This window comes from Diceros bicornis, chromosome 9 (genome assembly GCF_020826845.1).
Source record: "Diceros bicornis minor isolate mBicDic1 chromosome 9, mDicBic1.mat.cur, whole genome shotgun sequence".
NCBI lineage: Eukaryota > Metazoa > Chordata > Mammalia > Perissodactyla > Rhinocerotidae > Diceros > Diceros bicornis.
The window spans coordinates 46,787,174-46,859,262 of NC_080748.1; positions in this window are offsets into that span (position 1 = coordinate 46,787,174).

Below are 72,089 nucleotides of genomic sequence, written 5' to 3' on the forward strand. Positions count from 1 at the left end.
TTCTTGTGTACATTTAGGTGCTTGCAGCCCTCTGCCCATCAGTGCCACTTTTTTTTCAGCTGTGAAAACTACTTAAGAAACTGTCACTCAGCAGCTGCAAAGACTCAGCACTAAACCAAATTGATAGAATGATCCAACAGGAGAGAGTACAGAAGATTTTCTTTCCTCTGCAGTTCTAGTTATAAAGCCCAGACATAAAAGGAGAGAATCATTGTGATATGGCATATGAATTTTAAGATGCTTTCTTTGGGTTCATTCATATTCTAGAGTGGTGTCCTCAAAAGTTTTTACCACCTTAGAAAGTAAAAAATATATAAATTGTCTTTCTTTTTTAAAAAAATATTAAAAGGAATATGTCACCATTACAAAGATGGGTTATTATAGTCATTGATCATGTAACTACATAGGTAAGATTCTGGACTTATCCAAAGCTAGCCGCAAACCAACCAGCAACTTCATATTTGATATATAGATGAAATAAATTGCTTTACAACTAATGCTGAATTTTTTTGTAGTGCACAATTTATTAGTATGCATGAAGATGAATTAGAACCTGCAAGCTATATTAAATTTAATGCATGAGAAAGGGAAGTAATGAATTACTTGAAAATCATTTTAAAGCATCATTGCTAGTGCAGCTATCGCAGTACTACTAACCGCAGAGACAAGTGTTATTAAACCTTCCAGAGTCCCCAAACTGTGTTTTCCACAATTCTTTAAAGAACACAAAAAAAGGCATTTGACTCCCAGATTCATGTATAAATACAGTATGAAACTATATGTACCAAACCTGCAGAAAAGCTTCTTAGTTAACTTTAGACTCCCATAAAAGAATTCTTATTCTAATAGTTAAAAGTTGCTTTTAATTTTTAGAGGAATGGCACACAGAATTTATTAGCTTCATATTTCTGATAGGTGAAAGAAAATGTAATAAATGAAGAGATGAGCCTGAAAACTGCATTCCGCCAGCTGATTTTAGCATTGGTGCTCAGTTAGCTGACTTCACTCTCTGGAACTCTAATATTGTACTGGCTAAGCCTTTTAGTGTGCACTAAATCCTAGCCGCATAAAAGTGAAGCTAAATAGTATTTACAAGTCTTTTTCATACAAAGTGCAAACCAGCATTCCATTTATAATCCTATAATAACACTTTGTAATCTGCATACCAATGCAGTGTAAATAATACATTTACTTTAGAAATGAGCATAATTAGATTATATAGATCGTAGTTGAATTAGACTGAGTGACCTTTTGCTAGCATTCTCTGATAACTCAAGAAAATTTTACTTCTTGGCTGCCTTTTCTTTTTTAATCTAAATGATCAGTTTTTGGCATGAGTCACAAAAATCTTCAGAATCGTTCACAGTTTGGTTTATATGAAGTTTTTTTTTGTCCCCAGCAGGAGGGAGTTGTAGTGTTGAATGCTGAGAGCTGGAGTGTTTTCTTATACACACTTGAGATGAGGAGAAACACAAAACAGAAAATGAAGGATGACATAAATATTGTTTATAACTGGGTTTAGCATGACTTTTGTAATTTTATTTTTGAATTAATATTTTTGAGGATATACTTTACTTTTTATTCATAATTAAAATCAAATTGATATTAAATATTACATAGTTTAAGCCTAGTTTTTCCACTTAACAATACATCAGAAATTTTGCATCAGATGATTAAATGTTTTCTAATTGTTTATTTGCTAAAATGGTTGTTGGGTACTTACCATGGGTCTCATACCTTAAGATAAGGGTGAAACCTGTATGTTTGTTTCAAAGAATATTCTTCCTGAATGCAAAGGGTAATCAAAGATAAGGGCTGGTGATAACAACCACCACCACAAAAACCAATTATTCACAAAACAAATCCCTTCTCCTTCTGATTAAGGAAATGCAAGTGTACTGAGAGCCATTCGTAACCTTAACTTATTTCTTCTCTCATTTCTGGGTCCTCCCAATAAGCACAAATCCATATAAAGTAGGCATGCATTTGCGCATGTATGTCACTGATGAGGTCTTGTCCCGTCAAGATTGTAGAGGATTAAATTCACAGCATCCATCCATTCATCCATCCGTCCACCCAACCATCCCTCCATTCTTCCACCAGGGATATTCAAAAACTTAGGTAAAACAACACAAAGACAGATTAGGAGACTATCCTCAAGAATATTTTTTTTTTGCCTATCGCTCCTGGAAATTCCACAGGGGAAAACTTGTCTCAAGGTCTTTTCTGCTCAGAAAACCACCTCATGAGAGTAAAAGAGCCTGCTTTGGTTGGATTAAACAGACTATGTTTACAGGATGGTAAGAAATACCACAAGTCTATAATAAATATGCACATTTACTTAATAAAAAAAAAAGCAGCCAGAAGATGGGCTTCTTCGGAGTCCTAAACCACAAAATATGTAATAGATGTGTGTGAATGTGTGTGTATCTAAATGTCAATGGATACATGTATAAAGATACATAATTGCAGACTCACTCTTCTATATTTTATATTATGCCTAATAACGAAACACGACATTCTCATAGCTTTCTGTCCTTTCTCTTGCCCCCCATATGATCCCTGACATCCATTCAACCTCAAAGATACATTGTGAATTTCCACTGATAACGATTTAGGCCCAAAAGGCCCTAAGAGCTCTGACAAGCCACTTGTAACTGACCTCCTGCTTCAATTCTTGTAATGTCCAATTAATTCTCTATACTTCAGCCAGAGTGATGTTTTTCAAAAATAATGTCCTCTTTTTATCTACTCTGTCCAATGTGTTCCCATTACCCTCATATGAAAATGCAATGTCTGATCACAGCTATATAGTCGTATATAATATGGCTGTTTCTCACCTCTGCAAACTCAGCTTAAACTATTTTATCTCCTATACACTACTGTCATCTAGAGACACCGGTCTCCTTTGGGTTCTCTGAACACAAACTCTTCACTTCCTCTAGGCTTTTCCATTATTTATACCCACTAATGGAAAAGTTACTGTTACCGAACCAAGTGGGCTCGCATCCTGGTGAGTTAAATAATACTCTACACCAGTGGAAGTTGTCTCACAAGGTAAAGTGTATTTGCAACAAATAGGAGGCCATGAGGAATCATTTCCAAAGTCATGATGTCCCCGAACAAAGGGAAGGAGGAATTTTTATTTGGTTGAGGAATGCATATTCAAAAGGGAGAGGCAGGTACACTGCGGATTACAGTAATGAGGATTAATCTCCTCTTGAAGAGATCTTCGCATTAAAAATGAGGCAAGGTCACGGGCGGGCGCAGTTCTTGTAGGGAGGCTTGGTTATCTTCAGGGTGGCTACTGGTTGTCTCCTTAACATAACAACAGTTAAATGCTTCCAAACCCACTCTTGAGTTCCTCTGAGCACTAGTCGGTGACATTACGTCTTCAAAGGCTTTTTGAATACTTCAGATCTCAGCAAAAATGTCACTTTGTGGAGGATGTTCCGTATCTCCTTATTTAAAATAGCCTTCGCCAGTTCAGTTTTTATCCCATCATTTGGATTTTTGTTATCCCTTCATAACACTCATCGTAACCTCTAATAATTGTATTTATTGGATTTTATCTAATTTTTTTACTTTAATATTTTATCTAATATTTATCTAATAATTGTTTTACTTGCTTATTGTCTGTTTTATGCAATACTATAAGTAAAGGAGTAAGAGCCTTGATTTCTTGGTTCACCTTTTAATTTTTGTACTTACAAAGTACCTGATGCTTAGTAGTCACACAGTTAAATGCGGAATGAATGTGTTGTATATGCTGGTGGCAAGGGGAGGGGAGTATGATTCAATTGTGGGATGCTTATGGATCCATTTGGCTTCTGCTTAAGATTATACTTAGATATACATAGCTATCTGCAGAATGTGGGATTTTTTTCATATCTTCCAGTATAATAAAGTTGCAGAAAAGATTTGTGTAGCTCAAGATTTTTTTTAATATTTAAAATTTTTTAAAACTGCATGACTTATTTTGTCCCTAGCATCAGCATTCCTTTACCATCCAAATTCTTTGAGTTCTCTTCTGGAACTTTCCCTTGTTTTCAGTAGAACCTATCGATGGTAACTTATCTCTTAGTTCTATATCCTTCATTCTTATCTTTCTACATTGCTGACCTTGATGAATTTACCCATGCTCATGACTCCATCTATTACATCTATATTGAAAACATCTTGTCCAATTTTGATCTTTTATGATCCCAACTATAACCTAACACCTTGAAATGCGGCATGATTTGGAGAATAGACTTTTATCTCAGTCTTGCCAGATTTAAAAAAAAATCAACTTTCTTCCTTAAATTTCTTTCTCCTTACAGATTTCCTGTTTCTTTTATTGATATGTCCAAGGCTAGAAATCTTGGAGTCATCTTTAAATCAACATTCTTTATTTTTGTCTCTTTTTTCTTTGTTTGCTCTTAGTATTTCCTTCAAAATCTCTCTCGGACTTATCCTTTATATTTCTTTTCCCATGGCCCTCACTCTAATCCCTTAACTCGTTCTTAAATAACTATAAATATTTTCTATCCAGCTCACTGCCTCCAGATTCCTCCTGCTATCCACCACTGCCAGATTATATTTTTAAAAGACATTTTTCATTATTTTTATTCTCACACAAGAACTCGGAGTGGTTTACAGGAATCTGTGTTAAAATAGCACATACAGACACACAAACAGACATCCCTCCTAAACAAGACTTCTAAAACTTTTTGATAACTTTGTCTCTTTTTTTTATCAACTTACTTTTTTATTTTCTTAGCAATGGTGGAACATATTTATTTTCTCCTCTATATCATTCAGTGTGTTAGTACTCCAACTTCAAATTCATATAATTTTTCTTCCCCTCTGTATGCCCATATGAGAGCCATCATTTAGAGCTAAACTCCAGTATTTCCATTAATTTTATTTCCATTCCATGTTGACTTATTTCTTCTTTAGATGTCAAACTCCCTTATATCTTGTATCATGAATATTATTGCTTGAATATGTATGTCTTGTTTACGTATTTACTTTGTATATATATATACATATAATTTTTTGCTGTGGAAGATTCGCCCTGAGCTAACACCTGTGCCAATCTTCTTCTATTTTGTATGCCAGTTGCCGCCACAGCATGGGTGCTGACAAGTCGTGTAAGTCCGAGATGGAGTCGAACCTGGGCTGCCAAAAGGAGCACGCTGAACTTAACCACTAGGCCACAGGGCCGGTCCCTACTTTTTATATTCTTTTTTTTTTTTTGGTGAGGAAGATTGTCCCTGAGCTAATATCTGTGCCAATCTTCTTCTATTTTTTGTATGAGGGGTGCCGCCACAGCATGGTTTGACAAATGGTGTATAGGTCCATGCCTGGGATCAAAACCTGTGAACCGCGGGTTGCCGAAGTGGAGCGCCTGCACTTAACCACTACACCACTGGGCCAGTCTCTACTTTTTATATTCTTAATCATGCTTATCAAGGAAATAAAATTTTAAATATTTTCAAAGATTAAAATTGGAAAGTAGTTTATACTTCTAAATGTAAGTAGTAAAATAAAACTTAATCTTAATAAAAATACTAATATACAAATAAGTGTGTGTACATACTACATTTGTAACAGTTCCACGTATCTGCACTAATATAAGCATTACTCTAAGTCAAAAGCGATAGAGAGAGTTTTAAAAGCACCTTGAGACAACATTTATTTATCCTTTTATATGAGGAGATGTTTAAAATTCCCTGAGGAGTTCAAAACTGGATATAATGAATACCTTTTGAAATGTCTTTACATTTTAGAATTCATCATCTTTACATATATTTAAAGCACCAAAAGTTTTATAATTTTTCTTGAGTGTAATAATTTTATATTGGTGGGAAAATGAAGAATATCAATAAATCCTATGATTCTACACTGAATTCATTTTACACCTAAGACTGTTAATATGTCTTTGACTCTGCAACACAATTTTGAAATATTTCATTTTTGTAAAGCTGCTCAAGACAGCAGAGACAAATAGTTTATAAAATGTTCATAGTTGGGAATGCTGCTTCCGCTTCATTTTGACACATCTAGGGCATGCAATTATTCACAAAGGTCACTTTCTAAAGAAGAAAAAGAACAATGACCAAAGGCAGCATTTAGTTTTCAAATAGACTATGACAATTTAATCAATGACAAACTCCCAATGTCAAGAACCTTCTTATTTCTAGGTAGACAGAGAATGACATTTCATCAGAACTAAGTACAATTGCCCGCATTAAAAAATAGCCCCCCAAAAATTATTGTGGACACTCAAAGCAAGATTTAGAGAAAAAAAAGAGAGAGATACAAAGTTATTTTAAGTTTAAATGTGAATATAACTCTCCTTTCCTTACTGGGATTTTCAAAAATGTCTTATTATGAACTAAGTAATGTTTATAATCTTAAAGAGACACAAAATTCAAAGCTCGAGTAAGAGAATATAACTTACCACCTCATCTCCCATTAAACTCACACTTTTGAAATTTGTACTGCAATTAATTGAGAAATTTAACATGGTAACATGGTAACATTTCATCTGATTTTTTTCCCTCAAATCAAAGAGATGTCCTAAACCACGTATAGAAAACGTTTTAAATTATTTTGAGATGTAGCTTAAGAATACTTTTCTAGAAATATTCTGGGATGCCAACTTTTATATTTGTTTTTAAAATAACATTGCTCAGCAGTATGAATCAGCAACCATAACTATTTCAACCTATGTATATCTAGTCTATAATTGGTATTAATATTTAACCAGGAGACTGCCATTTTTAAAGACATTTCAACTCTCTAAAACTCAATATCTATTCCTTAAAATAAATAAAGTAATACGTTAATGCACATGGGACTTTGAGGTGACTCAGTAACACAACATATGGAAGTCCTAGCAATATTTTAGACATGTATTTTGCAATAAATCTTTTTAATGAGTTACTCGTTATTCTCTGCTTACTTACTATTCTGCAAATGTGTTATCTTCATTTCTCTGAGATATTCCTGGCTCTTTCAGTGAAATATACTGAAACAGGAAGGTGTTGTGATAAGATATTCACATAACTTTTGTTCACACATTTGTAAAACAATATTTTAGGAGAGAAGGAGAATAAGACAATGAACCCGATTTCCAATGGAAAGTGCTAATCCAACTATCACGTGATAGCAGATTCACGCTAGTGATAAGGATTATGAGATTTCTGAAACAGGTAGAATAGTATTAGAAATTGGAAAGTTTTAAAATAAAAAGCTATATTTTAATATATTTTTGCAAGCTGAAATGCTTGGCTCAATTTTACTAAATCATAAAAGTTTCATTTCATATTAAGAAAAAGTGTTTGTTACGGGTAATTGTAGTTGTGAGAACAGCATGCTCTCTTTCCCCAGATGACTAAGACTAGATATGCATACATATCAAAGTCTGCATAATTAAGAGGAGAGGTTAAATTAACTGTGAAACTTGTGGTTTATATAACCAAGCTAGTCTTAAGTGCAAATATTTTCAAGAATGTCCAAGAGTGAGAAAAACGGCAGTTAAGAACGAAAACTCTACATTTTCTCTAAGTAGAAAGATTATTATTTGTTAACTGGAGAAGAAAAAAAAAAAGAGAGAGAATGAAAACGTTGAAAAATAGATTAAGCACAGTAATAATCAAACTTCAAATAACAGTTCTTGCGAGAGTCTGTTATGCTGTCAAGTTTGCAATTTTACTTTGTTTTTATCATAGTCTTCAACATTTAAATGGCCCAAATATTTCAATTTCACCCACCTACCTGACCACCTTAAGTCTTTTCCTGTTGACAGTCTTTTCCAACACTCTATTATCCTTTACTTGAAAGCATTCTGAAATTGCTGAGTATGAAATTGGCAGTGACTATTTTGCCATTTACAAAAGGCTCGCAATAAGCTAATTTCCCCCCAACAAGCTTTAAACTCTACAATATCTACAAATGTTTATTTAGTGTATGGTCATGAGCTGCATAACGACCTTTTGGCAAATGACAGACCATATGTACCACGGTGATGCCATAAGATCAGTACCATACAGCCTAGGTGTGTAGTAGGTTATATCCTCTAGGTTTGTGTGAATACATTCTATGATGTTTGCAGAACAATAGAATTGCCGAATGACACATTGCTCAGAAATATCCCCGTCGTTAAGCAACACATGACGATACATATACACAGAAAGGAGGATATCTGTTTAATATGATGAGCATAAAAAACAAATATGAATATTAATGAGGTAAAGCAAATATGGTTTATTTTTGTAACGTGTGGAATATATAGGTAAGTGGTGCATTTTGTAGCAAAAATTTTTTAACATTAGTTATAATCGCTAATATAACTTAACAAATAATTACTAGAGTTCACGTTTGTGTTGTGTATATAGAGTTGTGACTTTGTGTGTGGGTATTATATGGTAAAATTCATGAATTCTGTTTAAAGTCTCTTAGAAATGCTGAGACAGATTTATTTCTAAACTGTTGATTATAAAGTGACTATGACTAAATAATTCTTCAATTTTTCCTTTTCTTAATTTCATAACAAGACTTACAAGATAGTTTATAAAATTTTTAAATTTAAATCACTGGAAACTTAAGTAAATATCTAATCTACTTAATGTAAATGCCTTGTAGATTTTATAAAATATAACCAACATCAGTAACATATATTTTTTTCATTTCCCTAATTGATCATGTACACATAAAATCAGGCTATATTTAGATAATATAAAAAGGATTGAAAATCCATTTGAACATGCATTAGTTGTAGAATCCCCACAATAAATCTGGAATTTCTCAATGATGCATACATAAGAGAAAATCTTCCATTTTATACAGCTATTTCATATCATTAAGATAATAGATTGCTGTAGTTTTTTTCCTTAATAACAATACAACAAACTAAAGAATATCATTGAAGTTCAATATCCTAGGTCAGCTTTATATACAGGCAGAATAGACAAACAGTGCTATTTTAGAAAAGTCCAAAGGTTTTATTTTTGAGGTTAATTCTTTTATCTCTAGACTTTGATCTCTATTAAAACTCAAAGACCCCTGGGAGAGGGGACACTTTATCAACTATAAGTCATTAAGTGTAAATAAAAGGTCTGAAATCTAAAAGACAGTAGAGACACAGGAATAAGGTGCTGGTAGAAAGAACTTAAAAAATGGAGAAGCATGAGGGAAAAAATCATATTTACTTTTTTCCTCGGTTCTTTAGAAGAAGTAAAGCAATGAGTATACTGACCTTTGAAACAGACAAACATTCAGGCCTTCAGAATTTTTGCCATTGTGCTGAACTGTGTACAACTGACCCATTTCAATATGTCCTCATATGTAAATGGTGAACACTGTAATGTCTCTTGATGCTTCTCTCCTGATTTCCTGAGGTTCCTCTTTTCACCTTTGCCAATATTAGATCAGAAGATGAAAGACAGTGATAATGGAGAAGCAAGGCGTGAAACTCCTATATATGTATGTGTAGAATACGTAATATGGCTTAGTAGATCCACTCAAGAACATTAATTTGAGCACTGACTATAGGACAATAAGTTCACTGCTAGACCCTGGGTTTACCAAGTAGATTAATCCTTGGTGACTGAATTCCAATTACAGTGGTGAGGATTCTAATGCTGATATAGACACCAAAGGCTCTAGCCTGTTCATTTTAACCTGAAAGGAGTCCTTCACTCACCCTTTTAATCATGTTACTTTCATTGATAAATAGAAATAGATATTAAAATAATGCCAATATATTTGGAAATGATACACTTGAGTTTAAAGTTTTGCAACATGAGATAATTTAAGATTACAGGTGATGAAATGGAGGAGATTCACCTGTGCCAAGACAGGACAAAGTCAATATTTTAAAAAGAGAAAGTTACAACAGTACATGTAGTTTATACATTTCAGTAAGTTTACAAGAGCCAAAACACAACCCAAATCCCATAATCCCACTTTCACCCTTTCCAGGGAAAACAAAGTCTACCTAGAAGAAACAATTTTTTGCTTAGGGACAAAATGGATTTTGACTTTTTCCAGGGGCTTTGCTTATGAAAATGTGTCATGAAATGCCTAAAGCAGGAGTTGTTTTAGGAAAGCTTTATCAATAGTGTGTGAGTAGTGGTCATTCCTTCCCCTCTTCATCTTCCTCATGTCCATTGATGCCGGAACTTTTACTTGTAACAATAGTAAATATTTCAATCTATAATTAAAAAAATTAGTTTTTTAAATGAATATTTCTGCTTGGAAGAGTCACATTCTAACTGAAAAAATAATCAAAAAGAACATGAGAGGCCAGCCCACTGGCACAGTGGTTAAGTCTGTGCACTCCACTTTGGCGTCCTAGGGTTGGGAGGTTTGGATCCCGGGCATGGACCTATGCACTGCTTGTCAAGGCGTGCTGTGGCAGTGTCCCGTATAAACCAGAGGAAGATGGGCATGGATATCAGCCCAGGGCCAGTCTTCCTCAGCAAAAAGTGGAGGATTGGCAACGGATGTTAGCTCAGGGCTGATCTTCCATGCTGAAAAAAGCCAAAAAGAATATGAAGCTTTGAAAGCTCTGAAAGAATGTGAAAAAGAGGGACCACTAATTTTGCAAGTAAAGCACTCAAAATGTATGATTTCCTTTCTCTTTTGGAAGAGGGGATTAAAAAGCGAAAGAGCTCTGGATAGCTGAAGGAGAAAAAGACAAAATAAAAGAAAACCTTAATTAAAACTGAATACTATGAAAAAAAGATACTGTGGCTGCTGTATTAAAATTGTCCAACACTTCTTACTTTTTGAATTTACCTGACTTAATGTATATCATCATCATCATCTCTATTGATGGTCTTTTATTTGGGGTGACATTGAATTAGATAACTGCCTCAATGTTTAATTTTTTATCTCCTTGTTTTTTTATTGAGTGTAATTTATATATAATAAAATTCACATAAATTAATCATTCACTTCCAGTAGTAATATTTATATACAGTTACATGATCAAAACAAGATTTAGAAAAATCTCCATCACCTCAGAGACTTGCCTTATGCCTCTTTCCAGCCAGTTTTCACAGGCCGTCTGAAGCAATCACTTTCTGGTTTTTATTATAGATTAGTTTTGTTGAGTCTTTGTCCTGATACATACACTATGTACACTTTTCTGTCTGCCTTCTTTTACTCAATATTTTTGATATTCGTACCTGTTGTATCATTCATTGGTTCCTTTTTACTACTCAGTAGTACACCGCTGTATAAATAAAATATAGTTTATTCATCTAATCCGCAGTTCATGGACAATTAAGCTAATTTGTATTACTCTTATTATTATTAGAGCATCTGTGAACATTCTTCTTCAAGTCTTTTTGGGGATATAGGTTTTCATTTCTCTTGGGAAAATAACTAGGAGTATAATTCTAGTGAAAATTCTAGGAGTGGTTATATGTTAAAAACTTCTAAACAGTACTCCAAAATAGTTGCATCATTTACACTCCTACCAGTAACGTATAAGAGTTCTAGTTGCTCCATATCTTTGCCAACACTTGGTATTGTCAGATTTTTTGTTTTGTTTTTGTTGGTGGTGGTGTTTTCTATCTAAGTTTGAAATGGCATCTCATTTGTGGTTTAAGTTTGAATTTCCTAATGGCTAATCATGCTGAACACCTACTAAAGTGCTTGCTGGCAACATTTTACTGTCTTTTTGAACTATCTGTTCAAGTAGTTTGCCTATTTTTAATTGAGTTGTTTGTCTTTATAACTGCATCTGTGTATTTATAAATATAAATCAATTTATATATTGAAAATATATTCTCCTAGTGTCTGGCTAACTATTTAATTTCTGAACACTTTTTTTTTTTTTTTTTTTTTTTTTTTTTTTTTTTTTTTGTGAGGAGATCAGCCCTGAGCTAACATCCGCCAATCCTCCTCTTTTTTTTGCTGAGGAAGACAGCCCTGGGCTAACATCGGTGCCCATCTTCCTCCACTTTATATGGGACGCCGCCACAGCATGGCTTACCAAGCAGTGCGTCGGTGCGCGCCCGGGATCCGAACCAGCGAACCCCGGGCCGCCGCAGCGGAGCGCGCGCACTTAACCGCTTGCGCCACCGGGCCGGCCCCTGAACACTTTTTTTAATGAGCCACAGTTTTCATTTTGATGAAATTCCATTCACCTAGGCTTTCTTTTATGGTTATTTTTTTGTTGTTCTAAGAGATCACTCTATCCAAGATTCTAAAGATATTCTTTCATTTTTCCTTCTAAAAGCTTTACATTGCCAGCTTTTAAGTTTATATATGTGATCCATCTTGAACTAATATTTGTCTGAATAATGAGATAGGGAACAAAATTTGCTTTGTTTCACATATGAATATCCAGCTATTTGGTAACAGGGTAATCTTAGTCTCAGAAAACAGGTTGGCTGGTGTTTTTTCCTTCTCTATTTTCTTAGAGAGTTTAATATTGGTAGTTTATCTTCCCAAAGTATTAGATAGACTTCAGCAGGGCAGCCTTCTGGGTCTGAAGTTTTCTTTGTGGGAATTTTCTTTTTAATCACAAATTCAGTTTCTTTAATATGTAAAAGATTATCCAGAATTTTTTATTTTTTTATTGGATCAGTTTTATTTAGTTTTGTGTTCCAATGCATTTGTTTATTTTATCTAACTTGTTGATTTTATTGTTCTAAAGTAGTTCATAATTTAGCTATTTTCCTTCTAATGTCTATAGGATTTGTAATGATGTCTACTCTTTTATTCCTGATGTTGGTTATTTGTGTTCTTTTTTTCCTGTTTAATCTTGCTAGGTTTAACTAATTTTAATTGTCTTTTCAAATAACCAACTTTTATTTTTAACAAAATTAAAAAACAAAGACTATTATTTTTCTTTTTAAAATTCCATTTATTTACACTCCTTTTTGCTACTTCCTTTATTCCACTTAGTTTAGTAGTAATTTTCTTTTCTTCTTCAAGTTTCTTAAAGAGGTATACTATTAGCTTTTATACCTTTATTCTTTACTAAAATAGGCAATTGAAGCTATAAAATTTCTCTTAAACTGTCTTATCTTCATCTCACAAATTTTGATATCTTTTCATTGTCATTTAGTGCAAATATTTTTTAAACTTTTCTTAATTCTTTGAATCATAGATTGTTTAGAAATACATTATTTCATTTCCAAAATTTGTTTTTTTAGATATATTAGTTATTGATTTTTAATTTAATATCACTTTCATCAAAGAGCATATTCTGTATTATTTCAATCATTTGAAATTTATTGATACTTAATTTATGGCTCAGCTTTTAGTGAACGTTTCATATGCAAGTGAAAAGAAATGTGCATTCAGCAGTTGCTACAATGTTTGCAATTAGCATTTGGGTCAAATTGGTGAATGGCGTTGTTCAAATCTTTATTTTCTTACTTTTTTATTGGACTAATTGTTCTATCAACCACTGAGAGATGACTCTCAAAATGGCAAAATATTAGTGTGAATTTTTCCTGTAGTTCTGTAAGTTTTATTGTTCTGAAGTAGTTCTGTTATTGTGTTTACACATTTAAGAATATTATAACTTCTTGATGAATTGACTCTTTTATATTATGAAATATCCCTCTATTTGGCCATAATGTGTATTTTGACACTTACTTTGTCTGATATTAATGTAGCTACATCAGCTTTCTAATGCTTAATGTATTTTCAGGCTACATTTTTCAGCCTTTTTGTTTCCAGATGTTCTGTTCTCAACATTTAAATATCTTTATAACCAGCATATGATTCAATATTTTTTAATTCTGTATCAATCTCTGCCTTTTAATTAGTATGTTTAGTCCATTTACATTTAAGGTGATTGTTGATATGGTTGGGTTAAAAATCTACCTTCTTGTTGTTTGCTCCTGTTGATCTATGATTCTCTGTTCCTCACTCCTACCCTTCTTTCACATGAATCAAGTAGTTTTTAGTATCTTGCTTTATCTTGCCTATTGACTTCTTAGATCTATTTCTGTGTTCTATTTTAGTTATTTTTCCAAACAGTAGAGCAAACATCTTTAAGTCATTAAGTTATTCCAGGTATAAGCTACATCCTGAACAATGTAAGAATCTTACTTCAGTTTAATTACATTTATTCCCTTCCTACATTTCGTGCTCTTGTTTTCATATATTTCATTTCTACAATGCAATAATCTAATAACAATCAATGGGTTTTTAACAATGTAAACATATCTATTTATAAACAACAATTTTATGAAAAGCTTTATATATTTACCCACATATTTACCCTTTTCATTATCTTCTTTAATTTTCATTTGTATGTACAATTTTTCAAACAAACAATCCGCAGGCTACCACACTGCAAATTCCAGTGTATAATCTTTGTGAGTGGCACCCTGTAGAGATGTGCCTTGCACAACTTGTATGCCTTTATATGGTATGATTGTGGTCTCCAAATGTTATCTCACATGCCTTTTAAAATTTCTTCTTTGACTATTTCCAAACTCACTACCTTTAACATATTTTTGCCTCAATATTTCTCTCACTTTATATTAACTATTGCCAACGTACCTTCTTACTTCAGAGTACTTTTATACTATGTACCTAGAAACATAAAAATTAAATTAATATCTAAAGGCATTATTTTTCCAAATTACATTTTTATATGTAAGTGATTGTGTGTAATTAAGGACAAATGATAAATGACTATCAGGCCAGACGTTTTACATCATAAAAGAATAGTATCCTACATGTAGATATATCAAGGAAGTGAATAAATTAGCACTGTTATAATTTTGCCAGGATGCAATTTATCCAAGATGGAAGGAATTTCAGTTGAGAGAGCAAAACTAAAGATGCTCCAAATTTGCAGTTATAAAAGGAGTATATCCGGAAGATGATAACTTATTTTAGGAAATAAAATGGTGGGTGGAAGACATAAATAGCCTTCTAAAGTAAAGAATATATTTTGAAAAAATTCATATATGCATAGTTTTTATCACCTTTGGGACTACGTATGTTGAAATTTGTCGGTATGTCTTCTTCATGTGTGTGTAGTACCTTACAAGCAATCCATCAGTTGGTTAAAAAAAAAAGAAATGAAATGATACCCTATGGTATATACACATAATGCTGGAGTTGTAGGTCAGTCTGAAGGTCAAATCTAAACCTATGTTGAAGACAAGACACTCAGTAGTTATAGCAACGGCTACAATCACATAAGAAGTGGGAGAACTTTGCTATTCACTTCCTTGCCAACTTTATAGCTATTTTAATCCTTTTTTTTCCCAGAAAATGTAAATACAAAGTCAAATAAATTCATGAATACATTAAAATTTACTTAAAAGTTAAATTAATACTTTTTGTTAGGGACATAAGTAAATTTGTTCTAATGCACTACAAGTGAAATCAAGCTTAAATTGAAAATTTCTTTTTTCAAAAATGCCTTTGCTTACCTTCAACTTTATTTTTTCTCGGGTTTTAAAAATCTTTTTTTTCTAACTCAGAAAACATATAAGTTACTAAATAAATGAAGATAAAAGTATTACATTTAAAAACATTTTTGATCCTAGAAATCATTATTAAAAACAAAATTTTACTTCAAAGAAGTTTACTTAAAAAAATAACTAAGATTTGTTTATATCTATATTTAAAATGAAATTTTAATCATCTTTCCTGTGGATCATTCACTTTTAATCTGCATAAATAGCTTGAAAATATATACAAGTTCCTTGAAAATAGAAATAATGGGCAAGTATTCTATCACATACATAGTCATATATAATCCCAAATGATAATTAATTAGATGATTGTTAAATTTGGCAATGCGTGCTATAGAAAAGAAATAACTAATGGTATTCACTGTTTATATAACAATATAGATTGCTAAATTGGATGTATTAATTGAATTAGTACATTATTATCTATTTGAATTTCAAGTTGATTGAGATTATTGATAGTCATCCTCCTTGTATCTGAATTTTGACAAATTAAGTTACATATCTGGCATAAAAACCTCTCTTCAAACTACCGCTACTATTTAATTAGAGAAAAAAAGCATATATCAGTTTTTCATACCCGAGAGATATTTTAGGTATGTGAGTTATTTAAGCCTCATGTACTAATAACCAATATGTCATTTCTTCTTCCTTTGATTTCCTTTTATAATGTTTGCATTCTATGTTTTGTGGGTAAGGTATGTGATTATTTATAATCTAAAAATTTTTAAGCCTATATTTTAATCAATGGAATTCACAGATGGGTCCTATCATTAGACTGGTATTTTAGTCAGTATCATCTTTCCTGCAAATTTTCATTAACCGGAGGTACTTTATTTTAAATATAATTGAAACTGTCCAGTTTAATTTATTCTTGCCTGTGTGTGGGGTGGGTGGGTGTGTATGTGTGTTTGTGTGTGCACATAGTGTGTAAATCTTAAGGATTTAGCTACTGATATTATTTGCTAACTTGGCCTAAAAGTAGTGTCAAATATTCCTCCTGATATTTTCCTGTAAGAGAAAGTTTAGAATATTTTACCAAAAAGTACATCATCATATACTAAATCACACATAACATTGCTTCTTTAAGGTGGATTTAAAATGCTGGCTGTAGATGACATCCACACTGACGTGTAAAAGACATGGCAAAATAAGATATAACACCAAAAAGACCTACCAATCACATATGAAAATATGTGATTTACCCTTATGAATATATTTGCTTAGGTTATTAAGAGATTTTGAAATTCATGTGGTCCCAAGCTAACAATGGTTCTCTGTATCAATGGGTTAAAAACTTTAAGGGAGTTACTTTAGCTATTGCTGTGAGAAAGCACTTATTAAGGATTTTTAGAATCTTGACCGCCACTTCTCTTTTTTTTTGATTTCTAGAGTGAAGCCTTTTTGAAGGAAAAACAATCTGAATAACTTTATACTCTAGTTGTTTTTCTACATCTGCTTCCTTGATCTGTAAATATTCCCTTATATCAGGAATTAAATGTTAAATGTTATTTTTTTCTTGCTGAAGGTAAAATAAAATGACTAAAGGCAGATTTATTCACTATCATTCATAATAAGAAATTCAAATAAATTTATTTCAGATTAGCAAATATTGTCTAGCACTCTATACAATGCCCAAATTTTCAACCAGGGGTCTGGCCGGGTGGCATAATGGTTAAGTTCTCACACTGCGTTGGTGGCCTGGGTTTCACACCTTCGGATCCCAGACGCAGACCTACGCACCACTCACCAAGCCATGCTGTGGTGGCATCCCATATACAAAATAGATGAAGATGGGCACAGATGTTAGCTCAGGGCCAATGTTCCTCACCAAAAAAAAATAAAAAGTTCAACTAAACCAGGTACGATAATTACTTCATAAATCTACAGTGTACTGTTACTGATGATCACAACTTTTGACATTTCTTTCTCTGATATATATTAACTCATTGTCATGAAATAGTTGAAGAATCTTTCCTAATGATTTTTGGAAAACTTGCAAAACTTACATATATTTGAAAGAAATTTTAGTACCTTTAATATAGTGTCCAGTAGTTTAAAGTCAATAGTTTTAACAACCATAATGACAATATACATAATTCATAGGCTGTAACTTTTTAAAGATATCTTCCTTAAAGCCCCAAATATATTAAAATTTTCAACAGATATATTTATGGCATCATACAGTACTTTGACATACACTCAAAGTACTTTATAATCTATACAGTATCCCTGGGAAAGCCATTAATATTATTGTCCCCTTGATCTCGATGAGGCTCTTGAAATAAATGAATTTTGAACTTGGTACACGCTTCTCTTGGAAATCAGTAAAATGTAGTTCCAATATAGTAATCTTTTCCTGTAGGTCTCTAAATCATTCTACTAAGGCATAGATTTTTAACTAAGTTGAATAAAAAATACAAATATTATAAAATTCTACTTGTTAATAATAATTGAATTTTTTTTATCTTACCCTTTATGAAAAATATGACTTACTCTGAATAGTAGGCTACAGGAGTAAGAATTTGTGTTGTTGGATTACCATTTCTACTTTTTAGCGATACTATAAAACAGGAACTCGGAACAGGATTTCATTCTAAACTGTGTTCAATGACCTTAGTTGGAGATGTGGATATGGCCTCAGTTTCATTTTGATAAAAATATTTGCTCATAGCAACGATTCTCAGCAAGGCCATTAAGTTACCATTTGAGTTAGGACCACACACATATTCCTAAAGATGGTGGACCCTGACTAAGGTCGGGGAGCAGAGCAGGGCAATAAGAAATTACTCCTACTCTACATGTGTTATTCACTTTTCAGAGACTTGAAGTGGAAACTCTCCTTGGAATGAAATAATTTGTAGTCTCTCAATACTGTGTTGCAGTTAAAATCAATCCATTCGAAATCTAATCCACATTCACTTCGTTATTACAATGAGCTACTGCACTTCTTTCTCCTCTGGATATTATACATAAAAATTTTTGATAATGGAGAAATACCTCATTGCACTGATTTTCATAAAGTTGTTATGTCAATAAATAGTTAACTATGTGCATATTACTGTTAAATTTTATAACAATCATACAGAATAAAAAATGTTGTAATATCAAATGTTCAAATTAGTTCAGTAATGATATTGAAAACAAAAAAATCATAAATTTCATTCATAAAGAGAAAAATCACTAAGAAAGAAGCATATAACCTGAATGTTTGCGTATATGTGTGTGTGTGCATGTTTGTGCATGTATATTTATCCGGCACTAACATAGAATTTGCAAAGCATATCCAAGGCCTTAACTGAGAATTGGATATATAATAGAGCTGGTATTTTATATAAGTGTTGAAAGAATCTAATATTCAAAAATATTTATTTATTTCCATCTACACCATCATCAAAACAATTGCTGGTGCATCAGGGCTTACATAAAATAGTCAATATTTTAGGACTTCACAAATCTTTAGAAGAAAATCTGAGAGAATACTTTTATAAATTTGCAGTAGATAAGTATTTCATAAGCAAGACAAAAACCGAACTATAGATGATAAGAGTGACGGCTTCCAACACATTAGAATTAAAATTATATTTGCTAAAATATACCACAAAAAAATTAAAAATATAAGCCTCATATTGGAAGTAAATACTTTCAACATGTATAGCATAATAGTCATATGAAGAATATAAATGACACCTAAAATCAATAACACCCACAACCTAAGAGAACAATGGATAAATAATCATCCACAAACAGTTCCAAGGAATGAAACACAAATAGCATGTGTCTATATAAAAAGGTGATCCATCTCATTTTAGTAATCAGGGCAAGTCAAGTTAAAACTATAAAGGATAATTATATGCTACTGAGTTTGCAAATTAATAGGATTTCTTATACATTGCTAGTAGGGTATAAATTGGTACAACAATTTTGAAAAACAATTTGCCACATCCAATTTATGACCTCAAATTCTATTCTAGGTTATCTATACTTAAATGTGTGCACACACACACACTCACACACACACACATATATATCCCTTAGCAAAACAAATGTCACCAGGAGACATGAACATGAATGTGTTTAGCTGTATTGTTCATTATAGCAACAATTTGGAAATAATCCAAATGTCTATCAGTAGTGGAATGGCTAATAACTTAGGGCATTTTTATTAAATGGAATATCATACAGTTGTGAAAATGAATAAAATAATGCAACACATATCAATATTGACACATCTCAAAGTAACAATATGAAGAAAAAAACAAATCATGAAACAATGCATATAATCTAAAATGATTTATATAAAATACAAAAATGTGCATGTGTGGTAAAACCTTGAAAAAGCGTATAAAGTGCAGGATAGTTTTTGCTTCCTGGGGAATGTAAAGTGATGCAATTGTGGAGGAGCACACCAGAGATTTTGTATTTCTTGGTGAATTTCCATGTCCTAAGCTAGGTAATGAGTAAGTGAGTGTTTATTTCTTTATTGTTCTTTAAACTGCACAAATCTACTATACAGACTTCACTGTGCACAATGTATAAATAGAATGTACTACACTAAAGACAGCGAGTGTAAACTGCTGGAGGAAGATCTTCTGATTTATTTGGCTATAAGAGAAGAGAAGTGGTCACATTCAGATGTGGGGAAACAGGAATAAGAGTTAGAGTTTCAAAATAGAGGAAACAGAATAGAGCTAGTTCTATGAAGAATCAAAAGGCAATTAGCACACTGATGAAAATAGAAGTCTCAGGTAAGAGGAGAAACATTTTCCCAATGCTATAGGAGGGAAGGAAGTGAAGATAGTGGAAATAAACACATTGTTAGGTGAGGCAGGGGCATATAGAACAGGAAAGGTATTATTGCCTTGTTTTCTATTATCCATGGGAAATAGAAATTAACATTCTCAAAAGATAATGAAGGCAGAAGTAGGGAGTTGCAGACATCGGTAAAAATTTGAAATTACTGCAGGCAAGAAATGGAAAAGAAACAGATAATGGAAACAGAAACACGTACAGGCATTATCGAAGATAAAGATAAGGTTTAGTATATGTATATTATCACTACTCTACACAACCGCATGATATTCTTCGTTAATGCTCAGAAACTGGCATACAGAAATGACAAATGTATTGACAGATGAAGGAGTGCTGACTTCACATAGAAGATGGAGCAGAGGGTTTCAGTTCACTGAGAAGGACATGATGAAAGTAAGGGAATCCTGATTTTCAGATTGAAGAGGTAAGGATATAAACACAAGAGCCACAGAAAAGTTGAATGAGAATGCCAGGGTCAGAAGACAATGAGACTCAAACCTAGTTATACCTGCAGCAAGGAAAGGAAAGGCTATAGTTTGAGCCTGGGATATTGAAGGAAACTAATTCAAGGAATAAGATGCAGGTAATGGCAAAGTCCAGGGCAGGGCCTCGAGTTCAAGTGAAGGAGAGTATATTGCTGGGTTGTAGTTGAAGAAGTAAGAAAATATATTATGGAAAATTGCATTGCTTCAGGGATTAGTGACTATAGGTTAGGAGAGGAAGCACAAGGAAAAATGCTTTTGCCCTGTGACACACAAGCCTGAGATGTTTATACATATAAATTCACATTTAACCATCTAAGCTCAGTCCTTTATATCCATTGGCTATTAGGTAAAAAGGACTGGGTATTTCTCTTTCCTTCCACAAATCTCTAATGCTGCATTTTGAACTTTTATTCTGAAATTTTTGCCATTTTATTTTTTAGAATTATTGCTAATATCTATTTTAATGAGTTGTGTTTGTGTATTTTAAATCTTGGTTCCTCATAAAGAGTGCCAAGGGGAAGAAATTCACAATATGATGGGCTGCAAGGCTTGGAAGAAGTTGTTTATACATCCAGCTATGCAACAAACTTGCTATATAACGTGCAACCAACAGCCTGATCTCTCTAGCCCACACATTTATTCATTAATTAGCACAGCAGTACTGTCTCTGCCTCCTTCATAAACAAAACAAGATTATGCATGTCAAAGTAAAAGGGAAATGCCAGTATTATAAAGTTTATGATTCTACAAGTAAGCATCGAACACTGAGAAACTTAGCAAGTAAGATTAAGAATACTAAACACAAAATGAGATTCTTTATAGAGATGAATTTGAGTTAACATATTAACTTTGATCCATGCTGGATATTCAGATTATTCAGAGATTTAGTTTATACAAAACTGTTGTAGTGTTAGTGTATTATATCTTTCATATAAGTAATTGGATAAATTTAATTTTAAATAATTGGATAAATTTGTTTTTCCCATTTATGTATCTTCATTTTATTTGATAAAATGCTAAAATATCTTTCTAGCATTATATATTTTTTCATAAAGTATCTTTCCCTCCTTGACATTGTACATAAAATTTTCCAGGAAATGTAAATTAGCTTCAAATGAAAACAAGTAAAACAGAGTTGATTAAGATTTTCATAAGAGGAGTTATTAAATGACAAAATAAACTACAGATGATAATGTTTTAATACACCATGTATAATTTTATGTTTTTAAAAGGAAATTAATATAGGTGTATTATGAAAAAGAAATTTTTTATGGATTAAAGTTTATAAGCCTCCCATAATTAGGGATTGAAAGATAACTACTTTCTACTTGCAATGTATTTTCTATGGAATGACAAACATTCAGTAAGAGACACTAAATATTCAAAGCAGTTTTATTTAAATTGTAATGTGTATTCCAAACTAATATCATTTATCACATGTAAGAGGTTTATTTATTATTCTACCTTTCAGTGTTCAAAATTCACAAGCCTGTATGAGTTTAAACACCACAGTGCACTGTTCTGTCTCAGTAAAATGAATTGGCTCCTTAGATATTTGGTACTTTAGTCTGAAATTTAAAATATTATGTAGGTAGAGTTATCTAGCACATTTCCTTTTAAAAATTTAGTTTATGAAATTTGGCACTTATAAAATAATTTTGTTAAGTTTTTAAAATGTGTATAAAATCATAAAGTATGTATGATATATAAATATTATATATATTTTATGTATTAATATATGGTATATTATGTTATATATAATGTATTTATATTATTTGAATAATATTTATATAATAAGTATATATACTCTTACATTATCCAAAATATAGTTAACAAAGATTTTATCATGTTTATAAACCAACCTTTTTCCATGTTTAAAATAATCACAGTGATATGCCTGCAAGAATCACATCTTTAAGAGTATATTATAGGAGAAAGCTCAAATGCTTCTTTCAGATATGCTTAAAAGTTTACCTCAGAAAATTAAAAATAGAATTACCATATGATCCAGGAATCCCATTTCTGGGTATTTAGCCAAAAGAATTAAAAATCAAGATCTCTAAGAGATATATGTACCCTCATGTTCATTGCAGTGTATTCACAATAGCCAAGAGGTGGATACAATCTAAATGTCCATTAATGGATGAATGGATAAAGAAAATGTGATATATACATACAATGAAATATTATTCAGCCGTAAAAACCGAGAGATCCTGCCATATATGTCAACATGGATGAACTTTGAGAACACTATACTAAGAGAAAAAAGACAGACATAGAAGGACAGATACTGCATGATTCCACTTACATGAAGTATCTAAAATAGTCAAACTCATAGAAGCAGAAAGTGGAAGGGTGGTTGCTAGAGCTGTGGAGAGGGGACATTAGCATTTGCTGTTTAATGGGAATAAACTTTCAGTTGTACAAGATAAATAAGTTTTGGAGACCTGCTGTACAACATTGCACCTATAGTTAAAAATACTATACTGTAAACTTAAAATTTGTTAAGAGGGTAGATCTCACATCATCAGTTCCTACCACAATAAAAAAAAAAGCATAGTAAAATTAAAAAAAGAAAAATGTTTACCTCCTAAAATGTGTGTACTATTTCCTTGCTCGGAAAGATGGAGTAGAAGACTTGCACATTTAGTCCTAAATCTATGTCCTCAAAGGGTAATGAGTATCTCAGTTTGATTTTCTTATATTTTAAAATCATTTACCTGTCACTTGCTGCAGAGGGCACATGGTCACATGCAAGAAAACAATTATGGCTATGGCAACATTCTTTGGACAATGTGAAAGATCCTTTGCTATTTATCTGCATTGTTCCATAACAGTAGCAGAAAAAATTTAAATAAAGTTAGAGCTGCAATTATTTATTGTTATCTTTCGGATTATTTTTTACCTGGGTAACACAGAAGAATAAACATAATCAGTTCCAGCTGGAAACACTTCTACAGTATGTCAAGGACAATGAGCTCACAAATTGACTTTACCTGCTATTCATGTGGTCTATGAAAAGAATCGGGCAAAGGGGAATTTAATTAGTGTGTCTCATACTAGGAATAAATAGAAGAGAAGATAGACCACTGATTGCATTGAAAATGAGTAGCATGCTTAGCTGTCAACAACGGAGCAGAGATGGATTGTTAGCCTTTCTTTGGTCACAGAAATTTTGATTTTATTAGATTATCTCATGTGGAGTCTAACTTGCACACGATTTTAAGTATAAATGGTAAAATGAAATTTTATTATACTTATAAATATAGAGACTTGTTATCAAAAATGATACAATGACAAGTATTTACCCTGAAAAGTGAAAGGATTATAATATTTACTGAAGGCTTTTATAGATCCCAAGAAGCAAACAGAGGAAAAAATAATATTGAAGAAAATTTCTTTTTACATCTAGGCTCCCCCTGTCAAAAACTAGAATAACAAAGCAATAGATATCTCTGGTTCAATGAAGCACATTATCAAAGATATTTTATCGTATATGTGTAATTATCATTTACTGTCTTATAAAAAAAGGGAAAGAATTTGCAAATTGAGAATCAGAGACTTTATTAAGTACCGCTTTTATGCTAGTAACTGGTAGAAGTAAATTATGTAAAGGATAAGTATTATAATGACTTTCCTCCTGGTAAATGAACTTGTATATTACCTTAGCATTCACATAAAGAGGGTTAACACATGTACACATTAACAATTTTTTAAAAAATTGATGAAATAAATTGTACCATTTAACATTATGTTATATTCCTGATATTTAAGATCTAATCTAACCTGTTTTTACTTATGTTCCTTATCTATTGCCTTTGAATTAGCAGACAGATTAGTTCATGAATCATGCAAAAATAGCTGTTAGTTTTCAGTTTGCTTTGTAATATATGAAGAATTCAAATAAAATGGATGCATGCATTTGTACATTTATTTTACAAAAGTTATTGAGTGCCCAGTGTATGCAATCCTGTTAAGAAATATGTAAGAGAGTATCTTTACCTAAAAGAAATGAAAACTGTAGGGGACGTCATCAAGATGGAGACATAGGATGCTCCTGAATTTCCCTCCTCTGTGGATGCACTGAATACACAGCTACACATACATCTATTCCCTCTGAGAGAAATCTAGAAACTAGTTGAGTGACTCTAACACATTGAACAACTGAGAAAATATCCACATGATATGGATAGGAGAGGCTAAGTGAGACACACTCTCACCATCACCTCCATTTCCAGCACAGTACCTTACGATCTGGAAGGAACTTCCAACTCCCAGCTTCTCCCTGAGGAATAAACAGTCTGGACGAGACATCTGGCACCCCAAATTTTAAGGCTGCCAACTGAGGAATGGGCCCCAAATCTTCTAGCTCCGAAAGCCAACAGGGCTTGTGTTTATGAGTCCCACAGGACTACAGCAAACATAGAAGCTGTTGTTACATGGGTGTGTGAGCACTCTCCATGGCTATCCCTGTCAGGCTCAGCATAGAGGGAACAGACAAAAACACACATCTTCCAGATTTTTTCTGGAAGGAGTTTCACCACATATTTTCTCAGATGCTGCCTGAGGATCTGGCTCCTAATTAGCCCACATCTAGGTGCTGACTGGAATCCTCTCTGGAGCCTGAAAGAGCCAGTGGGCACTTCCCCTACCTTCTCCCTCCCACTCACTCCAATGATAAAACCAAGTCTCCAACTTCTCCCTGGAAGCAACTTGCCCACACATCTATTGCTCCAACTTTTACAGCTGCCACTCGAGAGATGGACCTCAAATCACCTAGCTCTGAGAGCCAATGGTGCTTTGCATTCATGAGTCCCACAGGAACATATTAAACAAAAAAAGTAGTTTTAAAATGAGCACACGAACACTTCCTACAGCTATCCTCCCCAGGTTCAATGCAGAGGGAGCATGAAAAATGTCCATCTCTCAGTTTCTCCCTGGAAAGGATTTGAGTGCATTCTTTCCCAGCTGCTGCTTGAGGCTCCAGCTTCTAATTAGCCTGCATGTGGGATCTGACTGGGATCCTCCAGGGAGCCTGATAGAGCTGGTGGGCATGTCCCCCACTGTGTTCCCACAGCTGCCTCCAACAGTAAAACCAAGTCTCCAGCGTCTCCCTGGAAGGAACTTGTCCACACATCTAGCACCCAAGCTGTTATTGCTGCCACTGAGGGACCTGCTTCAAAATTAACTAGCTCTGGGAACTGACAGGGGCTGACATTTGCAAGTTCCCCCTGTGCCACACAAAACAAAGAGGTGGTTTTATTTGGACACACAAGTATTCCCAATGACATTTTCTCTGGCTCAGCACAGAGCAAGTAAGCAAAAACACCCAGTTCTCGGTTTCTCCCTGATAGGGGCTAGACTGCACATCTAACATCCTGATTTTCCCAGCTGCTGCCTGAAGGTGGGGCTTCCAATTAGTCTGCAGGCAATTAATAGTCCTCCAGGATCCTGAACAGGCTTATAGGCATTTCCCAAGTCTCTGGGACATTGATGGGTCTTGGCACACCCTCAACTACTGGGAGTCACTAAGAACAAAGATGGTAGCTTGGACAATCACAAACGTTTGAGAGGCAACCAGGAGCTCAGAGTGGGCTGATTGACAAGATTCATCTACTACATGTGGCCAATCTGTCAAGACAAGGAGAGGTGGTTGTTTTATCTAATGTGCAGAAACCAACACAGAGAGTCAAGGAAAATGAAGAAATGAGAAAATAAGTTCCAAATAAAAGATCAAGATAAATCTCCAGAAACTGACCTAATGAAACAGAGACAGTGATTTACCTAGGATAAAGAGTTCAAAATAATGGTCATAGAGATGCTCACTGAGGTCAGGAGAGCAAAGCATGAACAAGATGAAAATTTCAACAAAAAGATATAAAATATAAAAAATACCAAAGACAAATGACAGAGGTAAAGAATACAATAACTGAAATTACAGAAAATTTACAATAAATTACAATAGAGGGGTTTAACATCTGACCACATCAAGCAGAAGGAAGAATCAGCAAACTCAAATACAGGGCAGTGGAAATCAACCAATCAGAGGAGAAAAAAGGAAAAACGATGAAAAAAGAGTGAAGATAACCTAAGGGCCTTATGGGATAATAGCAAACAGACCAATATATGCATTATGGGGTCCCAGAGAAGAAGAAAGAAAGGAACAGAAAACTGATTCAAAGAAATAACGGCTGAAAACTTCCCCCCATCACCAATGCTACCTACCGTTTGTGTCTAAGCCACCATTATTTTATGTTTGGATGTGTGTCTCTTTTATTAATAGAAGAGTCAGAGTGATTGTTTTAAAATATGAAATGAATTATATATCATACTTTTTTCAAAACCCTCTAATGGTTCCATTTTTCTCTAACAGCAAAAACTAAAATCTTTACAACAGCCTCCAATGACCTATAGGATCTGATCTTCTATTATTTATCTCCTCTTCTACTAACGTCCCATATTATATGAGTCCCAATGACCTCTTTGCTGTTTGTATTAGCTCTTTCCCATGCCTGGAATTTTCATTCCCCAGATATATGCATGGGTTGCTTCCTTATCTCTTTTAGTTTTTATTCAAATGTCAAATACTCAGTAAGGCTTACTTCAATGTCCTAACACTCCCCACCCCCTTACATTGCTTGATTTTTTTTCTAATAGTAATTATCATTTTGTAACATACAATATAAATTACCTGCTAGTTATGTTTACTTCAGTCCACCTTATTGGAATGTTATCTTCATAAAGACTGATTATTTTCTTGAATTCCCAGCTCTTTTCCTTGCCTAAAACAGTACTGTTGGATCCTACATCCTAAATAAGTATTTGTTCAATTAATGTTAAACTAGGCATTAATGTGAAGCTCTCTAGTAGACCATTGAGAACTGAAGACTAGAACTCAGGAAATCAGTCAAAGTTGGAGATGAATATTTAGAAGGAATTTATGAGCAATATGGATCTCAGACAAGGAAACTAAGAACAAAGCAGAATCTCCAAAATGACTAGAATTAAGGCACCAGAGAAAGTTTAAGTGGAAGCTGAGAAGAAGCATTCAGTGAATGTCTTCTATCATTAGATTCATTTTAAAGAATTTAACAATTATTATATCCCATTTAAAGAAGAATTATTTAAAAATTATGGGAAACCATTTTGGGAGGATGAATTTGGATGTCTTCATTTCCCACCCTCCCTAGATTTTCTTATCACAGGTCAGCAAATGCTGAAAGAATTTAGTGTGTAATGATTGACTAATGCCAATATTAAGAAAGCATTTCTTAACACGGATGCAGAATTAAAATTTGGGGTTGGCTAATGTAACTACTTTTACTAAATTTGTAAATTTTATTTTGCTAATGTAAAAATACTTGTCATCTATCTACTTTGTTAAAAAAATTTAGGAATCCCCTGATGCATATTAAATGAAGTTATTTGAATATTTTATCCTAGAGAGTAGATTAATATAATTTGATTACCAAATGTGTACAGTTTGTACATTTCAGTAGTGTTTCAAAATTACAGTAAATATTCTTACCAGCAATCCTACTTAACAACTTTTCCTAGGTCACTGCCAAAGGTGCATTGCAAATCTAAATTGCTTAGAAGAAATATTAAGGATCTATTTTCTAGGCATTTTTAATCTGAGATAAAAAGTTATTGCTGATGTTAAAAATCTAATGTCTAAAGATTATACGATATTTGAAAGAAAGCAAGTCAGCCAACTATTCACATAAATGCTATATTTCAATGGATAAGGTAAATTTTAAAGGATATGTAGATTAATAAATGAAGGCACAACACTGAGACTTGTATGGTAGAGTGGTAAATCTGTTCTATTTAAGTAGCTTGTAATCAGAATTTTAAGATATGCTCCTACATGGCATAGTGCTTCATTTTCTTCACAGGAAAGTAGTGAAGGTCTATGGGGAGATTTCTGTAAGAAGCGTTTAGCTCTTTGTGAGGCAAAACAACTGTGAATTTTAAATTTTTCATTTTATTTATTTTTTCCCCCAAAGCCCCAGTAGATAGTTGTATGTCATAGCTGCACATCCTTCTAGTTGCTGTATGTGGGACGTGGCCTCAGCATGGCCGGAGCAGTAGTACGTCGGGGTGCGCCCGGGATCCGAACCCGGGCCGCCAGCAGCGGAGCCCGTACACTTAACCGCTAAGCCACCGGGCCTGCCCACAACTGTGAATTTTGAATGGTTATGTCATTACAAAGTTGAATCAAGAAGACAGAAATCAATTAAAAGGTGGCTATGAAAATCATAAAGTGACAATGATTTTTCATTTTAAAAAATCAGGAAAAATAATTCAGAAATAAAACATGATGGGTAATTAAGATTTCTGGTGACATTACAAGAATCTGACAGAGATTAGGCAGAAATATTAACAACAGATGCTAATGTTAAAACTAGCCATGCTGGACTGAAATTGAAGAAAGTTATATTTATCTTAGATATTTGGAAACCTTCCTGACAGTAAGGTGAATCAAACCATAGAAAAGTTTTAATAATGAGGTAGATACGGCAAAGTCACTAAATGTCTTTAAATAAAGTTTAGCCATATTAATGGAAACGGTAGGAGAGCTCTTGCTTGGACTAGACATTTCTTCCAATCATTGCATTTGCTGCTAACTTCATCACCTAAAATTTTCTACAGGCCACCAGGTCTCCAGATAACTGGCATTTTCAATGATAGTCCTTAATCTTTCTGTCTACCTTAGGGCATCAGAAGCCCCTATTAAGAACAGTGGGAATTACAGTTGAGTCAAAGATCCAAAATCTTGGTTTGCAGTAAGTGCAAAATTTAATATGGTAAATTAGGCAAACAAAACAAATCAAAGCAAAATTTAAAATAAATTATTTAATCTCCATGATCAAATTTCTCACAGTTGCCAAACATCTGGTAGAAAGTATTATGCAGCATATAGGTGCAACTCGAAATATATCCTTTTTTAAAAAACTGCTTTCCAGCAGAGAGTGATTCTTATTTGACGTATAATAGGACCAAGTTGTAAATTTCTAATATGTTTATATAAAAAAATTAGCAGCTAAATAGCTATAGGTTATTGCTATACCAACGTGGAAAATTGTAAATTGTATATTATATAATATGTAAGTCATAGATTTGGGGATAAAAGTGATTAGACATTTTAAAAAGAATAAAAATATATAAGAAGAAGTTAATCATGTCAAAGATGGGTCATTCAAGGACATGAAGAAATTCACTGAAGGAGAGAAATGATATGCAAATACTATGGTTCTATTCCTCCCAAAGTAAAGGAAAAATAAGGAATTATTCAACTATTTTCAGTAGTATTGTTCTTTAGACACATGATTCATAATGGAAAGCTCAATTTCCTTCAATTATCTGGAGACAAAAATAAAGCCTTGTTCTTTTTTTTTTTTTTTTGCAGCACATCTGATATTTGAAGACAAGAAGACATAATCTCCTGCCAAAGATTTATTAAAATTAAATGATGTCTATTAGTAACTAAATCAAGGCCTTGGAGGCTAATTTATATGCCTACTATATTCATTGTGTTTACAACTACTTACTTACTAAGTTGTTTTCTCAGACATTATGCTGGACACCAGATACATAAAGATGGAAAATACAAGATAGAATTCATCTGCAAATCAATTTCAAATAGGAAATTTTATCCATTTTTATTTAAGTATGCCTTCAGAAACCATTTTTTTCTTTACCATTTATAGTTTGTTTCACATAAAAAATGTACAGTAATATTGACTGGAACACACACCACATTTTGCATGGATTCTATGCATATCCTTCAGGCACCAACGCTGTGCATGGGATCTACGAAATTCTCATTGGTTTTGCACAGACTATTCAGAAAAAATTTATACATCTCCTGGTAATAACTAGGCGATCAGGCTCAGTGCTGAATGTTTTCCGTGCGCTGTACCCCCGACAGCCCTGTGAGTGCCTCTTTATACAGATACGGTAACTAAAGCTAAGAGATGTTTGCAGCTTGCCTGGGGTGAAAAATGTGGAAATTGTCAGAGACTTGATTTCAACTCTTGAATGGCCTGACTCTTGAGACTGATCTTAACTACTTCACTATATCCTGCCCGTCATGGATTAACACATCTTCCAGGAAAGCTCCCAAAGCAAACACCTCCTAATATGTGAAAATTCCCTAATACGTTTATTTTCTGTATTGGATTGCTGTATAATTGGACACCTGCAAACATATAAACACGGTATATCTTTATTTTTATTTATTTATTTATTTTTTGTGAGGAAGATCAGCCCTCAGCTAATATCTGATGCCAATCCTCCTCTTTTTTTTTTTGCTGAGGAAGACTGGCCCTGGGCTAACATCCGTGCCCATCTTCCTCTACTTTATATGGGACGCCACCACAGCATGGCTCGACAAGCGGTGCATTGGTGCGCGCCCGGGATCTGAACCTGTGAACCCCAGTCTGCCACAGCAGAGCGCGCGCACTTAACCGCTTGCACCACTGGCCGGCCCCCTATATCTTTAGATTGTATATTTTACTAGTCATTATGCAAGAACTTTTGGAAACTAGACACCATTGTGCGTCATTGAGAAAATAGCATTGACAGGAATTTTTCCGTGAGAATATAATATTTTTTATTCTTAATACTACTAAAATGTATGATAAGAAATCAGCCATATATATTCAATGAACACGATGGACAGTGCTCTTTGGGAAGAGCTCTTTCCAAAAGATGACTGCTCTTTCCAAAAGATGTTGCAATCTGAGATGCTGCTTCTTCACCTGGCTGCACAACACCTCTACCGCTCTGATTGCTCCACACTGGGTTGATCTTGCCCCTGATATTATCTCCCAGTATTCTACAGCCATGCTTCATTACTCGAAATTGTTCTTCAGTGTGTCTGCAGCGTGTTCCTTCAGCTTGGCCTATTTGAGATCTCCCCACTTCAGCTCACCATACAACAGCTGGCCAGATATCCTGTTGTCATCCATTTTTCACACCTGTGCAGTCCAGTGGGCTGCACTGTAGCAAGTATAACTTCACTGCTCTAGGGTTGGCTGTATTCCAGGACTTTGTGCTGGTGAATATGTCCCTACTTGTGATGCTAACTAAAGTCAATGTTAAACATAATGACCAATATTCTGCTTATTTTTTAATTATGGCGTATTAGTAAACATCTATATACCTTTACAGTCTACACAATTTGTCATTAATCAAATTATTCAAATATTTATTTTGATAACATGTTCCTTTAGCATGATTTAAATGCAACAACATTATTAACACATTAGAAAATTGGACAACAGATGCAGTTACCTTCACCGAACAGGCTATATGATAGGTTACATATTAATCAACAACCTTTGGTGAATTATTCAGAAAATTTGCAATGTGCAATTGTGCAAAAAAAATAATGAGCACCAACCATCCATAGAAAATATTAAGGTTGCACCAGAAAAAATACATGTAGAACCACAAACGTTCTGATAAGCCTCCCTTAAAATATGGAAAAATATTCAGAATATCAGCATATATTTTGAAAACCTCCCAGTAAGAAACCTGATATTAATAAAAAATATGTATCTAATCACTAATATGTTTAAGATACTAGACTATGTATTATTTTGAGCTCCAAACATCGCAAAAGATCTAAAAATTGTTACTGTTTAAGCTACTTTGATGCATAAATGATTCCACAGCTCAGTTGATATTCAGTTTCCACACACTTCCACATAAAATACTCATAAATTATAGGTAACATGAAATGGCCAAATAAAAGTGAGATCATTAGCATTTTCCATTCATATTCAGTATATGATGATGTTTATTAGTTTTCATATATGGAAAGTTATCATAATAAAAACAGAATATGATTGAAATTGTTACTTTAGAAACTTAAGTGGACAGTGCTATAAGAAGTACTATAGGAAGATGTACTGCCAGAAAGAAAAAGTGCCAAGGAAATACAGTTTAGTTGCATATCGATTGATTAAGACAGTATTAGGCAGACCATATTGGTATGCAATAGACCATTTAATTATAGTAAATTATAAAGTTTCTTTGACTAAAAGCTAACCCTCATATACCACTAGTACTACCTAATTTCATGAGTGGTTATGTCAATAATTCTTACCTAGAAGGTGGGAGGAACAAATAAAGGCTAAAGTTGTAATTGATAAAGGAGCAGCAGTTACACATATTAGCCAGGATGGAAGGATGTTCGGCTCTTTTTTGAGTTTTGGAAACTGTGCCTGGCTTGACGTGTGCTCAGATATGGTAGTGGACTGTTTTTGTTTTTGTTTTTTTTTCTTACCCTTCATGATCCCAGAGGCCTTGTCTGATTTGATTGTGCTGTGAGGTTGTTTACGTCAAACAGTAGAGCACCAAGGCCTGGCTGGGAGTGCCAAGCCAGCTCCTAGCAAGACGAGGGTGTAAATGATAGTGTCAGACCATTTCCCCAGCTTTCAGTGGCTACTTTTCTTTTTGTCAAAGCTAATAGTCTAAGGAAACTAAGGTACATAATAGAGAACATTTTCAAAGACCTAGATAATGATAAAACAAGGATCCCAGTCCGTTGCTTTGTGCGTTGTACCATGGTACCATTCTCTATTCTGCTAGAGCACTGTCCCTGCTTCCATCCCACCTGACTGTCATCACAGGGTAATTCCAGAATGATGCATGCCAATATTTTATGTCAATAGCATAAATGATAAAAATTTATGCACATAACATGTAATTTAAAATTAATAGTGTTAACTAGAGTATAGCTTACACGTATGTAACTGGTAACATCTTATTCCGTAAATTCAATTGCACAAGAAATTTATTATCATCTTTCAAAAATATAAATTGTCTTGTTTTATGAACTTCTAATATGCACTCAGAAAATATTTATTTTTAGTTAATTCAGCTTATTCCCTCTGTACCCCCTTGCTTCAGTTTCCTATGATTGAGCCAAAGTTGTAAGAGTCTGAGACATTAGAAGACTATTGTATTTTTTGGGTGTATTATTGTCAAATCTCACTGATTTTCACTGAGAGACCTACTTTGCAGCTGATCTTTAAGAGTCCACGCATTGCACAGCTGTTTCCTTCTCATCCAGACTGCAAAACACGTCAAGTTCTTTGGCTTTTGGCACCATTTCCATGATACTCTCAGGTACATGGAAAGCACACTGGAGTCAGAAAAAACTGTGTAGGCTGCCTCAGAAACACCTGTGTAGACACTTCACAAAGATGTTTCTGCTCATTTCCTACCTCAGTGGTGCAGGGACACTTGGCTGCTTGTGGGTGGAGGGCTCAGGCAGAGGATCCTGCTCTCATATGCCCAAATTATCTGGGTATTCTAACACCACTCTTTCTTGGAGTCAAGTGAGAACAAGGCTCTTGCTTAGCTTCTGTTCGATCATTTTCTTTTTCTCAAACCAGAACATCTTTATCTAGTTCAGTTTAGTCCTGGCTCAATATACTCCTCTAAATCTCTTTTTTGTAAAATTAATGATATTCCTTGAATCCAACTTTCTAGACTTGGCATTTGAAATGAGCTATTTTGGGGAAGGCCAAGGGGTACCTGGTAATACATGGAAAATGACCTGGTTTAATATCCCAAAGTATTATTCTGTCAGATATATTTTTGAAATAGGAAAATTATTAGCCATTCAACTTTGTTTCTAGTTATTCTAATATGTACTTATATCTTGTTTAATAAGAAATACACAGATATGTACAATTTTTAAAATATAAGTTGTATTTCAATATAATAAAATATTGCATTTTGAAGTGTGATATTTTAAACTTGACAATACCCAATTGTTAAAATACTCATTGCATTTATTATTACCTGTAGAATATATATGTAATTTAAGGAACAGTAAGACATTTACTACATTTTATTGTGCAGAAGTAATTACTCTACACAATAGCTATATTTTCCATAAATTGAAATAAAGAAACAGAAAATATACGAAGTTTTTATTTGACTTCTTATAAAATATAAATAGCCAAACTTTGTGTATAGAACCACATGGAAATGGTTTAAATTAAGTTTTCCTCAGGTTCTTGTCCTGTGTGCAAAATCACGGGCCAAATTTTTTATTTTTCCCAAACTGTAAATCTTCCGGAGGAAAAAAACTTTTAATGAGATCAATGCTGAGACTTAAACTTCTTCAGAGTTCACCAGATGATGACAGTTTAAGAGACCTGCATATGCATGCTGCTGTTGTAGACTGCTAAATGCAGCGTCTGAGAGAGGAGATATTCTCCAAATCTCTGTCAGGAGTTCAAAGATGTGACGCGACTCTGAGTAGGTCTCATGACTTTTCAAAATTAAGTTCTTTTTTGTGTCACTGGTATGTTATGAGAGAACACTATTCTGGGTGATTGATGGTCTGTATAATAAAGTGAATAAATGCTCCACCGAAGACCTCAAAATAACCTAAGAGGATCTCTTCTACAAATTGGAAATTTTGAAGTTTCAGTTGGCTTTAAATCTTTGAAGATTTTTGTTTAATGAAAACACATTGCTAATATGATAAATCTACCAATTTCTATTTAAGAATCTTAATAGAATTTAAATAGGATTGGACATTTTCCAAAGAAATAACCCTTAAACATATATATTAGACACAGCAAAAGAAGTTTTAAGATCTAAGAAACCCAACTTTGGAACGTTACTCTTAGCAACCCATAAAAGTAACATTTCAGCTTCTGCAAACTTTGAATGTAAAAGGTGAAGACAATATTAGAGGATGTATTTTTTTTTTTTTATTCCATGAGGTTGCAGATAAAGGTAAGGGACTATTTTAATGTAATTTATTCCAACAGCTGTGAACTTTGTCCAACTGGGTGTAAAATTTAGCTTGCTTTGGCAGCACGTGAACTACATTTGGAAGTGGCACCCTGATAGGCCAGCATGACTCTTTTTTGCATGGTTGAAAGTCATACTTACCAAATATTTACTTGCTAAACAGACGCCGACTTTGTGGTCCAATGTTCAATTTAGAACTATTTGATTCCTGTTGATGGAGTATGAAGGAAGGAGGTCACAGTTTCATTTATTAGGCATAAATATCCAAAAACACTGTTCTGATTTTGATGTTTTTAGGAAAAAACACAAATTTTAAAGCTCTGTAGGACAGTTTTGTCACATCCACATAATTCAATTCAATAGGTATTTATCATGTGCAATCCACTCCCTCAGTCAGGGCACATAATTCAAAAAGATGACTAAAATGGAATGCTCATCCTGAAGTAGCTTAGAGCAAAGAAAAGACAAGGTCAAACTTTTAGTTTTATATTTTTGATAGTATACACTGGTCCCTTTAAACATCCAAAGAAAAAGTTCCAAAGTCCTCTTCACTTTGGCCTTAACGTATCGGTTAACACCCTTTTTAAGAGAAAATGTCACCCAGGGAAGTCCCTAAAACATTTTCCACATCTAATGCTTTTTGTTTTTAAGTTGTGCTTGCTTATAGGAATCAAGGCAGAACAATGTCTGGTGGCCAAACAACAGAACCAGTCCAAACCAGAAAGGTCCAGGATGGCGATGAGGTGCCATGTGCAAAAGGAAAGGTGTGCAAAAGGTGCCCATGGGCAAGAAGGGAAGATCTGCGCATGCCCCAAATGGCCCTGCCCCAAGCGATGACATGCAGACCCCTTCCCCTTCACTTCCCGTAAGAACCCTGCTCACCTTCCCTTCTGAGAGAAGGTGTTTTAGAGCAGGAGCTCTGCATTCTCCAGATGCTGAACCTGGTCTCCTGCTATTGGCGTGAGTAGCTCCAGGCAAAAGGACGCATTTGTGGGTCATCGGTCCCTTAGGACTTGGTAAAAAAACTCTTATCGTAAGTTTTTAAGAAAAGTCACTACATCTTCCATAAGGCTAAAAATGATTTCTCCATATAGTGAAGATAATTCAAAATAAAAATAAAAAGAATTAAAAATTCTAAGATCGGTGTCAAAGCAACCAAGTTTAGAAGAAATAAGTAAGAGCTAAGAAACTGAGTTGGTATATTTAAATGGATAGAAAGAAAGAATGTGAATTATAATGTGATCCTCAAGTACAAGAAAATACTCACACAAGTCACTTATGTATATTTATCTTTGAGAACCTGAAGCAATTACAAAAAAAAAAAAAAAGAAGAATTCCCTTCAACTAAATGTGCTCTTCCTCTACCGTTACTATTATTATGGTCCCTTCTAACAGTCTTCACAACTGAAGGCTTTTTCTGTTATAACCTTCCACTGTGTCTTCTTGCCTCCAGTCAGAGTTTAACTCCCCTGCATAAAGGTTTTTCTGCAATCTCTGCTGTATGTTAGCTCACCCACCCATTAGGAAGAAATACTAACACTAATACTAGTACTAGTACTAATAATAATACCTACCCCTGACAACCAGTGCTTTGTACTTATGTTATCACATTTGTTGCTCTCAGTTGCCCTGGAGGTAGAGAAGTCAAGCATTCTTGTCTTCATTTGAAACATTAGTAAATAAACTCTAGTAATACAGTTTGTGAATTGCCAATTCCTAATTTATTTCCAGCCTCTCAGGTTTATCAAGGCTTTTGCAGTAAATACACAGAGAATCTTCTACAAATGCAGAGACCTCAGATCCGTCCTAACCTCAGCCAGGTTCTGAGCCAACTGCAGTCAATGAGAACAGCAGCTACTCTCATAACCTCAGCACTTTCTTACCCCCATTTCAGAACAAATACAGTAAATTCTTGCTTTGCTCTTTTTCTGATAAGGCCCCTAATGCTGAATTATTCTATCAAGCCTCCCCTATTTTATGGACTTGAAACTGTGATTCAGCACGTCTGGTGCAAGATCTAAATAACCTCATAGACCCTGCCTTATTAAAGTAATTACCCATCTTTTCCTCCTTTGTAAACCACAACTCCTACTGTCTACTCCACCCCACCGCCCCCCGTCCATCACCTTGTTCATGCACTTGCCCACACTCACATACCACATTTAGGCATCACCTTGATTTCCCCTTCCATAGGACTGCCTATGTCTTCACCAGCACTGCCCTACTACCTTACATTTGGATTCTTCATGTGTGGTAGGTGGAAGATTTACTTAAGCCACTCCCACCTCCAAGGCCAGTAATCCCTCCCTGAGCTCTAGCCTTGCTTTGGCCCATTCTTTATCCTAGGATCTGGACTCTGTTCTTGTTTCTCTAGCACCTAAAGACTTCAATCTGTTTTTTTTTTTATACTTCAGCCTACCATAAATATATTTTATAACCTAATGAACCAGTACAGAAATTTACACACACACACACACATACACGTACACACAGTCAAATACAAGTTTTATGAAATAATACCCTTGGCAAGTGAATTGGCAAGTGTCGGCATTCTGAATTTTCTATTTCCTTCTCTTTTATTCTCCTCTATTCTGTTACATTTTATTCTAGTCTTTTCTCTCATTTCATCTAAAAAAAGACTGATGAAAATAAAATAAAATGAATTTATAGCTTGCTAAATGGGTCATGGCCCACAATTTGATAAGACAGTGCCACACCTTGCCAGTAATGTTCTGCTTAAGAAAATATTTAGCCAAAAGATCATAGCTGTTGCTCACCAGGCTCCCAGTCTTTGGCCTCAAATGTAGAAACTGCTGACCAAGTTTTAAATAACTTCCCATACCTTTCAGCAGAGGTTAAAAATACATGAATTATGACCATTTGGTCATAAATTCATAGGACAATTACAATATTGTTAAGAAGTCTTCTAGCTGCTGCTTTTTCTAAAATCTATTTGTAAGATGCATGAGAGCAGGTAATTTGTTTTATTAACTGATGCACCCCTTGCATCTAGACAGTTGCTGGCACAGAGTGGACACTCAAATATTTGTTGAATGAATCAATCAATGAATAAGTGAATGTTTGGAAGAGGCTTAGTAGATTGTTACTCATTCATGCATTCTCTCATTCAATAAGCATCTGGTGAGTACCCATTATATGTTAGTCACTATGCCTGTTCCTGGGTACATTACACAGTGGACTCAAACCAAGTCCTTATTTTTAAGAATCTCCTGAACTAGTAGGAATATGTCTTCAGTAAGTTTCTGAGTGTTAAAGGACATTAGTAATAGATTAATACCTATCCTTGCTATACCTGGGGCTCATATATGACATGTCTGTTGCTTTTCTCCTTGTCAATCAGTCAACAAATATTTAAACAGCAACTGGAATGTGTTAGGCACTATTCTAGGCCCAGGAGACAGAATGATAAACAAGAAAAATTCACTACCTTCAAGGAGCTCAAAGTTCAGTGCGACAGGACAGAAATACAGTATAAACACAGAAACAAATAAGATTAAGTAGATAGTATTAGATGCTATGAAGAAATAAAACACGGTGAACAGATCGGTAATGATTTGCAAGGAGGCATCATGTTAGAAGGAAAAGAGAGTTCTACCTCAGCACAGCTTCTAAAAACTTCTAGAAGGCAATGGGAAACTGAAGTATTAAGTACACTGTAGCAGAAAAAGGCAAAAAACTACCCTCTCCTTGCTCAGTTCAGAAGGATACATGCTTGTACTGTTCCAAGTTTGAAGGAGTAAAAAGCTTTCACTATGGCTGGTCATTCATCTTCCATGAAGTAAAAAATCCACAGAAATTTAAGACAAGAAAGAAAAGAAACAGAACTTTCTCTTTTTAAGCAACCAAGGTTAGTACAAAATATTTTGCTGAAAAGGAGAACAGCATGTTAAACTGAACCTATGTTTAAAGAGAAATGATTGCTACGACATGCATTTCTCATATCAGAGCAATTTAGATAGGAAATAACCGGTAAGCAAACATTCTGTATTATAAATGAAAAAATCCTGAAAGGATTATTGTTGTCTTTTTCACTGAACACATCAGCAGGAAAATTGTTCAGCCCCAGGCAGAGGAAACAAATATCATCAAGTACAACAGTGTTGCTGTTTGGGTCCTTCTCCAATCCTCAAGGACTGTCATGTTTTCAATACTCATTTCTTTGTATGTCACCTTTCAGTACAAGTCTTTATGTCTTGTACACACTCAGTCTGTTCATGTTTTGATTGTCGCCATTATGAATTTCTAGAATCTTAAGAATATGAGGGACAACTACTTTTCCTGAAATAGTATTATCATGCAAAAACTGAAAATAAATACAATTTGAACAAATCTGAAGTAAATTCGTATAAGTAGACTGTTTAAAATGTTTACATCTAAAAACTAGATTTTATTTTTGTGGAAGTCAGAAATAGGCAATATTTAGTATACCTAGTACAGCATAATAGCAATGTCTCAGTAAAAACAGCTAACTGAAAAGAAAGGTAGTAAAGCCATTCTGTTACAAATTCTCTCTGAGAGGAAAAACAGAAATATACTCCCTTAAGACTCACTTCTCACTGTTTTCCTTCTCTGCTTATATGATAGTGTTCTTGACCCTAGGGGGTCATTTCTAAGCTCTTAAGTCAGCCGACCTCGGACTCTGGCCAATAGGACGCCCTGGTGGGGACAGGGGAATGGGAGAAAGGAAGAAGCCAGAGTATTTCTTCCCCTTTGCCAGCGTTTTTATCACTCTGCCAGTGACATCTCCAGCAATACCTCATCTCCTCTGTGGCTCTGACTCTCACTAGACAGGACTGCTTCAAGCCAGCTGTTGCAGATAAAGCTTTCGCCTTAGCACAGGTAACATCACCTCTTTCTTTTTTGCCTCTAGCCAAAAAGAACTAGTGGCTCTCCATTGTTGCTGATATTTGCATTATATCATTGTGACCATTTTGTTGCTGAGCCTTTCCGTTGCCAGTGCAAGCAACTCCCTTTATTAAGTTCATTCTGCTTTAAATTTGTTGAGTGGTTTCATTTCCCTAGTTAAAGCTTGAAGAAAACAAGCAATATTTGACCCACTCCATGCATATGTGCAATATTAAAATGTTATAATGTCTATATTGAAGTAGTCGTCTCATAAATCTGCTCATAAATACACATCACTATATTCTTTTCCATTCCCAAATTTTAGTTTGGACTTTTTTTTAATTGCTCTATAAATTGTTCAAACAAAATTATTTCAGAATGCTCATCAGCTTCTATGAGGTGAAGATTTTCTTATTCCTGTGTGAGTAACACTTGACAAGGTTTTGTAAATCTCTATTGTTCCTCGTTCCAGCACACTTCCTCATTTTGTGAAAGCAAACCACCTGTCTCGGCATTCTCTTCTTCCCACCTCTTCCATACTGTTCTTACTGGAGTTGCTGTTTTTTCCCACAAATTCAATCACCCATATTTGATTGGTATAAGCTAGGCAAATAAAAAAGAAGAAGAAAAAAAAAGAAGGAGGAAGAGGAGGAGGAGGAGGAAAGAAACAATCACTTTTTCTATGAGTTTTGGACTTAGGCTTGCTCTGACTATGTTTGGTTGACTGGTTTCTGCCTTATGAAGAAAACCAATCTGGAGTGAAGTGATGAACCAATATTCAAAGAGAAGCAGAAATGAGAAAGGTAGAGTTTAAGATTCTCCTGGAAGTTTTGAAGTCAACCTTCATTCCTGCCCTTTCCATCTATGTCTTTAAAATATAAATATACATATATATACATGTATATTAATTTTGTATTTTAAATAAAAATAATTGGGGATATACTCTAAGCCAATATAATCATTTTTGATTAAGCTAGGTTGAGTTCATTTTCTGTAACTTGCAACCTAAGATGTCTTAAGTAGTACAAAGACTATTTTATTATATTGTATTGACATGTCATACTGTTAAACCTTCTCCTTGGGACAAGAACATTCTTTGTGTTGAGGTAATGAGGCCTCACACAGAAGTTAAATTATTCTTGTCATCTAGAATCCATTTTTAAAGGCTTGAATCCCAAACTCTAACCAGAATTGAGAGCAAAAACCACAGGTGGGCTGCCAAGTGGAATTGGCTCTTCTCAGCCTTGACCGTGAATAAGTGAAAATGTCTACCCATGGTGGAGGTGAATTTTAAGTTGGTATAGAAACAGAGAGCAAGCTATAAAAGAAGAAATCAGAAAATATATCAGGGAAGTTGAACCAGCTCTTTAAGACACAGTATACATATTGCAAGGCAATGGGTGAATAGGATTAGTAACTGAGTCCTCTGAATAAGTTAGCTGATGAGAATATAAAAGCTTGCAATGTGCAATTATCCCATTTTTCTATTCTATTTAATATGTTCTTTTATTTCCTGTTCCTCCTTCTATAACAATAAACAGATGGCTCCAAGGGCAAAATGAAATTCAATTTACAGATACAGCATGGCAGGTCAGAAGTGGTGGCCACCTTTGAAATGTCTGTTTTGTTTTCTTATATATTTATAAAGGATACTTTAAATTTAGGTGTAACAGTAGCAACATGGAGAATTATTCAAATTGAATTTCCTCCATTTTTTCCTACCCCTTTAAAAAATACTATATCACATTTTTTTTTGAGAATGAGACAGTTATATTTAAAAACACACAAAAATTCTTGTTAAGAGAAGCACTGCCCTAGGATGACACAAAAGAAAGTTTATTCAGTCTCCTACCCTGTTGCTTTCCCTCAACACACATTTATGACCCTTCCCTAAACATACACACACACTTATACAAATTTTTTGTTAACTAAGATGAGGTTGTCTAAAAAAAAAATAAACCTTTGGCAAAATGGTTTAAGCAGATCAATTTGTCTAGTTACACTTTGATTCTCTCATTTCTGTTTTCTCTCAGAACCTTCCTAATATAGATGCTCTTCCTTCCTCAACTCACTGACTCTTTTCCAATAAATCCAAAGGGCTAAGAGAAGACGAAATTTTCCCATTTCATTTATATTTGTACTTTAAGATAGAGATTTTTGGAGATTAAAACTTTCAGGATTCATAATGAATAAATATTTAGTGATGGAAATTCTGGCTTTGATAATATACTGAGACAGAGTCGGGCAAGTGCTTAAATAGTTCACTGACGTGAATACTTACTCCACTAAATTGTTAGTCAAATGTTGCAAAAGTATGGCTAAGGACTGTAAAAGCTCCTATTAGAATCTTCATTCACTATACATAACAAATTAGTTTATCTATCACTTATCTAACAATGAGTACATTTTATTGTTGAAAACAGCAAGTTTATTTTTTAGTATCCTACTTAGGGATCTTAGGGCTTAGGGTCAACGTCACTCAATAGAACACAAAGACTTTTCTTAATATTCTGTGTTTGTTTCAATAAGTTCGTTATCACTGACATTCAGAATGAAACAAGGTACTGTCTACTTCACAAAATGATGATTAGGTCTACGTTCAGATTATATAGGTTTGTTTTTTTTTTATTGAGGTAACATTGGTTTATAACATTATATAAATTCCAGATGTACATATTTCAACTTCTGTGTTGACTACATTGGGTTCACCACCAAAAGTCTAGTGCTCGTCCATCACCGTATAAATGTGCTCCTTTACTCCTTTTGCCCTCCTCCCAAACCCCTTCCCGCCTCATAACCACCAATCTGTTCTCTGTATCTAGTGTTTGCTTGTTGTTGTTGTTGTTTTATCTTTCACATATAAGTGAAATTATACAGCATTTGACTTTCCATATCTGACTTACTTGGCTTAGCATAATACCCTCCAGGTCCATCCACAGCATGGTAAATGTCAAGATTTCGTCTTTTTTAATAGCTGAGTAGTATTCCATTGTTTATATACCAGGTCTTCTTTATCCATTCTTCTGTTGATGGGCTCTTAGGTTGTTTCCAAGTCTTGGCTGTGGTGAATAATGCTGCAATGAACACAGGGGTGCATATATCTTTTTGAATTAGTGTTTTCATGTTCTTTGGATAAATATTCAGAAGTGGAATTGCTGGATTATATGGTAGTTCTAGTTTTAATTTTTTGAGGAATCTCCATACGTTTTCCGTAGTGGCTGCACCGATTTACATTCCCACCAGCAGTATACAAGGGTTCCCTTTTCTCCACATCTCTGCAACACTTATTTTTTTATCTTCTTAATAATAGCCATTCTGATGAGTGTGAGGTGATATCTCATTGTGGTTTTGATTTGCATTAGACTAATAATTACTGGTGTAGAACATCTTTTCATGTGTCTGTTGGCCATCTGTATATCTTCTTTGGAAAAAGGTCTGTTCAGAGCCTTTGCCCATTTTTTAGTTGTGTTGTTTGTTTATTTGTTGTTGAGTTGTATGTGTTCTATACATAATTTTGGATATTGACCCCTTATAAGATATGTGATTTGCAAATATAGTCTCCCAGTTGGTAGGTTGTCTTTTCATTTTGTTATTGGTTTCTTTTGCCTTGCAGAAGCTTTTTAGTTTGATGTAATCCTGTTTATTTATTTATTTTTTTTGTTCCCCTTGTTTGAGGAGCCATATTCCAGAAGATACTGCTAAGACCGATGTCAAAGAGTGTACTGCCTACGTTTTCTTCTAGGAGTTTTATACTTTCAGGTCTTACATTCAAGTCTTTAATTCATTTTGAGTTAATTTTTGGGTGTGGTGTAAGATAGCAGTCTACTTTCATTCTTTTGCATGTGGCTGTCCAGTTTTCCCAACACCATTTATTGAAGAAACTTTTCCTTCTCTATTGTATGTTTTTAGCTCCTCTGTCAAAAATTTCCTGTCTGTAGATGTGTGAGTTTATTTCTGGGCTCTCAGTTCTGTTCCATTGACCTGTGTGTCTGTTTTGGGGCCAGTACCATGCTGTTTTGAATACTATAGCTATGTAGTACTCTTTGGAATTAGGGAGTGTGATGCCTCCAGCTTTGTTCTTTTTTCTCAGAATTGCTTTGGCTATTTGGGGTCTTTTGTTGTTCCATATAAAGTTTAGGATTCTTTGTTCTATTTTCCTGAAAAATGTTATTGGGACCTTGATAGGGATTGCATTGGATTTGTCGATTGCTTTAGATAGTGAGGATATTTTAACCATGTTAATTCTTCCCATCCATGAGCATGGAATATCTTTCCATTTCTTTGTGTCTTCTTTGATTTCTTTCAACAATGTTTTACCATTTTCAGTGTACAGGTCTTTCACTTCCTTGGTTAAATTATTTCTGAGGTATTTTATACTTTCTGTTTGGTTTGTTTTTTAAATTTAGTTCTGTTAAGATCAGTCATGAGAACACTGGTAAATTTCATTGACAGGTTTTTAGAAAGTTTTTTTTTTAAACCAGGTCAGTTTAATCAACTTTAAAAATGTTTCAGTGAATGAATGTATCTAATAAGGATAAATACCAGATTTTACCCAAGTATAATAGAATGGTGGTGGCTAGGGATCTAGCAGAGGTTAGCTTCTCAAAGCTCGAACTTCATATTATTTCATATCACTAATAGATTTTTCATTCTAGAGTTGTCCATTCCCTAAATTTATACAAGACTTAGTTTTCCGAAATAGTGTAAAAGAAACCACTGATTTCCTACTGATGGCTAATTTTAATGAAGAATTCTTTGTTTGCAACTAAGTTCCATTTATCTCTGAAATGTTTTTACTTATTCCACCACCTGATAGTGAATTACTCTTCCGTTACATCAATGTCTCAAAGATTTCCTTTGCAGACTCTCAATGTCTGCCTGCCGTAGTTAAAATAAGCGTACAGTGAGGACCATGCTGGTCAGCTCAACTTATGAAATTTTTAAAAATTACTTAGCATAATTTCTTAAATTATTTGCAAGATTGTTCATATAAATGATTTCAAAGGTTAAAAATAATCCTTTTTCAGACCTCTGGTAGTGATTTCTATTTTGCTAAACATGGCCTCTGTAATTACAGTAAGGGTTTCCCATCCTTATTAAAATTCTTCTCAACTCCTGTTACAGTTGGCCTTGTGGCTGCTGTCAATTTTGCACTGCCTTCTCTTGGCTCCTGCATGATCAAGTGAAGGATTAACTTAAAAGCTATGCCTCCCATTGACGTCTTGTTACCATAACTCTTAAGATCACACATTTTTTTGTGTGGCTGTCATTTGTTCTAATAGAGTTCCAGGTACTCTTGTCATTGTGACATATCATTGCTTTCATTGGTCTTTACCTCCTACCACCACCATCTTCAAAGCAAAGTGATCCTATTTTTGACTGTAGAAATTGTACTATGGTGGTCAAGACTGGCTCCACACTGACCACTAAATCTTTCCATCATCACAGATTGTATAAGTCATTCTGGTTTAGTACTAAATGCAATGTGATTACGAGCTGTAAGCCTCTGAGTTATAGATCCTAACATTTTGGTTTATTCACTTTCTCGTTCCATCTGCATTCTGAGTATTCAGATAAAAGAGATATTTTCCAGGAAGAATGTCACTAGAAGACCTTTTAGCATCTGTTTCATAGGGCATGTGATGATATACTCAGGACGATACAGAGAATATTTCTGAAAGTAGAATTGGAAAACTTGACTAAAATATAAAAGTTGAAAAAGATTCAAAGATAAAAATACATGGCAAAAATATTTATATTACAGTGAAGGTTAAAAAATAAGATATACATCAAATACACTAAAACAAGTGTTTAATATGCCATTGTGTGGGATAAAGTTACATGGAATCACAAAAGATGGTATCTAAAAGAGAAAGTAAAATTTGAAGAGAATAAAACTGGGTTTTTTTAAAGATGAAAATGATACATTTAAGAATTAGAAATAAATCTCAACTTATGAAATATTTCACATTAATAGACTATGGATAGTCAAACTCTTTACTGAATAAAATAAAGAAATCATAAGAATGTAAATTTTATATTTTATTTTTTATTCTTTTAAAGGGACCTAACAAAGTTGGAAATGGCAAGGTACAAATTAAGTATGAGTAGAAACATTAACAAATCCACAATATACATAGGTTAATTTCCTTTATATCCTATAATTCTTTGTTTCTTTGATCCTAGAAACACTTGTGCAAGAGACTGTGTTTGTCTATGTGAGAGATAAAAAAATGGAATAGAATAAAGTGCTGGAATGTGGAGTTGAGAGTGATTTATTTATGGTTAAGCAAGACTTTATGGTAAGAGGGTGCCTTTCCAATATGTAAGAAGAAGAAATGGCTATAAAATCTGAAGAAATAACATGGAAAAATGTACACAGGGGTGAAAGTGTTCACCAAATTTAGAAATCAACGAGAAATACACCACTTTCAACTTCCCTTTCAAGTCTAATGAGTATCAGATGAAAGAGGGCAAAACCATCTTTGATAGAAGATAGTTGAAGTCCAAAATACATTAGGAGATAACAAATGAGCATCTTGATACTCTAAGTAACTTCTGGTGTCCTGAGTCAGATAAATTACTTTCTGAGGTACAGTAAGATTTGCACCAATTTCACTGAATTGCAGTTAATGATCTCTGAGGAACTATGTTGAAAATAACACAGTCCTAAAAACTGTCAGGCTGGCTAATTTGAGGAAAACGGCATAGTTTAAGAAGGCATTCTTAAAGGTATCAATAGATACCTCCTTGCCTTGTTTCTTTCTTTTTTTTTATTTCCTTCCTTCCTTTTTTCTTTTTTGTTTTTTCTTCTTCATTCCTTCTTTTTTGGTATACACTTGTCATAGTTAATTGAGGAAGTGATATAGATTAAGGTTTCTCAATTTTGTCATTGTCCATATCTTGAGCCTGAAAATATTTTGTCGTGAGAGGGCTGTCTTGTGTATTGTAGGATGTTTAGCAGTGTTCTTGGCTTCAGCCAATTAGATGCTGGAAGGATCTTTCCCTCCTTCCCCTCTCCCTGGGGTTGTGACAACCTGCCTCTTCTCAGGAGGGCAAAATTTCACATCATTGAGAACAATTATTATAGATATAAGGTATCTGAAAATTTTCCAGGCATTTGACAAAGTCTTTCATGATATTATTTGGGATAAAATGAACAGATATATATAGAAGATTTCTAATAATTAAGCATATTCTTATCTGAATTATTTACTTATTCACAAATATTTATTGAAAGTCTACTTGTAGTCAGATACAATATCTGGTACTGGGATCAAAAACGATGTGTTAACATATCAATACCAACTTTCAGGAAGTTTTTCACACTTCTATCTTTAGTCTTGTACTGTTCAACATTTCACTGATGATCTGGCTGTAGATAAAGATGTTATAGGTTCCTAAGCAAATTTGGGAACCTCATTTAAGTGGATTTCCAAAGATTGGTCAGCATTTGCTATGCCAAGGGGAAGGGAGAAAAGTGAAGTTGGAGAGGGTTTAGGCTGAAGAAACATCATATCTGAAAGCCCTCATATGGAAATCACAAGGCCTGTTAGAAGATATTTAAAAAGGCCTCTCAGTTGGAGACAAAGACTGAGGAAAAGTGTGGGAGAGCATGAGTATATAAACGTGAAGAAATAGCAGTGCCATGATGGGCCTTGTAAACCATACTTTACATATTTTAGAATGTTTTACTTTACATAGAGCAATGAGAAAACATTAAAGGGTATTAAAAAGTGTCTGATAGGGACATTTTTCCAAAGAAGACATACAGATAGCCAATAGGCACATGAAAAGATGTTCAACATCACTAATCATCAGGGAAATGCAAATCAAAACTACAGGAAATATCATCTTACACCCATTAGAATGGCTATAATCACCAAGACAAAAAATAACAAATGTTGGAGAGGATGTGGAGAAAAGGAAACCCTCATGCACTGCTACTGGGAATGCAAACTAGTGCAGCCACTAAGGAAAATATTATTGATATTTCTCAAAAAGTTAAAAATAGAAACACCATATGACCCAGCTATTCCACCACTGGGCATTTATCCAAAGAACTTGAAATCAACAGTGCAAAGAGACTTATGAACCCCTGTGTTCATTGCAGCATTACTCACAATAGCCAAGAGGTGGAAGCAACTCAAGTGCCCATTGACTGATGAATGGATAAAGAAGATGTGGGGTGTGTGTGTGTGTGTGTGTGTGTGTGTGTATATATATATATATAATGGAATACTACTCAGCCATAAAAAAGACAAAATTGTCCCATTTGCAACCACAAGGATGGACCTTGAGGGTATTATGTTAAGCGAAATAAGCTAGACAGAGAAACACAAACACCATGCGTTTTCACTCATATGTGGAAGATTAACACACGGACAAAGAGAGTAGATTAGTGGTTACTAGAGGGGAAGGGGATTGGGGAGTGAGCATAAGGGGTAAAGGGGCACATTTATATGGTGACTGACAAATAATAATGTACAACTGAAATTTCACGTTATAAACTATTATGACCTCAATAAAATTAAAAAAAAAGAAGTGTCTGATAGGAAGAGATTTGTTATTTGTAACATCAACTCTCTATGCAGTATAGGAAAAAGAATAGGTTGAGAAAAATAAAGAGCCATTTCAATAACCCAGGTGACGGTTGACTGTAGCCTTGATTATAATGGTGGCAGTGAGACTGGAGAGAAGTAGAAGGATTTGAAATAAATTTAGAAAGAAGTGAAAGAAGATACTGTTGTGCAAGATCCAGATCCAGCCCCACCTCTTTTAGAAATGAAGCAATCTCACACCTTCTAAGGGTGTCGGAAGCTGACAGCTCTCAACCAATTGCCTATCTGGAAATTGCCTTCCAGAAGAGAGCCACCTCACTCAACATCATGACCCATTCCTGTGGTCAACCTGCATCTGATGAAAGGTTGATGCAGAGTTATACAATTCTGGCGTATTCATTACATACAAATAGAAACTAGAACATGCTTGTTGTTTCAGAAGACTGTGATTTTACTTTTAGTTCACTAATCTCTTATAAGCTACAAATAACTAATGTGATTAAAATAGTACACCTAAATAAAATATTTACATGTCTCATGGTCACTATTAAATGAATAATAATGTTGGATAACAATTGCTCTGCAAAATGGTGGCTGTCATGGTAGTGAAATGTGGTGAGGTTGATTTTCTTGACTAGGCTTAGGGTGTTTCCTGATTAACTTTCACTGTTTGGAAGTTTCAAAAATTCTCTTTATTCTGCTGCAATGTCAAAACTGTATTGTTAGCCAAAATATGCACAAGGTGTCACAGTTTTCGCTTGGAAACATTTTATGTGAAAGGCTAAGTGACAGCCAAAGTTAAGAATACATTTACAATCTCCAAAGAAGAAAAGAAAATAGTAGCAAGGAAAAAAACTTACTTGAACAGTGATAGTATGAAGCACTCAAATAGTGCACAAAATATACTTGTCTCCTACTATCCCTTCAACATCACACTTTACTAAATGTTTCACTCTAAACTTTAGAAGGCTGAACTATGTGCCTTATAGTTGTGATAAAATGAAAATAAATCTCCACCAACGAATATTGACTCAAAGTTACTTGCTCTTATTCACGTTTGTATTTCCCCAGAGTGTTTGCTCTATGGTTACTAGAGCGATCCAGGCAAATGACAGCCGTGGGACAATCCTTTTGGCTGCAAGGAGTGACTCTCCACGTGCTTCTTCCCTATTCTTTAGTACCTTTGTTCTGAAACGAGATAAGAGTACGCTGTCTGAGAAAAGCCACAGTTCAAGTAGTTCTTACTTTTAAGTTTTCCAATTGCTTCCCTTTCTGGAGACATTTATTTGAGAGTGTTCTTGATTATTATTAAATCTGGCAGATTCATCTCGAGTGCCCGCGGATCACCAGTTCCTTTTGGAAAGCTGGAAGCAGAAGGAGAGAGTGACTGCTGTACAGAGAGTAACATCCGTCTGAAATTGCACTGAGCTTTGACCTTGACAGCTTCTCTTTAGCTGCTTGTAGTATTTATTCAGAGCGGGCAGTGACTCATCGGCTCTGTCACTACCTTGGTCATGTTATATTAATTCTAAAGCCTTGATGCTGCAGAGCCTCTATCTTTAATCCTTATTTGTGTACCATCAGGGTTCAGACTTGAATACACCTAACCTTCAAAATAAACTTAGTTTATGCTTTTAAACATTCATTTGGAAATAATAAAGGACTGATTATGAGATAGCATTTCTAATTGTACAGCAATGTTAATATAACCATATGCTGGACTAGCTTATGTGTGGCTACTTTATGCTGGCATTTGAAAAGTAATTTACTTACCCTTTTTTACATGATGAGAAAAATAAAATATTCTGTTATTTCTTCTCTCCAGGTCCATTAGACTAGGAATTTTATCTCCATACACCCGTACAATATTAACATTTTTACACCTTATCAACATGCAAAAGTTATGATATTTATAAAATGCCATATATGTACATTTAAGTCCATCCATACCATTGGAATTATTTAAATTGGTGAAGACTTACGTGATGGTAAACTAATAAAATGCAGAAATCATCTAACTTAGGTTTTCCCTGTTCTAATTATGACATGTATATCTCTTTCTATATTTTTTCACTATATATATTTTTATTCACAGGAATGAAGTTTTATATATTGTGAAATTTATTTTCATTTGGAAAACAGAGTTTTGGAAAAATGTGCCATATCCTCCCATTAATAAGATTCAGATTTAAAAAAAAAAAAAAGAACTACCCATTTTCATTGAGGGGAAAATAGAGAAATAAGCATTTAGCATTAAAAAATATAGTGCTACTGTGACTACAAAACAATATTTATATTTTCTGCAACTGTAAAACACAAATTAACACAAGGAAAATCAGACATTTTATGTAATTCGTTGCCTCTCCAATTTCATAATTGAAGCACAGTTTTAAAAATGGTGTCAATTAAAGTTAGTCGTTTTCTATAGTGAATTTACCCTTTTATATAAAGTATATTTGCTCATTTATTTCCTTTGAATAGTGAGGAAAATTATACAAATCCTCTCTTACCTTGTCACATGGTTGTATTTTGCAGTACTTCTCTTTTATTGTTGCTCATCAATTGAATTAATGAACTGTGAAACCAGTTATTATTGTGTGTATATAAATTATAATTTCTAAATCGATGCTTACTTTAACCCACACAAATCTAGGAAGGATTTATCACAAATCCTTCAAAAATAAATAAACAACAACAACATAAAAAATAACTGCTATTTAGCTAGGAAGTGTAAGTTACCAGCTATACACGTGATTCCTACTGCAGCGTTGCATTGTGTATAGCGAGCTACAAGTAAACGGTGTTGAAAGTACTCATCAGGATGAATCTGTCCTCTGGGTCTCCACCAAACATAATTAGTTTGATGTAAAATGACTGGTTTTCAAGTTTATTATATATGAATTTAATATACCAAATAGATGGAATACAAGAAATGATAAGTGGAAAAATTTCAAAAGATTTGTATTTCTCCAGTGAGCACAAAAATAGCCTATCCTGCATTCTTCTCAGTTGCCACAAGATGTGTATTACTCTGGGAACTGTTTTGTGAGGGGCTTTTTACTCTTTCATTTTTTCTTCTAAGGATAAAAAAGGAAAAGCTCATAAAGAGGATACATGACTGAGGTTGTAAAATTGAAGTGTGTGCAAAAATGACACCTCCTCCATATAAAATGTTTGAATTATAAGAATCCCTGAATCATAATTTTGGAAAATTTGATAGGTGCCTTTCAGTTCAATTCAGTCCATCTAGTTTGTTATTGATAATAAGAATATAACAGGGAAATGAATTCGATAAATTCGCTCTTCTTGTTAAAATGGTCCAGGATCACATGTTATTTCAGGCAGCTTTTCTTTTTATAACGCATTTATAGGAACTTCTACAGCATTTTATCTTTATTTTCTCTTAGTATTAGACGTGTATAGTTTCTTTGTACAAAAGTAGGGTTTTTCTACCATATTTTCTTTCCGTTAAGAGCTATGCTTACTTAAACAAGACCTCTTCATAGCCAGAGACAGCTCATTCTAGACTATTTGATGGATCAGAGAACTTATACATGCTCAGATGTTAACTCTTTAGAAAGCCCTTCTCTGACCACCTGTTCTAGCATAGCTTCCTCAGCATTTCCTAGCATATCACTCTGTTTCATTCTCTAAGATTTACTATTCTCTGACACATCTTCTTCATTTATTTTTTCCTGGGTGTATTTTACCCCAGGTTTTTTCCCATCCACCATCATTCCCACACACTAAAATGTCACTGTTCTTTCCAAACTGATTATTTCTTTGTCCTTAGTAAATAAGATTTTGCCATGCACCACTAGGAATCAAGAATACCACTCAAAAAATACTTTTAAATATCGAGGACAAAAGGAAAATAAACAATACATATAATGCATATTTTAAGCATCAACCAGGAACCTGACAATAAACTATAAGCGCATAGGTGTGTCTGTGTGTGTGTGTGTGTGTGTGTGTGTGTGTCTGTGTCAGTGTGTATCTGGATCTTAAAATGATGTTTTGACTGAGGTATTTTCCAAATGTGGTGCTGACACCATGATGCAAGAATTTTCAGTTTAGTATGCAAAAAAACAGTTGGATTAGGGAATGTAGGGTTGATAGAGAGAAACAGACAGAGAGTGACAGAGAAAACATGTAAACAATGTTGGAAGCATACATTTAGGATCTAAAACTCAGTTACATCTTTGACTCCCCTGTGCTCCTGTCTACTCAACATTCTGTGAAGATGTTCTGTACATTCACAATTCCAAACACAGCATTTTATTGCCTCACCTCAAATGATCGCTGCTCCACTTGTTCTGCCAGAAAGATAATTTAGAGTATTTAAGGCTAAGCTCTGTTGCCATAGCTTCTCTAAGTATTTTTTAATCCCACCAGAATATAACCTCAATGTGCAAGTACTTCGTTAGACCTTGGAAGATATTGTGTAATTCATACCTGTTTTTCCCACTAGATTTTAAAGTCCTTCATTGTAGGTGCATACTTTATTGATCTTAGCAACTTGGTGCAGAAGAAATGTCTTGTATGTAATTTCCTATAAATAATGAAATGCAATGTACTGAGGTGGAAAGGTATGGGCTTGGGAACCACATGTGAGGGTTCTGTCTGCCAGAGGGCTTTTTCACATCTCTCCCAGTCAGCACATCACACACTAGCTCTGCCACTTCTGATAAAAGAGCTAAGTTCCCTACGACTCTCTTTACTGCTTATGAATTCAGAACTTTAGTGCTTACCTCATATGGTTTTCATAATAACTACATGAGCTAACATATATAAAAAACTAAGGCATTCCATATATTGCAAGTGTTATTATTAATATTTTAATAATTACTCTTTTTCATGGAAATCAATTTAGTTGGAATGTTGAACAAATGTGGTCGCATGCAACTATGAGCTTTTTCCTTCTAACCCTGGTTCAGTGTGTTCATTTTCTATTGCTGTGTAACAAACTGCGACAAACTTAGCGGCTTAGGACAACATCCTTTCATTGTCTCACAGTTTTGTAGATCAGGAGTCCTGGCAAGGCTTAGCAGCAGTCTCTACTCTGGTTCTCATAAGGCTGCACCAAGCATCAGGGAGGATTAGGATCTCATCTGAGGTCCGGAGTCCTCCAAGATTTCAAGGTTGTTGGAAGAATTCACCTCCTTGTAGCTGTAGAACTCATGGAGTCTGTGTATTCAAGGCCAGCAGGAGAGCCACTCTCTAAAGTTTCACCATTTTTAAAGTCTTATCTGGCTATGTCAGGCCCACCCAAGGTAATCGTTCTTTTGATTAACTCAGAGTCAATTGATTACTAACCTTATCATGGAGTGATATTCCAGCATATCCACAGGTTGAGTACACACTCAAGGGGAGGGCATTATACAGGATGTGTGCACCCAGGAATGAAATTTTGGGGACCATCTTAGAATCTTGCCTACCACATTTAAGCTAGAAAATGCACATTTGTGGTTATGCATTATAACAACGTATTCATGTGTGTGGATGAACATGTGGTTTCAGCAATTGCCTTGGAATACGCCAAGTGAAGTATTATGGAGATCCTAATGGAGTTCTTGCACATGAAAAAGTTGTATCTCAGGCACTGAGAATCAGAAATTCATGTAAAATAAAGCATATTTATATTATTTTCAAAAATTCACAATTATCATTAAAACAAATAGTATATATATACATCATGTATCTTCAGAATGAAGACGAAATAATGTTCTACTTTTTAATTAGTGAGGAAAGAAGATTTTGATAAAAAATATAGAATACAGTCAGGAAAGGGCATTCAATTTGGTTGAGAAGGCTTTTGGTCTTTGAATGGTCTATTGGACAACACAAATAGGACAATCAATAAATGAGTGTTTCAAGAAAAGTAAAGAAATGGAGGGAGAGAGGGAAGGTGGGAGAGGAGAAGTGAGGGGAAGAGAGAAGGAAAAGGAGTGATAGAAAGAGATGAGAAGGAGGAAAAAATAGTATCCCATTCTGTTCCCTTCACCACAATAAAGACAAAAATAAATAAAAATGAGCATCAAGAAAGTGACCTAAAACCAAAACTTCAAAATATATCTGAACAATAACCTAGGAAATTATTCAGGAAAATATTCAGAGAGAAATTATATATTTAATTATAATTGATTACTAATTTATCAGACAAATTTTTTAAACCAAAAAGCTTATGTCCTAAAATTATTTTAACATTATTGTTAAACTTCAGAAACATCACACCTTGGCCAACTGCTGTCCACATAGTCTAGAAGCAAACAAGGGATTCTTATTAATAAACAGAAACATTTGTTTTGCTTTTTTCGGTACACAAGAATAGATTTGGGCCAAATTTTGCATTTTTTGGATATTATTTCTCAGAAATAAAACTTGAGGAAAGATTTTTTTTTCTAACTAGCTTTGAATTTGCAGTATACTAAATATGTTCATTCCTTGGGCATGTTCCCTGTAAAACTCTGAAGTGATGGTGAAAAATTAAGTCCATATATGCGTATATTGGCATAATTCTACACTGAACAGCCAAATGTATATGGCATGGAGATTAGATTTTGCTGGGAGAATGTGATGTAAGAGTGCAAGGCCTAAGAACTAAATGGAAATATTTTTTTGTATGCTGTTACTTAGTAATAGATAAGGAAGCCTTTTCTGAAAATTTGCTTGGGGCTACAGCATTTAAACTAATCCCCTGGGACATTAAAAGTCAAATGCAGAGACTACTGAGGGATACAGACCTGATAGAGACCTAATTGTTGGAGAAAACCATATACATTTCTTTAGGGTACTTGAGACATTCTCTTATCTAAAAGGAGAAGAGAAGATGACATTGATAAGATAAAGGTTAACTTTCTAATGGAGCTTGATGGTTTTTATGTCCAGAGATGCAAGAAGACTCAAATTTTGCCCTAGATGGAGGTTTATTCAAAAGGAATATTTGCAGAGTAAATCAAGCTGCCACTTTATAAATAGCACTTCTACACCCTACACACCAATGAGCTCACAAAAAGCCTGCATTGGAGCACTGAGTTAGATCTGAAGGCTAAATGAGACCCCTAAGCAGTTCAATGTCTTCCCTCTCTCTGCAGCATTTTGGGACTCCTGTTGTTAGGCAACTAACGGTGAGAGAGAGAGAGAGAGAGAGAGAGAGAAATCTGCACTGAAGGCCCTGGCTTGATTAAACCCACGTAACAATATGTTCCAAGGATTTTGAAAATAAGAGAAAGAAACTTGACCCTGAAAACCCAGTCAGCCCAAGGAATGAAGCTTTCCTTAGGTTTACTCACCTCATAGAGGCATGTAGCTCAAGAAAACAAGTGAAATCCTGACTTTAAAGCATAAAACCTGTCCTCTTTGGTAAAATTTAGCTCAAGGAGCAAAGAGAAGGCTTTGCAAACAGGTTCAAGCTGTTGTGCAAAATGCCCGGCAGCTTGGTTGTATGACTCAGTGAATACAACAATACTAAATGCATCCATATGAGATGGAGAAGCTGTACGAGGTCTCTGGAAAGCTCTAATTGGAGTGTCAGCACAGATGCTAGTATTCTGTAGCAGAGCCATGTCTTCAGCAGCAAAGAACTATTTTGTGTGTGAAAAATAGCTCCTGTTATATGGATGAATGTCTGACCAAGGAACAGCAAGCAAGTGGCCATGCAATCAGAGCTGCCCAACATCATCCTGGTATTGTCAGGTTATCAAATCATAAGGTCAGGTGGTTGCAGAAGTTATCCATTATGCAATGGAAATGGTACATTTGGGAACTGGCTTGAACTGATCTGAAGGTCACAAGTAAGTTACACAAGCAGGTAGCCTAGACTCTGTTTTACTGATGTGTCCTCCTCAGCTCCCAACATAGGCCTCATCGCTGACAGAAGCACAGTTCACAGATGAGCTGGCTTGAAAGGTTGATGCAAGGTGAAAATGTAAAGTCACTATTGGACAGAACAATGAGGAGTTCATTAGTTTCCTTGGGCTATCATAGCGATGTACCACAGGCAGGGTGGCTTAATACAACGGAAATTTATTCTCTCACAGCTCTGGAAGCTAGATGTCTGAACTCAAGGCGTTATCATATCCATGTTGCCTCTGAAGGCTCTGGAGAAGAATCTTTTCTTGCCTCCTCCTAGCTTTTGGTGGTTGCCAGAAATCTTTGGTGTTGCTTGTCTTATGGCTGCATCACTCCAATCTCTGTCTCAATTGTCACGTGATAGTCTCCCTGTGTGTGTCTCTGTGTCCAAACCTCCCTCTCTTTTCTCTTATAAAGATACCAGTCATTGGACGTAATGAACAATAAAAGCAGAATATGTCCCACAGCATAAACTATTAACCCTTAGACTAACATGCTTTAGGTATTTTCAGCAATTTTTTTTCTTGTTACAACATCAATATTAATTAATAAGACATAGAATTGCATATGTTTTATTTTGAAGTCCTCAAGAAGGATTGGTAAACTGTGCTTTATAACACAATGAGTGCTTACCTTAAACATACATATCCCTTACTGAAAGAAGTATTTCAAAGTCTATTCTCTGCTTCTTCTCGTGAAAAGAGACAGCCAGAAGAATCTGGGAAAGTGGCACTCGGAAGAGGTTTTCTGAGGTAACTCAAGAGAACCATGAACAATATCCTGCTTGTTACTTGCAGAGATCTCTTCATTCATTCGTTCCTTCTTTCATTCCAGTCACTAACATTTTGATCTCTATTTTCCAAGTAGTATTCTAGATGCTAAGAATGCAACAGTGAAGAAGACAGAGTCTCTGCCTTCTTGAAACTTACACTCTATTTGGTTAACAGAATGAAATAATAGCTATAAAAATATATCATGTAGTAATGCAAGCTAAGAATAAAATGATTAGGAGGGTAAAGGAATAAAGAGGGATAAGTATTGACATTTACATATGGGGATAGAAAAAGGCATCCTGAGAAGGAGATACTTCAACAGTGTCCTAAAGGAACTGGATGAATGGGCCATCAGCTACTTGGGGATAAATTTTCAAGACAGAAGGAATAAGAAGGAAAAGGATTTAAGGCAAGAGCACGCAGGGCACATGGAGAAGAATGTAGAGAACAGTGCAGGGCGCCAAGGGAAGGTGGTAATCAGGGGACAGATAGATCATGCTGGTGCTTGGAGGCCATTGTACAACTTTTGAGTTTTGTCCTTAGTGTGAGGGAAAGACACTAGGGTGTTTTGAACAGAGGCATGATGGGATCTGAAAAAAATTTTACATGGCTCTCTTTGGCTGCTCTGAGGAAAATATCTTTTTATTGAAGCAAGTAAAATTGTATTTTGAAAGAAAATTTGAAGTCCTGCAAAGAAAATGGGAAACCTAAAGATAAATTAAAATGACTACATTAACTTGCTGGAAATGTTCATAGATCTAGAGTTATTTTGTTAATTTAGACACATAAATATTTATTACATATAAAATGATTTATTATGCTTCTGGAGAGTTCTTTCTGTTGCTCTTTCTCCCCATCCACATTAACCCTCCACTATGATCTTATCTTTTAGCAGGAAGACACCAAGAGAATTAGCAGGACCAAAAAGTTGCCCAATAGAAGCTATTTGCTTCTGCTTAAAGAGAGGCCCTAACAATATTGTCAAACAGCCATAGAAACCAAGAATCTCTAGGGTACAAATCAGCTCAGTATAGACAGATTGCCTTGGAGGTAGCCAATGTCCCTCAAGAGGATGAGGTCCCGAAATTAGTGACAGGAGAATGTGAGTTCCACAAAGATAGTGATTCATAATTTATCTGTCTATATGTAGTATCTAGCTCAATTAAGCACTAAGTTAGTGCCTAATAAACATTGAACACAACTAAAATAACATAAAAGAAGAAAACGAAGAGGAATTTCAGGATCTCTGTCTGAGCTTCTGTTTTACTGGTGAGAGGGCACAGATTGTGCTATTTATCTTTGCTCCAGCAAGACCAGCACAGCACTTAATAGGTCACTGACAGGCATATGCTCCCAGAAGTCCAAGATGGAGTATGAGCTAGTAGTGAAGCTGGGAATTCATTCCAATTTGGAGAGTCAGTGATCATGGAGGGGTGCCCAAATCAGAGGATTATTTTAGAAGATCGTGTGGGGCCAGCCCCGTGGCTTAGCGGTTGAGTCCGCGCACTCCGCAGTTGGCGGCCCCGGGTTCGGATCCCGGGCGCGGATCCCGGGCGCGCACCGACACACCGCTTCTCCGGCCATGCTGAGGCCGCATCCCGCGTACAGCAACTGGAAGGATGTGCATCTATGACATACAACTATCTACTGGGGCTTTGGGGGAAAAAAAATAATTAATTAATTCAAAAAAAAAGAAGATCGTGCCATTGTCTGTTATTCATGGATAAAAACATTTGGCCTTTATCTCTTTTATGCCCAGGGAAACCTTGACACAAAAGGAAAATGAGAATCAGAACTGTGATCATGACCCTAAGCAAGTAGTGTCTGAACAATAGAGTCTCAGGGTTCCATTAACCACCAAAGCACATGAGGTTAATTTGAAAGTTAAACATTTTGTAAAACAATTTAAAGTTCACTTTAACTCTAGGGTAAAGTGAATTAGGTTTTAGGCAACTCTTCTCTCTTTCTTTGAATATCTGGGATAGTTGACTGCCAAAATATGAGTATCTTCATGTAATCTGTTACAACTGAACATTTTTGAGTAAAAGTTGTGATTGCCTGTCTCTAAAAGCTTTGTAGACAGAATGCAGAAGGCAGGGATAATGCTGAGCCTCAAACCTCAGGGATTGCTGTTGGTTAATTGCAAAGTTTATTTTTTTCTCTTTTGATAATGCTGTGTCATCTAGGGGTTCCCAGTCCACTGGCATGGGCTCTGTTGCTTAGTTCCTTATGTATACTGAACAGCTGCAAAATGTGGCAGCCTGGTGTGCTGAGACCACGAGTCACATTTGCAGCTTGTTCCCACATTGCCATCATCATTTCATATTTTTAACAGATAGCAACTGAGAATGAGTGGTCAACTTGCAAAAAGCATTACAAAACCCATTTAGAGAGATAGATGATGATGATAGATAGATAGATAGATAATATAAACAATTTAATAACTATACAACCTTTATTTTATATGAAAGATAAAAACAACTAATTAACACCAGAATTACTCATTGATTCAAAAATCCCAATGTGGTTATATAACATGCACTCTATTTTTATGTATCATTATACATTTCAAAGGGAAAACATCATTGCTATTTTCAGGAAACCAGCCTAAGATTTAGAATGTGTCTTGTATATTTATGTCCTTAATTTTTTTCTTAATTGCGTAGATTTTGGGAAATGGCTCTCATGAAATTTAATTACCATTTTTTTTTTATTTCTTTTTCTGTGTGTGTGAGGAAGATTAGCCCTGAGCTAACATCCATTGCCAGTTCTCCTCTTTTTCCTGAGGAAGATTGGCCCTGGGCCAACATTGATACCCATCTTCCTCTACTTTATATGGGACACCACCACAGCACAGCTTGACAAGCGGTGCATCGGTCTGCTCCAGGGATCCAAAGCTGCAAACCCCAGGCTGCCGAAGTGGATCTAGTGAACTTAACGGCCACACCACTGGGCAGGCCCCTAATTACCATTTCTTAATGTGCCAGTGTTTCCAGAGATTATGATTATAGCAAATCCTCAGAGATTATCCCACTGGCCAATGGGAGGTGTTTGCAAGGCAGGAAAATGTCACTCAATCTGCCCTCAAAAACAACTTATCTACCAAAGGTGGTCTTTATGGTAAGCCCACAAGCAATTATACGATCCCCACTCTGTGCTAAGAACCACACTGGTTTTCCAACTCAGCACTTCTGCCATGTGAAAGCACAGCCAGAAGAGAGAGAAGTGGGTAAATGGGTAAAATGGCAGCATGAAACAGTGCGCACCAGCAGGGGTCTAGTACAGCCCTGCGCTCTAATGTAGCTGAGTTTCCTAAGCAACTATGCTCCCTAGGAAACTAGTTAAACTGCTTCTATAGAAACTATTAACTGAGCAATTCCTCCTTCAAACCAGCTTTATGGAGAGCTCGCAAGAAAACGATGGGAGAATATTTCTCGATTCCTCCGTTCCAGAGCTTTTCTTGTGGAGTATTTCAGAACTATATTGGATAAATGTGAACCCACATTTCCGTAGGTTTTCATTACTTTTCTGTTTATTTCATTGCATATAATACAGAGAAAATGATATTGCAGGATGTTGTTTCTTCATTTGATAGTTTTGGGGGACTAAGGGAATTCTCCAATTTGCTTATGGGACTAATCTGAACTTTTCCTCTCCTAAACAATGGCACATAAATTAATATGCTGTAACTTTGGGCTCAATAGAACATTGCATTAACCTGTCTCATAATGAATTACATCCTACCATTATTGAATTGAGTCACTTTTATGCATTATCCTGAGAAACATGAGGGTACTTTTTTAATACGATGAAAATGCACATGTTAATTACAGTACATATATTCTTGTGATTTCCATTTTTTATTCACATCTCTCTGAAAGTTAATTTTTATTACTACTTTGATCTATTTAGCCAATCTTTAAATGTCCTGTATATTGCCATTTTTCATTAACTTTAAGACAAGGTAAGATAAGCAGTCCAGGAGTAAAAATTATCTAGAGCTGAGATCTTTGAGAACTGGCAAAGGGAGGAAGAGAAAGTTATATAAAATAAATCTTTATATGTAAAATTGGTCCATGTTATGGTGCTTATGAGGGAAAAAGTGAAAAAGAATACACTTGTTTTAAGATCTAGTTTATCCATTAGAATAGCAGGCCCATGAGGGCATGTACATATACAGTTTTCATTTCTAATTCCTTACTCAGAGAAGACAGTCATAAATGTATGTTCAGCAAATTAAAAAATACGTGCAAGGAGTGAATTGTAGACATTAAAAAATATCTAGGAAAGTTGAATCAGCTCATTTATTCACAGTGAGAACATATTTGTTGCTTTTCTCTGCATTATATTAAATTTACAAATATTAGTAGATGAATGAAGGTAAAAATCACCTAAATTTTCAACTCCTTAAGTTAAGCACTATCAGGGGTTATAACTGCATACATCTTTTTATACAAATATATATGCTATGCGTGTATACATATACACACATACTTTTATTTAAATAAGACAACATAGTATTGTTTTTATCATATACATGTTTCTTTGCAATTTTTTTCTTTATCTTAATCACGCCTACTCTAGACCTTTCATTTTTGTTGTTGGTAAAATTAATTAATTAATTAATGTATAAGTGAGTCATGTTACAAATTTTAGCATTAGCAATAACAGGTACTTTAGTTTTTGACTCTTGATTTGGCCTATAATATCTCCTGCCATATTTTGGATTTTTTTATATTATCAAATATTTCTATCCTTTCTTCTATAACTTCTAGCTTTCCAGTATTTTTTAAATCTGCAATTCTGTATTATACATATATGCTTTTATTCTCTTTTCAAATTTTTGTTTATTTTCTACATTTACGTCACTTTGTGAGGATAGCGTTTCTTTTTGTTCACTGTAAAATCAGAGTCCAAATTTATTTATTAACAAAGCAAGATAAAGTGTAACGTCTTTTAGAAGAATTTACATAGAAGTTATTACTAACATTATTATGTAATTTAGGTGTTGATGTTCTCCAAAAACTCAATGATAAATAACAGCTAGTTTCTAAGATTAAAAGGATTCTGTGGCTAATTAGCCCTATGTTCTCTATGCATGTTCTCTATGTGTATGATGGAATAGAGGAACTCTCTTTCCTTTCAGATCACTATGGAAGTAAATAAATTTACATAGAAGTAATAACTTCTATGTAAATTCTTCTAAAAGACATTACACTTTATCTTGCTTTGTTAATGTTGACTTGACATAATTTAATATTTTATTAATGACAAGGATTATCATTAAAAACATCAGCAATTCTATTGTTCATTGATGACCCTAGCTATTTCTTACTCCATCTTACTCCTCACAATAGAATTGAACACTGTTACCACACCCGCCTTCAAGATTCTCTCTACTTGATGTGGTGGAAATACACTCCTGACTCCCTCTTAGCTAACTCTCCAGAACTTCCATCAGTGTCTTCACCATGAGAAATCTACGTGCTGAAATTCCTCAAATATTCATTGCTAAGCTTGTTTCTTCTTCTTTTTCTACACTCTCTTGATAGGTGATAGTTATGGGTTGAATTGTGTTATATAAAAAGATATGTTGGAATTCTGACCCCCAATACCTCAGCAAGCAACCTTATTTGGAAATAGTGTCATTGCAGATGTAATTAGTTAAGATGAAGTCATACTGGAGTATGACTTTGTGGGAGATCAAAATTTGGCCACCCTGAAATATATCTCTTTACCTTGATTGTTTTCTCTGAAGGACATTTGACCTCCCCCACTAACTGCCTAAAGAATTTGACATGGTGGCTCCTTCCTGGAACAGATCTTCCATCTGATGGCTGTAATATAATGTAAAATAGATGTTAGAATAGAAAAAGCGCCAACAAGCCCTTCTTATCAGAAGTTCTGTCTCTGGCCACATTCTTTGGATGGCCCTGCAAGGAGTTGCCAGACAGACATTTACATTTATAAGGGAAATCTCCATTTGTAAAGGTATCTCCCTCTCTGTTTGGAGAAGAGAGGGGGATGAGCTCATTTCTAGTGACTTATCAATGTGGAAGGTGATGACTTAAATCTGCATAATAATCTTACTCTTGTTTACAGTGCTTTAGTGGTAATCTCCTGTAACTGACACCCCCCACCCCCAACATCCTCCTTTGTCTTTAGAAGAAGATGGTATTTAAGATGAGAATTTCTGCTATTGTGTTGAGAAACGCAGTGTCCCTGCTTTCTCCCATGTATACATGTTATTAAATTTGGTATTATTTTCTCCTGCTAACCTGTCTTGTTGATTATTTGGCCAGCCAGAAGAACCTTAAGGGAAAGGGCAGAGGGAGATTCTCCCTCTTCCCCCGACACATGAGAAACTTACTCATTGTTAACTGTGCTGTTTGGACAATATGCTATCTGACTCCCACTAGGTTCCTATAGATGACATCTCCTTGGAGCCTGGGTTGCTATGGTAATGGGTGTTTGAACTATTTTTTCAGGAACTAAGCCCCTTGTCCACTTCAGGTGGGACTGAGACCACCAACCCATCAACTGGGCCCTTTTGACAGCAAGAGGTGCAACTCCACCCTCAGGGCATGCTAATACTGCCATTCTGTGAACATGTGTCCTTAGAAGAAACAGGAAGTCTGACTAGGCTTGCACAGATCACCAATTACCTTATCTCTCCTCACCTCCAATCATTTCAGACCACCTTGCCCCCTTCCCCATAAATACCCCTGAGTCCCTATTTTCAAGGAGGCGGATTTGAAACTTGTTCTCCCGTTTTCCTCACTTGGTCGTCTTGTGATTAAACCCTCCCTCTCTGCAATCTCGTCGTCTTGGTGATTGGCTTTCTGGGCAGTGGGCAAAAACGGACCTGGTGCGGTAACGCTTGTGCTACCAGAAGCTGGAAGAAAAAAGCAAAGATCCTCCCCTAGAGTCTTCAGAGGGAGCATGGCCCTGCAGAGACCTTGATTTATTTCTTCAAACTTCCAGAACCATGAGAGAATAAATTTCTGCTGTTTCAAGTCAACCAGTTTGTTGTACTTTGTTACAGCAGCCCTAGGAAACTAACAGAATGATCTATTCTCTTCCCAAGATTATATTCCATTCAAATGTATGTCATCAATGCAGGTCCTTCTTTTAATGTATGGACAAAATAAACAAACAAAACACTACTTTAAAATTGAATATGCCCAATATCAGACTCCCAATTTTCCCCTCTCAACTCCTCCTCCCTCCTGAAAAAACCACCAGGCATCCACATTTCAGTGAATGGTATTACTATTTGCTGAGTCATTCAAGTCAAAAACAGGAATTACACTGGATTCTACTCCTACTTTCAAAGAACCCCCATATCATCCTTAGTTCTGCCAAATTACATCCAAAATCAAACTTACATTCCTTCCAGTTTCCTATGTCTCTGGTGCACTAGATCTCACCACCACCAACACTAACCTGTGTAAATTTAATAGAGCGCTAATTTATCTCCCCTTTCACTCTTGCTATATTTCCATACAAATAACAGAAAGATTTTTAGACATATAAAATAGATCTTATAACACATTTACTTAGCGTTTTTGATGTTTCTCCACTGCATTTAGACAATTCAAACTCCTTAACGTAGATTGCAAGACCTGTCTGATATAGACTGTGCTTATTTCTCCAACTTTAAGCCGACTAACTCTTTGACTTACTCAAAACCATCTATCTACGTAGCCTACCTTTTACATATCATAGTCTGGCTCTGTTTATAAGTCTCCTGTGTGAATCATTTTCTCCCATAAAAGACACTTATTCTTTTTAATGAGTGTCTTTTCTTCATTGTTCAAGTATTAGTTTAAGTACTACTTTCTTAGAGAAGCCTTCTTTAACTATTCAATCTAATGCTGTAGCTACATTTCCTATCCTGTTAATCTATTTCAAAATCTTCGCCCATTGGCTTCATTGTATTTGTCATAATATATTATATACAAAATTTTATATTTATATTTATTTGTATACAATTTTGATAGTCTTCTGTCTCTCCCTTAGATTCTAATCAATATGAAGTAAAGGGCCACAATTATTGCATTGCCTGCCATATCCCATGTCTCAGCATAGGGCCTGGAGATAAAATAGCAATCGTCACTGAAAGAGAGAAGGAAGAAAGGAAGGAAGGAAGCAAAGGGAGGAAGAGGGAAGAAACAAGAGATGTTATTTCAAACATTAAATGGCCTCCACATAACATGCTAAAGAACTGAGTAGAAACAGACTCATCTATTATCAGCTGTACCCTGTCACTGCTGACATGTGTCCAGCAATTGGAATCTACTGTATCATTCTAAATATTTAGAGAGTGATTGTACCCGCCAGATGATGTAAAATTTGGCTAGACTGCATTTTCTTTAAATTTTCCGTCAACAGTGTGTTTTTAATTTTAGCTTGGAGAAAATCTGATTCTTTTTCCATCAAGATGTTATTATCACTATCCATAATCCTTAAGTCATTGATTTATAGAATATACATTACCAATGGATAATTTTTATAAGGAAAACACTAAAGTATTTTATTCAAATATGTGTCAAATATGAAAAAATGTTCATCTTTTAATGAACAAATTTCTCCAAATTGTAGATTTTGGAAAAGAAAGTGTTTAGTTCTTACTGAATGTAGATAAAGTAGGATGAGAGAAGTTATCTGAGTTATCAGTAATACAATTGCCTAGTTAATTTTTTTATAAGTTTAAAAAATTATGGAAAGATTAAATATTCTCCATATACATACATTAGGGAGGAGTGATAGGATTTTTTTCCCTATAGTTTTTATCTACTCTTCCAATTTGTTTGTTCTATTTCTGAGACGCAAAAAGGAGTAATCAAGAAAAGTACAAGCAGACAAAAAACAGTATTCCAGAGGTCTACCCCTGATTAACTAGGCAGCTTTCACTTGGGAATGTTCAGAAAGCATATGACATGCCCTCAGAATAGCTCCACAACTAAGGCAGTAGAAGGAAGTAAAGTAATGGGTTTCAACGCCTCAGTCATGAGTGTTTTACCAGGAGGCCTTAGACAAACCAAGTGCTCTGAACTTTACAGTGCCTAGAAGTCTGATTTATCAGTCAATACAAACTACTCCCCAATAAAATAAAGGAAAATCACAGAAAATTAAATAGCCACTGATAGACGATTTTGTTGGTCTTCTTGCTTACAGATTCTGACTATGTAAGCACTAAGAATCAGTGTATTTTTTCTGAAAAAGACAGCTTAAGTTGATCTAATAAGTCCCAAAAGCTCTATTAATCTATTATTAGATCCAGAATAAGATTTACATTATATAATTAGCATCAAAACAGCAAAAGTCTAAAAAAGTAGACAAGATTAAGTCTAAACTCTTTATCTCTGATTTATTAGTGCTTCATTCTGTTGAGGATAGAATTTTTCTGCTGATATTTCATAGTTTCTACTGTTTTTCCACAATAGGAAAAAAAATAACTAAAACTACATATCTCATGGATCCATAATGAATGCAGATTTAGTGTTCCACAATGTCAATGAATGGGAAAATACAATCTTTTTTTTTTTTTCAGTAGCTACTTATTTAGGTTATCTCCTAACAAACTGTTGGCAATTTCAAAAAATTAAAATACTCAATCCAAGGAATTTAAAGTCATCTTGGGATATGTATGAAAATGCTAGACTTTTCCTCACAGCCTTGAATTTAAAGCTTAATTTTCTTAAAATTCTTTATGTTTCCTAGCAAATTGGCAGTGCTACCGGCTTAAAGAAAATTGTTAGACTTTGGAAAAGACCATGTGTCTTTTCCTTTAATGTTCATCATATGTATCTTTTCCAGGAAAAGTAGTTAAAATTTGGCTCCTATGTTCACATCAATGAAGGAAGCTTAGAGGCAATTTTTGTTCATTCTTCTATGTTAAGCAATGAGTATTTCCACTGAGCAGTTTCAGATTGATAAAAACCTATCTTGTTTTTCACAGAAGTCTATAACATATAACAAGTAACTGTGAGATCTTTTTATCTAATAACGGCGTGCAAATTCCTTTATTGTATGGGAATTATTTCTCATTTATCTCTACTATCACAAAGCCAGAAAGAAATTCCAAGGATAATTTATCTACCCCAGTGTTTTCACTTAAGAAAGTAGCTGAATTATTAAGATCACTTGTTATCTATTCTATTTTTAAAGATTTTTGCTTGAAAGCTTGCTGAAGAAACACCACGCATATTTGATACCATAGGAAAGTAGTAGGAATTTTAGGACAAAGATTCTGAAGTTGAAAGAGACTGAGCCCCACGTATTTTTTTAAATTTATGGTCCTGGACAAGTTATTTCAATTAGGTGATACTCAGTTTTCTCATTTGTAAAACGACAATAATAGTACATCCTTGTGTGTTGATTGTAAGAATTAACTGGCATAATTCATGTTTAGTTCTTAAAAAAGTATAATGTAAATTTATAATATTGCCATTACTTTCCTTACAAAGATTGCCACTAAATTTAACTTTCTAAACATGTGAAATCAACCAATCTTTTGTAAAGGTAAGCTGGGCATTTACCTATGAGATGTGATTTAGGGAAAAAAATGGTATGACTTAAAAGTATTTCATACTTAAATCATAATTACCACATCATACTCCAATAGAGGCTATTAATAGTTTGAATCAGATTAAATTCTGAAAGAACATAAAATCTTGTCTAATTTGTGATATAGATTACACTTCTCAAAATATGTTGTCTAAAACATTATGCTATGTGATCATTCATGAGAATGGAATTCCATGGGCAACTATTTCAATACACACTGACTATTTGAAGTGCTTTTTACACTGAGGTTTTGAATAATGTGTTATTATGCGAAAGACTGGGAGAAGATGTGCATTAAAGTTGCATGATTAACTTTACACAAACGGCATTCACCATACTTATTTGACAATAGAATCTTTTTCCTCTTTATGGATAACAATTAGTATCCTTTGGAATTAACGTTTTGTAGAATAGTTTTCACAAAATGCTAATCTAAATGCTCATTTTTCTACAAACTTTTTAACAATGGCTGTCTAAACTCTATTTAAAATATCCAAAGATTAAGAACCTATTGCCCCTATAAACACATGATTCTGTCTTTACACAACTATAAACATTAAGAAGTTTATGCTGATACTTAATTGTAATTTACTTCATGTAATTTCTATTCACTTGTGCTGGTTTTGACCTTAGGTTTTAATCTCTCGATCCCCTGATAGTCATTCTAATATTTGAAGATGTTATCAAGCTTCACTCTCTAGTTTTTTCTTCCTTTTGAACTAAGTCTTTCTAATTCAGTTATTTGTACCTCTCATACTTACAATTCAAGTCATCTCGTAATCATATTAATCCTTGAAATGTAATATCATTAGTCCACCAACCACTTGCATTAGTAGCTAGGAAGTGTTCTTTCCTTCTCTGATTCCCTTCCTAAATGGCAAGACTAGCCAACGTGCTTTGTTCATGTCCTATTGATGTTGGCCCTGGTATCAGTTCCCCTTTATTAAACCCAGCATACATGGGGGTAAAACCAAATGTACGCTTCTGTTGCTGCTTCTTTAAGGTAAATAGACGTTCACAAGGCAAATAGAAGTTACAAATTGTTAGAGCCCAGGTAGCCTCATGCTAACATTTTGGTTAGTTCTGGGTTCTTTGAAGTTTTATTACAGAGAAACTGATATCCAGAGAATATCCAGAAGCTGAAGCTTGCCAGACTCCAACTCCTTGGCTTCCTGGCACCAGAATCCACCCTCCACCACAGAGGCAGACAACCAAGGACACCCACCTGCGGATTCTCTTATCTTGCCATTCTTTTCTCTGCAAACAGCCTCACAAGGCCAAATGCAGGCTGGTGGGAGGGCGCCGACCTGCAAAGCCAGAGCTCCCCTCGTGTAATGGCTCATAGGATCCGAGATGACGCAGAAAGCTTGTTTTGTGGAACCCAAGACACCTGGTCGAAGGTACTCATAAAGAATGGATAAAGATAACAACAGACTCAACTCCAGAATGTCTCCTTGGACCCTTGCACAATCACTCCCCTAGATGACTGTGGTCACGACCACCACGGCTTCTCTCCTTTGATCTCCCCTTTAAAAACCCTTGCTTATAGCTTTTCGGGGAGTTTGGGATTACAACATGAGCTACCCGTTCTCCTTGCTCAGTGCTTTGCAATAAAATTCCTACTTTCTTCCACTACACCCAGTGTCAGAGATTGGCTTGCTGCATGACGTGTGAGCGAACTCACTTCAAGTTCAATATCACTAACCTGCAGGTTTGGGCTATAAACCAATCTAAGTTATTATATTAGCTAATGAAAAACAAAAAGTATGATATGTCTTAAAGGTTATCTTCTTTTTAAGGGGAATCTTGAGCAAAATCCATTAAAGTAGAAAGAAATTAAACTCTAAAGGTGAGATGAAGTTATATGACAGTTATATTTTAGAAAGAGACTCAGTTTAAGGCTACATCAAATCACAACATTGAGAAAGCTTCTGATTCTAACTATCACAAGTGGTCATACTTTTTAAAGATTCATTGAGACAGATTCTAGATTTCTTTACATTTTCATAGGGTTTGCTTTACATTTAAAAGCTCATGGCCATTTCAGTTAGAGAATATTAGAAGAGTATGACCCCTTTGCAATTATCTACCCTATCCTTTTATAGCTCACAAAAGTAATGCCCAGAGAAATTTAGGAATTTGCACAAGGTTATGCCATTAGTTCACTGTGAAGATGTCTTACTTGAATCTAATCATCCTGAGTCTTATGCCTATTTTTGTTCTCTTAACTCTGTGAAACCATCCATCAGTTGATGTTTATTGGGAGAGGGTGTTGTGTTAGACAGTAGAAAACTCATTCTGGAGTTAGCCTATTGTCTATAGTGGTTATATACTTATGCATGGAGAGAGCAGTTTTGTTTCCTTCATATTTTAAAAGACACATTACTAGGAATTTATATGTCCTGTGGAATACAAAATTTGCTAATAATGTCATTAAAACCATCCAAGTTACCTTTGAAATATGTGTTTATCCTCTTTTTGAGAGTTAATTTCTACTCAATCACAGATTTAATTGGAACTTAGAATTGATAGGCAGGTGTCTGCCTTAGTGAGCCATTCAAATTCAATAGCATCTAATGGCTATTTGATTGGCATCATCAATATAATATATCTTTTCAAGCAGAAATCTATATCACGCACAGCCATTTTAAAAAGTAACACAAATTATGTTTCAAGCCAAAGGGTTAATCATTGTCCTTCTTTCAGAATAGAATTGAGAATAGTTCTTCAGGCAACTGTGAGATATGTTGTTTGGTACCTGGGTAACTGTGATTAAAACAATGGCCTTCAGTTTGCAGTGCCATCAGCCTGGTACATGTCACTAATACTGAATTCATTTTTTAGAGCAGAACCATATACCCATCTTCCATTGCAATTACTGCAGAGGAGAGATTGAGAAGGAAAAATGAAACACTTCAAGGATGAATGGGCACTGAAAATTGGTAAAGTGGCAGGAAAGTCCAAGTTTGAAGAATGAAAAAGTGACTGTACATAGAAAAAGCAGTTTGGAAAACACGAAAAAAACGATATTTTGCAGAAACATCTGTTTGCTGTTGCTGAAAACTTTTAGCATTTAAATGTTCTCATTTGGGCTCTGAAGTTAGCACTTCCCTGAAGTAGTTCACACCTTTGCTATTGCTCCTGTTCAGCTACAGATCATTTTATGCAAGGCTGATTTTAACAAGAAAATTGTGCATTAATTTACAATGTGTTGAGTATTTTAAAAGTGGCAAAATCTAGGCTTTTGTGAAATTTTAGAATCTGAAGAGAATAGAAATACTTATATAAAGCTCTTTAAAATACCACCCTGATTAAGATCATTAGAAAATTCAGTTATAAAAAAATATATCAACCTCTAAACTAGTGGATTTTCTATGACTCTGCAGAGTCTCTATTCAATAATGAAGCAGCTATAATCTCAGACATCATTTAGCAGTATTTTATAATATCTTTCTCTCTCTTACGTACTTGCTCTTGCTCTAATTTTCCTTTCCCGTTCTCTACATCCTGTTTCTCCTTTCTCCAATTCCATTTCCATTCTTTTATTTCTCATTTTTATTTCCCTTTCCTCTTTTTCTCTCCATTGTCCCTCTTTTTCTTTGTCTCTTATCTTTTTTCTTATTTTAAATATTTTAATTGTGACTCTTTTAAAAAAATAAACTTGATAATGAGAGCCTGTTGACACTCTCTCTTATCTCCCTCATTGGAGTAGTTAATATTTTGGAGTTTTATATTTCTGAAATATCTTAACATTTCAGATGCAATTAAGATAACCAATGGAGCTACCTGGGCATTATATATGTATCTTGACTTATGCATTTTTGCAACTACCAAACTAATAGGTCAAATTCACTCAAATTTATAGATTCTATTTTATTGTTTAACTGACTAAAGTCCTCCAAATTAAAATCATAAATATGAAGTTGG